Source organism: Cibotium barometz, chromosome 29, assembly GCF_041138505.1.
Source record: "Cibotium barometz isolate CiBa-2024 chromosome 29, ASM4113850v1, whole genome shotgun sequence".
Lineage (NCBI taxonomy): Eukaryota > Viridiplantae > Streptophyta > Polypodiopsida > Cyatheales > Cibotiaceae > Cibotium > Cibotium barometz.
In genome coordinates this window covers 36,983,293-37,055,381 of record NC_141074.1, presented here as the reverse complement: position 1 = coordinate 37,055,381, position 72,089 = coordinate 36,983,293, and the positions used below count along the sequence as shown (strand labels likewise).

Sequence of the window (72,089 nt, the reverse complement as noted above, 5' to 3'; positions counted from 1 at the left end):
GGTAGAAACAAGATCTATTAATATTCTAACAAGGGAAATGATTTACATGGGGAGAGATTGGACATCTTGAGGGACTATGGGAGGAATCTTACATCAAGAGCTGCTCTTTCGATTATTTTAGATTTGGTTATCCTCTTAGATATAGCCTATAATGTGTTGTTAACTACGTTAGCTGAATGTTTATGAACATTGAGGCATTTTGGGTGTGTTTCAAGGCCTGTTTACAACCCGAGGGAGCATCAGTCCAAAGTATCTTTGTTTGGTTTTACATTTTCAATAGTATAGAGCAACATAAATTCAGCGTGCAAACATTTGGTCATCATTGACATTGCATCTTCAAGCTCATCACTCATCAATGTCTTTGTTTTAGCATTAACATCATCATCAATAGCTTTGTTAGCATCAACATCATCATCATATTCATCAACTTTATCATCCCTTCGAGTAACACCTCTACACTCTACCATTTTTTATATACTTTTTGCAGGTTTCTTCATCATCATTGATGGCAACCATCTTGGTTACATTCAATGGACATTGATAGTACCTACAAGTTGTTAGGATATTTGTATTTTGTGTCAGACATTTGTTATTTGTAGCCTAAAATGGTAGGTAGTGATGTATTTAGGATGCTTTCCACTAAGGGGGTAATCTTGACATAACCAAGTATCCATTGTGGTCCTATATGATGCATCATGTTTTGGTTGTGAAAGGTCTTTTGGCATAGAGGCACACCCTCTCTCACCATAGCATAAGATAGTACAGGTAGTTTAGACACTAATAGTAGTTCATATGTAAAAGGTTGGATGGCAAGGATGCACATACACATGCATTGGTGGCACTTTTATGAAAATAAGCATTACACCTCGTATACGCTTATGTAAAACTACCAAGTAAACTTGGGATGCACTTGTTTTCACTTAATCAAGTGCATAAAGAGGCACAAGCAGTTTACTTACATAAGCAATTAGAGTTTGAGCATATGGATGAGGGAGACTTAATGTATGAGATTCTCACCAAGGATCAAAGATCTCAGAGAGCAGCTTGCATGTATTGATATCCACACCGCTCATTTATGTCTATTTTCTCAGAACTTTACCATATTCATATCGGGGTTTTGTAACCACACTTTGTCTTATGAGATGAAGGATAACCCTAATTAATTACTTGGTTGCTATGCTCTCGCAAAAAGAGCAACCCAAGAAAAACCAAACTAGTATACATATGGGAGATCAGGCATGCACTACCAGTTAAAAAGGTAATAGGAAAATACTTCTCTCCTAGGGAGCCTCCAAGCCAAAGGAAGGCAAAATTAGCCCAGTCTTCTTGCAAGGACGCCAAAAGTGGGGTGGTGAGAGGGGTGACAAGCCTAAGAACAACAAAAAACAAATCAATGAATGTAGAAAAAGGCTCAAGAAGGAGAAGAAGAAAGAGTCAAGCATGGCTAAGGTGGCTCATGCATCATCTCGCCAAGTGTTAAAAAGGAGGAGTTAGTGAACTATATGCAGGATAATTGGGCATTCATTGTGCACTATAGTTATGACCCTTTTGTCCATGATATATGCATGTCAATGAGAAACAAACCAATATGTTTGGTATTTTGATAGTGGTTCTAACAAGCACATTACTTCTCACCATGATTTATTTTCCTCCCTTAAGTCTGATTCTACACAATCACAAGTTATGCTCCTTGTTGTAAATGGTGGGACAATCACTCTCTGAGAATTCTTGTTTGTTCTAGGCATTAAAATGAAATTGCTATTAGTCTCTTTGCCATTGCTAGGGCAGGCCTAGTGGTCATATTTATTAATGATAGGTGTACAGTAAACCATATAATGATGGAGACATCATTGTCGTAATCGACACTCTACGCCATGGGCCTTATAGGTTGGACATGTATGAGAGATTGGCACATACAATGCTTGTTCAATTTACTACTACACGTGGTGCTATGAGTGATGCAGAGCTATAGCATGCATGATTTGGTCACTTGAATTTTAGAAGTTTCTTGCTTCTTAAAAGGAAAGAGACGGTGTCAAAGGTTCCAAAGCTTATGGCTCCTATCAAACATATATGTTAGGGGTGCAGAGCTATGGCATGCATGATTTGGTCACTTGAATTTTAGAAGTTTCTTGCTTCTTAAAAGGAAAGAGACGGTGTCAAAGGTTCCAAAGCTTATGGCTCCTATCAAACATATATGTTAGGGGTGCATTTAAACAAAGATGCAACGAGCATCATTTTGGAAAAAGATGCAAATGGAAATCATTGTCAAAATATGGATCAATAATGTATGTGATTCTATTACAACAACATCGATCGAGGGATATCGCTACTTTGTGACTTTTTTTATGACTAGTCCAAACACACCTGGTGTATCCATCATTGAAGGAAAATTCATAGGTTCTTACATGCTTTAGAAACTTTGTTTTTATGGAGTTGGAACCCTTCATACACATCAGATTGAGGAGGGGAGTATATGTCAAAGGAGTTTCATGCATATATAGCTGAAAGAGGATAAAACATCAATCCACAGTGCTCTACGCACCTCAGCAAAATGGTGTGACTAAGAGGAAGAACACATATCTCATGGAGAAGGCATGTTGCATGGCTAAAGGCAAGATTTTTTTGATTCGAAGTAGTTATGTGTGCCATTGATGTTGTGCTCAACAGATTCCCCACCAAGTCCTTGTAGACAATTACCCCTTATGAAGCTTGGAACGGCAGGAAGCCCTTTCTGGCTCATTTGCATGTTTTTGGTTGTCTTGCTTATTCTCTTGTGCTTGAGCTACAAAACACAATAAGCTGGATGCTAAGGTGGTAAAACGCATCTTTATGAGAGAAATCTTAGAAATGCAGAAATATACACTCTACCATCCGGCCCCACAAGTCAAATTTTGGTGAGTAAAGATGATTTTGTTGAGAACTTAGTTCAACCCATGCTTTTATGCAAAAAATAGCAATTAATTGTGAACAAGATATCTTTGATACAGTCCTACATTTGTATAATGTTGGACAACCATATGTGGAACAAATGAATGCTCAACAAGGTGTTACAAATCCACCCATACAGACTAAACAAATTTCAACCCATAGATCAACCTATTGATGAGAAAATTGTGAATGATATAGTGGATGAGGAAAGGCATACACATCCACCAAGAGTATGCCAAAACGATTAGTCCTTTACCTATAGCAGGACACATCGAGGAACTTATTTTGTGCAAGAGAATAATCATAGGATACAGGCCACACAATGACACTTGGTATTTCATAGATTTCCCTTATGGTAAAAAGTTCAATGGTACAAAGTGGGGTTATGAGCTTAAGCGTAAAGCTATTGATAGCGTTGACTGCTATAAGGCAAGGCAAAGGGTTATGCTCAAGAGAAAGGCATAGATTATGATGAGATGACTACAATCAAGTGTATTATTGCATTGGCAATGCATCATTGTTGAAATGTACATCACTTGGTTATCAAGCCTACCTTATTGAATGGTGATTTGAGGAGGTTCAGGCATCTCAGCCTCGTGGTTTTGTTCAAAAGAAGAGACAAGATTCCAAAGTATGTAGGTTAAGAAAAGCTTTATATGGCCTTAAGAAAGCTCCCAAAGCATGATATAAGAAGAAAAATTAACACTTAGTTGCAATTTGTTTTTACAACAATCCAATTGAGAGTACCCTAAATGTAAAGAGGAGTAAGAATTGTTTATTGGTCATTGTCTTATATGTTGATGACATGTTGCTCACATGCCCTAATGAGGAGAACATTTCAACCTTTAAGATTGAATTACATGTGTCATTTAAGATGACAAAGTTAGGCTGCTTGTATTATTATTTGGGTATATAGTTTACTTACTGTGATGATGGTATTGCGATGTTATAGAAATCCAAGTACATACAGAGTGCTTACACGAACGGTTTGATCTTGAAGATTGTAAGCTTATTGCTACACCACTAGAGATAGGTGCTAGGTTAGTCTCCAAGATTCAGGTGACCATTTGATGCATCACTTTATTAGCAGACCATTGGGTGCTTCATCTATATGTGCAATACAAGGCCAAATATTCAGTTTGGGATCTTCGAGTTGAGTATGTTTATGCACAGTCCCTTGGGCTATTCTATGCTAAAGGGGGTGATATTCAACTACATGTTTTTTGCCCCCGTGACTCCAATTAGGTTGGATGTTATGACACACGAGTGTCTATTAGTGGCTTTTTCTTTCATCTTGGTGATTTATGTATGTCATGGCTTGGCAAGAAGCACCTAACCATGGCCACTTTGACCTGCGCAGCTGAGTACATGCAAGCTTCTATAGTGATTGTGGAGTGTGTATGGCTTAAAATGTCTTTTGAGAGATCTTGGTGTTCCCCCCACTTTGACATGTGAAGCTAAGTACATGCAAGATTCTATAGTGATTGTGAAGTGTGTATGGCTTAATGCATTTTGAGAGATCTTGGTGTCCCCCCCACCTCCATCTTCATTGATAGACAACGTGCATTGGCTGTTGTGAGAAACCCAATGTTTCATACTCACACAAAACACATTGAGGTGTTTTTATGTCAATGAGTCACATTGCAAGAGATATTAGCCTAGCAAAATGTCTCTACACACGACAATGTGGCATATATATTCACAAAGGCTCTCTCATGAGAGAAGTTCCAACTGTATTGCAAATCTTTGCAAAGGCTTATTGTAGTTTGGACATTAATCAACCACATGATACTTGTACATGTTCAGGTCATCACTACAAGGAGGATATGTAGTCATTTATATGGTAGTGATGTGTGGACATAGACTAATAATAGACCGATGTACTTTTTTCCACCTTGGGATGTTTTTTCCCCTTATCTTGTTTACTCTTATGAGTGAGTGTGTAAGTGATCTTATCATGTCACTTCACTTGTACGTCATTCATTCTCATCGTATAAGTATGGACTAGCTCATGTTGTTTGCATATCAATAGAAAGAATTATTCTAGAATATCTAATTGAACACAAGCCACATCCAGACTAGACTAGGAGATCATATATGTTTCATAAGTAAGTACTCAAACATTATTCTCTATGTTATAAAAAAATGATGAAGAAAGCACCACAAGAATAAAGTATTCATAAATTAATTATTGATCTTGTAGGTGGTTGTTGAGTACCTTTAGAGAGCTTGGGATTATATTTATAAATTAATATTTATCTTGTAGGTTGTGTTCAGTAGATTTATTGGGGATTTCATCTCATCATTTATTTATTTATTGGGTTTGAAGGGATTTGAAGGCTAACCAAACACATTCTTTACCATTTTCTATCCATGGAGGAGGAACCTTATGGTATTAGAGGATGTGATTGGCATATAAGTAGGTTGATATATAAACATGGCCGATTTAAAATAATGATCTCCGTTTTTTCTCATGTTCATAATATTTTTTTCTTATATATATAATTTATTATTGTAAATTTTGAGGATTATGGTTGCATGACTGTCACTTTTTTGTGAAGCATATACAAGAATACAGATAACAAAAGAACAAGTTGATTATGAACTAATGGCTAACTTTCTCCAAGAGCACAACCTCATAGCACATCTACCCATTTTTCCACATAGTTTAACCTTAAGTAGTGAGTACCTCTTACATAGTGCTAATATCATTGATTTAATCTAGCATAGTATTGTAACTTTTCATACAAATCAAAGCATTCCAAAAAGTAAATGCAATTCATCCACTAAATGCTCTGTAACATGGCATTCCAAACGTATTTTCAACCGCAAATATATATCTTAACATAAAAAATGCTGAACTGAAGAGAAGCCCTCAACCCTCACTCTTCCTTATAAAAGCATATAAGATTGATTTACAGTGCTATACGGATCTAAAAATAGTTAACCCTAAAAGGCAATAGAGGCAAAAGGTTGACCTGTCTGGAAGCCGGGACAAAATGCAGACCACTGGAAGAAAACCTGTAAAAACCTTCAAAACAAGTACAGATGAAGGGCAGAAAGGGGGATTGAAGGGAGTACATAGAAGAGACCACCCAAATCTGTTGCAGTAAACACCCCTTCCTAAAACCTTGTGCAGAGACCACCTAAATCTGCAGGTCAGTAAACAGCCCACCCTAACACCTCTCGGCAGTTGGTCAGGCAGTGTCCATAGAAACTTTAACGATGAACCTGACACCAGTCCTGTGCCCTGCCAAATAGCAACTTCCACAAGCCCTAAATTGCAGGTGCAGAGGCACCCCACCTGGAGACTAGTAATGCAAGCCATTACTTCTGTCATAAGACTTCCCCTCATTCTCGCCATGAAGAGCCTGTGTTATTGCAGCTTTGACACTGCTTGATGTGAGCCCCATGAGCAACAAGTGATTCATCAGGATTCACAACCAGCTTTACCATCTTCTGGATGTTTCTAGATTTTTGGGCATATGCCCCTCGTTCTTCAAAGAGAAGATATTGTGAGCTCTATTATGTCTTCAAGGTTTTTTTTTTTTTTTTTGGTTTGTGTGCGCTAGCTCTCCCCCACTGGTATCGAAACAACGTACGTTGTGAAGTTTGTTGCTTAGTTGTTTCCTTTCCAATACATACCCTATAATTCTCACCCCGAAGCCTTAAATGACACACAATGTCACGCACAATTGAAGGGCATGGACTCTGCCATGCAATTGATAGCTCCTTGTGTTGATGTGAACTTCTGAGGCAATATATGTTTATAAACAATCAGGGCAAGCCATTTGCTACAGAGCATTTTCAAGATAAGCCTTGTCCGTTAAACATGCAGGCCGGGTATGGGGCAAAATTCACGAAAGCATTTCTGTGGGACGAGGTGTGAGATATCAGCAATTGTACTCGCACGACATCTCCGAGATGCTTTCTTACAAGCTACAAAAATAAGGTCCTCTGCCATTAATTTGAATTGTGTCAAGTGGTCTTACAAGAGCATAAAATCAGCCAAGAGTTTCAAGGCCAGGTTATAACAAAGTTAAATCTCCTCTAAATGAGTAGATAAGGTAAATCCCTGTTAGTAGGCCCTAGCCTTGCTGGATGTATATGCTTGGCTGTCCTCACCCATACTTTATCCATATTGTTGTCATGCCCAATCAAGAATCAACCAAGGTGCTAGATGTTTTGAGACCTGTGAGACTGCTTTACATCCTATTTTGAAGCACAACACAAGAACCTGCAAATGTATGTCCCGACAAAACTTCCAGTCAACCAGCACCTGCCACTGGTCTAGATGAGGTACTGGCCCCTGATAAGCATCCTCCTGTTGAGAACGCAACTACTAAAAGTCATAGAAGAAAAGTCTCCTACTACGAGTACATCCGCTCAATTGGACCACCAAAACCCTTCTTTGCCTCTGGTCAACTATCATGTCAATCCTGGGGTGCCACAACTGTTGAAGAGACTACCAAAAATGTTGAAAACTCTCCACCAAAAACCTCAAATGGCTTGACAGTTTCTTGAGTATAGAGACACCTTGCAAAGTGAGATGCCTCACCGTGGCTAGAGGATCACCGTATTGATTTGATGCCAAGTAGTTCGCCGCGTGAGTTCTTGCCAACAAGAAGAGACTATGAAGCAAGTTGGTGAACTATTAGAAGAGAGCTTACTGCAACCAAGCTCTTCACCATTTTGTTCACCCGTTCTTCTCGTGCTGCATTGATCTCAAGAGCCGCGAATGAGGCCTATGGATGTAAACAATAAAGCCCTTTGCACCTCTTTTGGTCTCTATGAATATTTGGTCATGATGTTCGTCTCTCTCACAAATGCCCTTGCTACCTTTAATAGAATGATGGACCGAATGATCAAAAATCATAAGGCTTTTATAGGTGTCTTTTTCAACGACATTTTCGTATTTTCGAAGCATATTTGTCAAGTATGATACCGTATGATTCATACAATAAATACCGTATGGAAAAATACGGTATGATATAAAAAAAATTCTTGTCGTACAATAAAATACGGTGTTTTAAAAAAATGGGTATTTCCAATTTCGAGATATGGAGTATTTTAAAAAGGAGGGAAGCATCCTAGTACAGAGGAAGCTCAAACAGCCATAGACAAGAAAAAACAAGACCATTGCTCCCAGAGAAAAATATTTTTTGGGAAAAAAATATTTTTTTAAAAACTTTTAAAAAATTTCCCGAAAATATATGTACAAGTCCGTACGATACAGTACGATATCGTGCCGTACAGTATTCCATACGATATGGCATCGTACGCCATACAAAAACAACTATGTTTCCAAGAGCAAGGAAGAGCACAAGATGCACTTCAAAGTAGTCTTTGATGAGCTCACGAAGCATAAGCTCATGGCTAATGGAAAAAAGAGTGAATTCTTCCTCTCAGAGATTCACCATCTTGGATGCATAGTGCCTAAAGATGACGTGCAAATGGATCCTATGAAGATCCGAGCCATTAAGGATTTGCTAGAACCCAAATTCATACATGAGATCTACAATTTTCTTACTTTATGTTTATACCATAAGAGGTTCATATATCATGTTCCAATGATTATCTCACCATTGCATGAATTGCTCAAGAAACAGGCTGCGTTTAGATGGACAAAAGCTCAGATTGATGCTTTCCATAAGCTCAAGGATGCCATTATGTGTGGACCAACTTTGGTACTCCCCAACTTGCAAAACCCTTCATTGTGGAATGTGATGTGCACACATGTACATGCTTCTCACAGAGGCTAACCCTAAGGAGGCAACAAGGTAAAGAAGAGAAGACAAAACCAGATTTTTGGAGAATTTTCTGTGGAGTATCTTGTGGAAGGACACATCATTATGTGAATTATTTGTCCAGGAGCTGGCCGACCCGTAGTCGGCCATCCATGGGATATTCTCCAACCTATAAAAGGCAAGTTTGCTCATTGTTTTAGTCATTCAGCCCCTTGTTGGCTGGGTCATAGAACTAGGAGTTTGTTTAGGTATTTTACTACCGTTTCAAGGCAGCCCACAGCTGCGATTTAGGTACTTTTTGTACCATATGAATATACTGAATTTCCAGATATCTCTCTCTCTACTCTTCCTTCTGTCTACGTTTTTGCATCAGCATGTTCTAAGTGATGTTTAGGGCTAAAAGGAGACTCTCAGAGCTTCTGCTTGTTACATTGGTATCAGAGCATCAGGGTCAGCAAGGCTAAACCCTGATTCAGTCCCATATGATGGTGTACAGGTCCAAGGTACAGGAAAGTGCACGGGTACGAAGCCCAAGGCAAGGAACACAAGATCAGGAGGTTTGTTGGTGGTGTTCCACAAAGCCCAGAGGGGATGGCAGTCCTGTGAGCCAGATAGGTTTTCAGACAACAGTCCCAAGGGAGGATGATCCTCCAAGGGGTGGAGTGAGAGTGCCAGGCTCATTTCTCAGGAATGAAGACCAAGACGGTGTTCAGAGAGAGGAAAGGAACGGATTGGGGATTGGATGGAACAGATGCATAGATCTTATTCAAAGTTAGAGTGGATTTGGGACCGGGCCGAGCATTCAATGAAAAGGTTGCCAAAGTAGGAAGGATGACAGAGGGACTCCGGGAAGAGAATGGGATGATGACAGTCATCCAATAAGCAAATTGGAATCCCGTCATCAAGCTTGGCAAAGGGGGATGTTATGTGCACACACATGTACATGCTTCTCACATAGGCTAACCCTAAGGAGGCAACAAGGTAAAGAAGAGAAGACAACCAGATTTTTGGAGCATTTTTTGTGGAGTATCTTGTGGAGTGACATCATTATGTGAATTATTTGTCCAGGAGCTGGCCGACCAGCAATCGGCCAATCCATGGGATATTCTCCAGCCTATAAAAGGCAAGTTTCCTCATTGTTTTAGTCATTCGGCCCCTTGTTGGTTGGGTCATAGAACTAGGAGTTTGTTTAGATATTTTACTACCTTTTCAAGGCAGCCCATGGCTGCAAGGATTTAGGTACCTTTCTATAAAATATGAATATACTGAATTTCCAGCTCTCTCTCTCTCTCTACTCTCCCTTCTATCTACGTTTTTGCATCAGCATGTTCTAAGTGGTGTTTAGGGCTGAAAGAAGACTCTCAGAGCTTCCATGTGTTACATGGAATGTGGTGCATGGGGCAATTGCATAAAAGATGCCCTAAATCAAGGAGAACATGCCATTGCATATGAAAGCAAGAGATTGCATGATAGCGAGCTAACTCTCAACATTTATGAGAAAGGATTGTTGGTCGTAATTTATGATCTTAAAGATGGAAGCATTACTTATTGGGAGCTAAATTTACAATCAAGATAGATCACCGAAGCTTGCGGTACTTTCTCACACATACCAAGCTTTTCGAGAAACACATGAGGATGGGAAAAATCCTCTCTATGGTTTCATTTTCAAATTCTTCACACTCTTGGCAAGAAGAATGTGGTTAAGAAAGCCATAGATAACTAAAATTTCAGTTGCCTCTTATCAAGTCTTATCTAGGATGCAAGACATGTATCATTTGGATGCTGAATTTGCGAATATATGGACTGATTTGATGGCTAGTCATGCACATCCCTCTTATATGGTGAAAGATGGCTACCTCATGAAAGGTAATTTAGTCTCAAACATGAGGCAAAAAAATTTGGACAAATGCCGTGTCCCACCCTATGCAAGACATAGAGGAATATTGCATAGCACTCAAATGACAAAGAGAAATTTATTTTGGCCAACAGGAACATAGAGGCTTATGTAGTGCATGTATCGCCTGTCAAAAGTTAAGGTTTGATAGGCAAAAGGCTCCCAATTTGCTTCAACCTTTGGCAATTCCACAAAGGCCGTGAGAAAGCATTGCCATGGATTTCATCATGGATTTGCCTCATACACAATATAGCAACGATATAATATGGACAATTGTAAGATAGGTTTAGCAAGCAACCTCATTTCTTGCATGTCAGGAAGACCATAAAGGTTGAACATATGGTCAAAGTCTTTATGTCACATGTGTTTACACCTCATGGGATATTGTTGCATGCACGGAAGCCTTGCTGTACTGATCCACAACCCTAAGCATGATTAAGAACATTGATACTAATTAACACATGATTAAGACTCAAAGGAGAGAGATTAGGTGTTAGGATTCTCTTGTATTACTATGGTACAAAAAGGTAACTTTATGCTTGTACATGCTGTAGGCCTGTGGTCAGCCCCATAGGGGTGACCTAGACCCCCTTCTACATGAGTCTTACTGAGTACTACGAATGAATGATGATGAACATACTGAATGACCGAATGTGCTTTGCCAAATGATGATTTATTCTTATATATGAGTGTGGGACGCCAGTCGGCCAGCACTAAGGCTGTCGGCCTGTTTGCATGGACAAAACCCTGGAAGAAATACTGAATTAAATGCTGAGTTGACCTTCTGGTTCTGCCCACACCTGCTGCCCTTCCTGTAGCCCCTGGCCGGCTGTTGCACAAGGTCTGTTGTCAGACGACAGGCTGTTTGCTGCCAGCCGACAGGCCCTTGTGACTTCCCATGAGGTGATGATGCTGATTATGATGTGCTGCTGCTGCTGCTGCTGCTGCTCCTGACGATGATGATGATGATGATGATGATGTGCTGATGAAGATGCTGATGATGATAACGATGATGATACTGATGCTGTAATGCTGAGGATGATGCTTCTTCTGACACTAACTCTGATGAACATACTGTCACTGACTCTAATGAAATACTTCTGATGCTACTTGCGTGCTAACTAAGCAGGGATTAAGTATGTTCATGCTGAAGATTAGCCATGGCACGGGCGTGCACATGATACATACCCAAGTCAATTGTGGGAATTTCTCACTCCCCAATCCCTAGAAATACTGCGGCTATGCTCCCCAAGCATCCATACACTATGGTCCACCGGCATCCATACGCAAGCTTACGTGTGTCACATCGAGACATAGAAGACCAAAATGACCAAGCACGCAGATGCAGAGCAGAAATAAAACCAGCATAGCTCTTATCCATAACCACGGTTGAATTTACAAGTTCCAGTCATCAGTAGCAAGAGTTGTCGGCATAAGAGTGCACAAAAGCACTCTCAGCAACAAGCACAGAAGGTCACTTGTAACAAGTAGGCAACGGATATCATAGTGCGGGTGTATGGGCAGCAGGCACATGTACGGCACAAGCTGTACAACAGCTTCTCAAGCTCGTACAGATGTACAGAAGGAAAGCGCAACATTACAAATAAGAGGCGCAACAATTTGCCGCCTATTTTGAACATGTACGTACTAGTTGGCAAAGCCGATATCCTTATATTTTACCTCCCAGTAATGGTACGCCTACATTTGTGGACAGAGAAAGTCATCAAGCCCATACTGAAGGGTCTTGACGATTGGACCAACTCACATGTGGCCACACCTCTCCCATAAGTGGGGAGGGTGTCCACACCCTTTTAATATATTGGGAGCATGTTTTGTTACTATCTGACCGACCATTTTATTAAATGGTCAAAACTCGCTTGTAACACGTCTGCCCACACTATAATGAAGTGTGAACCTACAAAACAAAAAAACAAGTAATAACTCTTGTACAATTAAACAAAGAATTTGAGGTCATACTTACAGCCCACAAGCAAGATTAGAATAGACTAATGAAGGTTTGTCAAGCATCACCTCCATCACTCCGAAGGGGGGTTTGTTGGGTATTTAGGAGTGAGTTGGTGTGAACACCCTCTTTGGTTGTGAACAGCCCTTATTAGGTTTTGGTCAAAAGATAACGCTTGATGCCTATAAAAGCATGTACTTGAGTGGTTCTATTAAGATGGAGTATCATTTGAGTTTCTCTCTTGAGCTTTGTCACGTCTCTCTCCCCCTCTTACCCTGTCTCTCTCCCTCTTACCCTGTCTCTCTCCATCTCTGTGCATCAACTCATCATGGGTTGAACCTCCATCTCTCTCTTTGCACATGCTCCATCCTGGTACCATGAATGCTAACATGCTTTAGCCTGGTGCATGCAAAACAAAAGTAGTATGGATGAATAAGAAGAATGGGGGGGAATACATAGGATAACCAGCCCAGCAAACAAAAGTAGTTTGGATGAATAAGAAGAATGGGGGGGAATACGTAGAATAACCAGGCCAGCCTGCCAGCTGGCCCAGTGAGAATCTTTAACTGAACACCCATGCCTTCTTAGGCCAACATCCTACAACCCCGTTACAAGTTTCACGCCTGCCATCTAATTACTGTGTGCTACCTGTAGCCGAATATGCAAATCTGCATAAAACTGGCTTTAGATCTATTCTTCCCAACTTTGACAATGGTTTTAATCTTAGGGCTGTCCAGCTCAGCCGGCTGGGCTGAGGAGAGGGAGGGGGCGGGGGGGGTAGCCATTGTTGGGCTGAGCCACCGGAAGCGCCGCCCACTCTTGGGGCTCAACTCGCGACGGCCAACTTTCAGCTGGTTGAGAGTTCTTTCCCGGTGAAATTTTTTTGGGGCCTCTTCAACGTGTTCTGCTTGCAACCTCCTCTTCGGCATCCTGTCTGGCAGTCCAAATCAAGTCTGGTTCTCTCACCTGTGCGCGCTGTCCTGCTGCACCCACACTTCTTCTAGCACGGCCCCAAGTGGCACCTCCTGTGGACACTCCTCTGTGTCCAAGACTGCCACCCGTCAAAGCCCCGGCTTCAAGGGTCCTGTGCGTCCAGAACCTCATGGGAGACGGCCATGCATCTCATTCCTCTATGTCCGTCTTCTGCTCCCTCCTCAGCTCTACTTGTGACAATGGTAGTGATGGCATGTCCTCCTCTAGATGCCGTCCTCTTCTGATGATGGATCTATCAGAATACGCAGCGGAGATGATGACCAAATCTGGGAACACACGAGCAAAAACGCAGGCAGAAAAACAGCACGAGAGAGAGAGATGTAGGCGTGTAACTCTGCTCTATATACACAAGAAGATCCCGAGGAATGATACAAATGAGGTATGGGGGCTGAGGACCTATATATACCTCCCTAGAGGGCAGTCGGCCAGCATAAGGAAAAGCCCACGACTGATAAAAAGGTCCACGACTGCATAAATGCAGTCGGCCAGCAATCTGGTGCTCAAAACTGATCAAAACCAGTCGGCCAGCAGCAAGAGTGCCCACGACGAATGATAAACATCCAGTCGGCCAGCATTGTACTGCTCTTGGCACCCTCTGGCAACCCTCCCAAGCCTCAGAAAAATGGAAAAAAATAGGGGGAAAATGCGGAGAGTGGGGAAAAATGGGAAAACACCTCATAAGGGCGGGCACACCCACAACAAAGGCCCTGGTGTATAAAACTAGACAGGAGATGACTTCTAACACCCCCTCTCAGCTCTCCTGACTGTGAAATCAACCACTGGGAGCTGGGGTGCCGCCTGAGCAAATCCTGAGAGCAACTTCGTAAAGAGGTCCACCGTACTGTCCTTCGTCGAACAGAACTCCAGCAAGATGTCATCAGCAACGATCTGTTCACGAACAAAGTGCCTCTGGATGACCATGGGTTCCTCCAGTGGAAGCCCAAACCTGCCATGCAACCTCCTCCTGCTCCGTAAAACTGCTCCTGGGCCATAAGTAGATCCCCTCGTGTCTGAATCTCCTCCCCAAACTGAGTCACTCCATCCGCGGAGTCGGACTCCATCCAACAATCCCCCTACTGTGTACAAGAGTCCATGATCCTTCTCATGCCGCAGAAACCACAGGAAACGCAATCCTGCCTCCCAAAGAGACATCTGCAACCAAGAGCTCAATTGCCTCATCAGGAAGCTCCCGTCCAATCCGGTGTCCATCAACCAGATCCATGAACCATACAGCTTCTGAATCACAAAGACATCACACTCCTCACAAGGATCAACACCTGTTACGGTGCACAAACAAGTCCTGGAAACCTTCTGAAGACCATGCAAGGCCTTCTGAAATCTGTCAACCACCCCCTCTGAATCCGGAACCACAAAGCCTGGAGAAACCACCTCCTTCTACAAGTAAACACCTGCCACCTGCCTGGCTTTCCGAAAGGTCCCCGTGGAAAGAACATCCTTAACTACTGGAAGTTCTATGTCCCGAACACGACGAGACATCAGAGCATAAGTGACCTGTTCAGCTTCCTCTAACTCACGAACACAAGAACTACCAACCTCAGTACTGGAAAGTTCCTGCCAACTGCTGCCATCTACTGGTAAGCTATCCACCACCTGGTCTCGGAAAGCTTGCACCTGCAGCGTATCCACACTTGAGTAGCCATTACCAGACTGCCACTCATCACAATCCTGAGGACCTGGGAGAGAGAGTGCTGAAAGCCTGTAAACTCCATTCTCCACTCCACCTTCCCAAACCACTTGGCCTGTTGCTTTGTCCCGGAGAGCAACAAAATGCTCATCAAACTCCACCCGTACGCCAGTCTTGCAAACCTGATGCACTGACAACAGATGAAAACCGAGTGCCGGAACATACAACACCTGGGAGGAATGCTTCCACCCTCTGCCATTGGGAACTATCTCCATCCTGCCCTCACTGTGAACTGGGATAGTGGACGTATCCCCAGTAAGAATATGACCAGAAAGCTTGCAGAGATCCTGTAAACCGGAACGGGAAGGAGTCATGTGCCTGGAAGCACCACTATCGAGAATCCACTCCCGAGTATCCGTTGCAGAGAGTCCTCCAATCTCCTCCCTGCCTGAAGAAAATGAAGCATCGGTGTCCATCACCTCCAGGTGCACAAAAGCCGAAGTCTTCATGATTGCTAAGGAGTCTTCACCCTTCTCGGTCTTCCGCTTGGGACACTGCCTCCAGTAGTGGCCTTTCTCGCCACAATCATTACAGGTCCTCTCTGCCTTTAGCTTCTCGCGGTCAACGTCGGACATCTTCTCAGAAGACTTCTCCGATGAAGCCTTCCCTTTGCCCGAGTTACGGCCTTTCGACCGTTGGCCAGTAAAGGCCTCCGAACCTCCACCCTCAGGAGGGTTCGTGAATCGTTCCTCCTGGTCCAGGACCATGGACACAAGCTCCTCCCACGTGATGGTGCTGAGCCTGCCACTGGTAATCAAAGAGGAGTAAAATGCTGAGTACGAAGAGGGCAAATGTGACAGCAACGTGATGGCCATGTCCTCTGACGATATCTCCTTCCCAGCCTGAAGAACTTCCTGCTGAAGAGCCTGTAGCTTGTTAATATGCTTCCGCATCGTCGACGACTTTGCAGGGCTCATAACCCGCATCTGTACTTCCAAGAAAATCCTCTTCCTAGGCGATACCCTATTGTAAAGTGAGGCCAAATGCTGCCATATACCTCTGGCCAGCATCATGTGCTTTACATGATTAATTACCTGTGGTGTGCAATTGAGGAAAATAAACGAACGGACCCTGGCGTTGACGCGATCCCACATCTGCGTCTGGGCCTCCCGGTCCTTTCGGGTTGACAGTAACTCCCCTTCCTCTACTTCCGGCCGTGGAACACCAACAACGACGAAATCGGCGAGGTCGTAAGACTCCAGAACGGATTCCATCATCACCTTCCATATGCCGTAGTTGCTCCCGTCTAACTGACGGTCCACCGGGAACGTGGGAAGTGTCGGGATCTTCACATGTCTCTCGGCCATCTCATACATATCTGCCATCACGGGGATGTACTCTGAAAAGGGTGGGTGGGTGGGAACAAAGAAGAACTGATACCTGCAAGTGGCTGTCCAGCAAATCAGCCCGCCTTCCTCTTGCTTCTCCTCTTCCCGAACAGTCCAGAACAGTCCACCAATCAGCCACAAAACAGCCCCCTCTCGCTCACACAAATCCCAAGACCTATCTAGAGCCTAGGGCTCTGATACCATGTCAGAATACGCAGTGGAGATGATGACCAAATCTGGGAACACAAGAGCAAAAACGCAGGCAGAAAAACAGCACAAGAGAGAGAGAGAGATGTAGGCGTGTAACTCTGCTCTATATACACAAGAAGATCCCGAGGAATGATACAAATGAGGTATGGGGGCTGAGGACCTATATATACCTCCCTAGAGAGCAGTCGGCCAGCATAAGGAAAAGCCCACGACTGATAAAAAGTTCCACGACTGCATAAATGCAGTCGGCCAGCAATCTGGTGCTCAAAACTGATCAAAACCAGTCGGCCAGCAGCAAGAGTGCCCACGACTGATAAACATCCAGTCGGCCAGCACTGTACTGCTCTTGGCACCCTCTGGCAGCCCTCCCAAGCCTAAGAAAAATGGGAAAAAATAGGGGAAAAATGCGGAGAGTGGGAAAAAATGGGAAAACACCTCATAAGGGCGGGCACACCCACAACAAAGGCCCTGGTGTATAAAACTAGACAGGAGATGACTTCTAACAGGATCCTCTGCAAATGTGTGTTGCGATGGGAGCACTGAAGACCTTTAAAATTTAAGCCCCAAGCTGGGAGTTCAAGCATCAACACACAACTTGCAGCCAAGTCAGCAGTCTTGTTCATGCTACTCAGATTAGTTGCAGTCTCGTTAACCTGCTGCAATTCTGCCTGCTTGCAGAGGCATTGGGAAGTAATCCGTCTCTTTGCTCCAGTTCTGTTAATGTTGCAACTTTGTGCCTCTTAACAGTTTAGCTGGCTCTTGTTTCTCGCCAGTCCTGTACACTAATCCCGTTCATCAGCTGGAAATCTTGTCGTGATGATCGTGTCCTTGTTCTACCGGTTTATGTTTAAGTTGTAGTTCATGCATAATCATTTGCAAGGGTCTAGTTTGTACAACACACATTATGTTCACACTCTCGGTTCTCCTAACCGTGATAAAGCAAGTCAACCACTTCTTCTTCATCCTCACCATTCTTCCATGAAGATTTCCAGTTCAGGGAGGATTCTGTTCTTGGTCTCACCTCACATATCACACACTCAAAGCTTGGTGCAAAGCTTGGTGCAAAGGAGGATCTTGCTGTAGACCATTCTTGTTCCTGTGGCTTGACATCTTGGACACTTTCATCACCCTGAGGATTCTGTTCTTTGGTCTCAGCTCATTTATATCACACTCAAAGCTTGGTGAAAAGGAGGATCTTGCTGGAGACCATTGTTGTTCCTGTGGCTTGACAACTTGGAGACTTTCATCACCCTACAGCATGAGTTCCACATTGGACCCGTATAGTCTAACTACAATTCATGACTCCTTTCCATCGAGGGAGGTTTTGTTGGGGAAATTCAATGTAAAAGGAGTATTGTGTGTGTATGTGCTTTGTGGGAGCAACCCCTTGTAAAGAATGTGTGCTTTAGTGTACGAACAACCTCTTAAATAGGTTCTTATAAAGGTGACACCAATCCTAGACACTCAGCACTCTATGTTGACATGTGTCATATGTGTTGGCAACACATGCTTGCAATTCAATGTAAAAGAAGTATTGTGTGTGTGTCTTGTGGGAACAACCCCTTGTAAAGAATGTAAGCTTTAGTGTAGGAACAACCTCTTAGATAGGTTCTTAGAAAGGTGACACCTCTCCTAGACACTTGGCACTCTATGTTGACATGTGTCATATGTGCTGGCAACACGTACTTGCATCTTGTAAAAAGTTCTAACCTATATAAAGATCTACAATCTAATGTTAATAATAAGCTTGACAAGATGTAGCCTCTCGTGCATTCAGTTTTTAGTTAGGCTTAATCTCTTTTATATACCTAGATGAATCCAGGAACATGCCCAAATTCACCTTATAAGAAGGTACGATTTATAACCTCATGGTAGTCATCCACAAGACAATAAACCATCGACTCCATCATGCATAGTATGGACTAGATACTGCGACATCCCCACTAACATCATCAGTGCCCAATAGCGGGTGTAGAACTTGGTATCAATATATGCTCCCACACACACCCCCCTCACACGCGCACACACACGGGCGTTTCACTTTGGCCCCATGGCAGCCATCGGGCAAGGGGGGACTTAGTCAAATATGCAATTAGAACCGCACATTGTGTCAAATTTCAAAAGGGGGCTTGAGGATACGAATTTATGCATTGGCTAGGTCAAGATTTTGAGGTGATTTAACGAAGATATCCCTCCATGTTTCTATTAACATTAATTTGGGGCCAATCAAGAGAAAGCGTAAAAGAGATTAAGCCTTTATCTCCGGAGCTCTGACAGAAACTTAGCACATAGACTTTTGTATGAACTTATGCTCTTATGTGTGTGTGTGTGTGTGTGTGCGTGAGGGGGGTGTGTGTGGGAGCATATATTGATACCATGCTAGCCTTCATTATGGCCGAGTCTGCTCTGTATCTCCGGAGCTCTGATAGAAACTTAGTACACAGACCTTTGTATGAATGTATGCTCTTATGTGTCTCTTGGGCCTTCACCTTTAAGACACAAACCATTTCCTTTGAAAATTTCTCCTCAAATCAGCCACCTCACACAGTGGTATAGCCCCCTAGACACCCATCCTTAGAGAAATCTTGTAAATGCAGGTGAAGTAGTAAAACCAGCCAGATAAAACAGTGGGGAAAATGGAATAATATTAAAAAAACCTTAAATAAGGCAAAAAGGAAAAGAAATATATCCACATTGAAATCAAGCACTTAAATTCCTAAGTAACAAATGTTTTCACTCTTCTTGGAAGCACTAATGAGAATCAAAAGTTTTACCAAGGTATCCTCGAACTAGCTCCAAAGGCAATTCTGGGAATGGATCCCATACCAATAAGAGAGAAATTCCTGCATATCCTGTTACTTAAAACAATAGTAAAGGCTTTCAAACATTTCTGCAATATTTAGAACATATCACTCAGAATCATCATCGTGAAGCACCATTCTCCATATTGAATTCATCTTTATTTTAAACATCAATCATCTGCAAGCATATGCCAGTACCCATATTACATTACAGTTTAACATGCAATTCAACTTACTGAACCTGTCTGATGTGATCTTATATCCTACAAAATAAAAAAAACTCAGTGAAGATTGATTTCCGGAACTGTAAAAATAACAAACACGACAACAATTCTCTCTCAGATGTGAACTTTGTTTGTTGAATGTACCTGCTGCATAGTTGCCTTGCAACACAACTTGGTCCAGTCTGCACTTACCACCAAATCGGGCTAGGAAGTGGCCTGCCACATTGTCCTCATGAGCACAGCGTGCTATGTTGTTACAAGGGGCTGCTACAGTAATGCAAACATGCATGCATACTACACATCAGTACAAGTGCAACAGAAGTGTGATATTTTATTCAACTCAGTAAGCTCTTTTTTATGCAGCACGAGCACTACATAAGCATAACCAACATGTGGAGACACACTTTGATGTAATTATATTTATCAGATTAATACAATAGAAGGCCGAGGTTGCCCAGTTCTTCAAGAACATCGAAATTACAATCCATAATGTTTACTTCAAAGCTATCTCTCCAACACTACATGGGTCCAGAAACCGACCGTGAATTTTATTGAGCAGCTCCTCAGACCAGCTTGTAGACAGCAACTCCTCTTCAACTCTGGTCTACTTTTCATCCAGTGCAGCTCACCAACCAAGAGTCAGCTCTACAAGCAAGTCTCCACTAAGGGAAACAGTAAGCAAAAGTTGGCCCAGCTACTGACCAGTCAATCACTGATCAGCAACAATAGTTCAGGGCAAATGAGTATTTTCTCTTGGTTACCAACGACAACTGGATCATGCTTTTAGCAATTAAAAAAGTGAAAACTACAGGATAAACTCTGGTATCTTTCTTCACATATAAGGATGAAGCCGGTGCCGGTCCTTTTCGCGTATTAGTTTGTGTGAGCTATGGTAATCTCTCTCTGCACAAAAACATTGTTTAGAATGATAAATACAGCATCTGCACAGAACTTTTACGTTAATGTATACAGATGCTAAACATTAGTTGGCTGCAGGACCATACCTCGAGTTGACTTGTGTTGTCTGATCTTATCTGAATAACCTGCATCCATGGACAAGAAAGATTGAGAGTCATCAACAAAGAACACCAGAGCTCTCTTCTCTCTCTCTCTCTCTCTCTCTCTCTCTCTCTCTCTCCAATTATTGGAGCCTGGAGGATGGTAATATTATTGGATCAGGAGATCCCGGACCTTGTGTATCTCTGGACATTTTTCTCTGGTCATGAAAGACCCATGTAGTATGCCGATCTTCTTTTCATTTCATTTTCATTACTTTTGGTTGCACAGTTCACAGTCTACAAAGATAGACATAGTATTCTACAAAATACTCGCCAAAGCCCCAAGAGAGAGCTACCCAAAGTGTACATATATGTATGGGAGATTGCTTATAGAGCCCACACTCGTATGTGGTTTGTTGTGGAAGCACTCACACCGCACAGTGGTCAAACGGGATGAGGTGCCTTTTATGTGAATGCGCCTAGGCACACCTACCTCACAATCTCTACATATTGTAGTATGTGTCACCATTTTCAGGATTTACAAGATTTATCTGTATTTTATCATGTTTACTAGATTTATGCACTTTTGGACAGGCTTTGGGAATAGGATGTTTTCCAGAATCCAGATATGGGTTCGAGGCACCCTAGACGTCTTGGGCGCCCCAAAGAGGACCATAGTTGTTTCTCGTACCGTACGATACCGAACGTATCGTACGGTGCGATAATGCCCGTTTATGACCGTTGGAGCTGCCATTTATGACCATTTTCTGGCCGTTTTATGACCATTTTTGTGGCCATTTTCTGGCCGTTTTTGCTTGCCTTGTGACGTGTGTTGGGCCAACTCTTTGGCACTTGGCACTTGCCTATGCCATGGGCCATGGCCCATACTTATAAAATGCCCACCCCCTAAGCTTCCCTCAAGGCTCTCATTGCTCAAGTCTCAACTATCAAGCCCCTCTCTCTCTCTCTCTCTCTCTCTCCCTCTCTCTCTCAACTCTCAAGCCACTCTCTCCAGCCTCTCTCTCTCATTTCATTTCATTTCATTTCTCAAGCCTTTAGACTCTCGCTCTCTCTCTCAAGATTCAAGCCTCTCACACTCTCATTTTCTCAAGCCTCTCTCCCTCTCTCTCTCTCTCTCTCTCTTTCAGCCTATCCATCTCTTCTAACTTCTAAGCTCTCCTTCTCTCTCTATTACAATGACGAGGGAGAAGAATGAAGCCTTCAATGTGCATGCTATCCATGTAGAGAAAGCCGATGGAAAGTCCAAGTCATATAGGTGAACTTGTAAGTATTGTGGCAAACAATACACAAGTGGAGTTACTAGACTACCCCAACATCTCGGAAAGGTGGGGGAGCAAGTTGCACCATGCAAGGAATTGGTATCAGAGCTCCCAGGTTGGAATTGAAGAAGCCTTCATCTACACACTTCGCCTACATGTGGCTCCTCTTGGAGCGCCTCCACGATGTGAAATCCTCCCTTTGCCAGATAGTGGTCTCCACAATGTGGAATGTGTAGGATGAGCGAGAATCGGCGGAGGCCAAAGCCATGCAATAGCTTTGCCTAAAGGAGGAGTTTTCACAGTCGGTCCGCACTATTGTCATTGAGGTCACGCCCTTCTATATGGTATTGCGGATGACCGACATGGAGGGAGCCACCATGGGCCTTCTCGTTCACTTCATGAGAGACGTCATAGCGGAGTTACGCGCTTCTCCTTCCATTGACGAGGAATAGCGCGATGGTATGTTAGCCATTGTGGAGAAGAGATGAAAGTGGATGCGAAGACCTATCCATGGTCTTGCTGCATTATTGCATCCGGCTTACAAATCACCCGCCCTCTTCACCAACGTGGAGCTACTTGAAGCCCGAGATGCTTTCTTGCACAAAGCATTGTCGGAGGATCGCTAGGGGAAGTTCCTTGAGGAGCTCATAAGCTACAGTGCAAAGGGGAGGAGCCGCGTTTGCATTTACTACCTGTTGGAAGAGGGAATCCCTTGTGAAGCCCCTCTTTTGGTATGCGCTCTCAAGCCTCCAAAAGGTGGCTTTGAGAATCCTAGCTCAAGATTGCTCTTCGGGTGCATGTGAGAGGAACTAGAGTTCCTACTCACTTGTACACACGAAGTTACGCAATCGCTTGAGCACGCAATAGTTAGAGCGGCTAGTGTATTGCCACGCTAACTTGCGTATGGTGCGCACAATGCAAAAGATGGAATCTGCGAGACAGGTATAAGTTACAACTTATAAGTTATAAGCATTCAAATTTCAAACTTCAATGTTTATTGAAATTTGAAACTGAATTCTAATACATTGCTTGTCACTTGATCATTGTACAATGTAGGTGAATGTGGATGCATTCAAGCTCACAGGGAACACTCTTGAGAGTGTTGACAAAGAGGAGGAGGAGAGGATCTATGCAGAGATCTATCGAGAGCTGGAGTCTAATCAACAACCTACTCGCACTTGTCGTGGGCGTGGACGTAGTGGCAGAGGAGTGCAAGTAGGAAGCCGTGGATGCACGATTCATGGTGCTTCTAGGGACATAGTGCATACCTATGTGCGGCATGGTTCGGGTAGCTCCACACTCGCTCTTGCAGATGAGGATGCTCCCTTTGGCTTCTCACATGAGCTTAGAGAGCCTGAGTTCGATGATGAGGGCAACCTTCTTAGCGATGGCGACTTTGGCGAGGCCAAAGATGTGTCCTCTTCTCTTTCAGCAAGAGCTCTAATAGTGATGCCTTTGCCTAGTCTCTCCTTGGGCCTTGGCCCTCTTTTTGTACTCACTTTTTTGTACTTGCGCCTAGCGCGCATGATCGCATCGCACCTCTATGCTTTATGTACTTTGTTTGTCACTTCAAACTTGTTTTTACTGAAATTTTGGTTTGAAACAACTTCTCTAGACTCTACCCTTCCAAATTGAAAATGTCTATGTTTGTAGGTTTGAAACAACTTCTCTAGACTCTACCCTTCCAAATTGAAAATGTCTATGTTTGTAGGTGTTCTTTAATTAAAAAACCATATTTTATCATACGGTATCCCAAATTTTCATATCGTACCGAAAACTCCCGTACAGTATCGTATTTTCGTACCGTGATACACAACGCTGCTTTTCGGAGACCAGATCTTCGGGTGGATGGTTGGCAGAGTGGAGAGACATCGCCATTCCGTCACTCCTCAATCTATTCTCGCTGCGCTTCCTTCTATTTTGCTTAGCCCATGGCCAACGGCACTAGTGCCCAATGAATCGCCGCCACCGCCCAGCCCGATCGGAAGCACCACCACTGCCGCTCAGTCAACCCCTCTTTTGAGGGGAGGTTCAGGTGGCACCACCACTCCCCGCCACCCTTCTTGGCCGAGCTTAGCCCCATTTGACCGTACCTTGCCACCCCCCATTTTCGCCCTGTCTTAATTAGGATTTTTTGGGATTCTTCTATCGTCTTCGCATCTCTTCTGCCTCTGTTCTTCTCCGACCTCGCCACTGACCTACAGCAAGAAAACTTCATCATAAAGTTCTTTATGCTCTCTGTCTCTATACTATTCTGCATTTTAGAACACTTGCAGGTTCTGCATTGCCACTAAGCTGCTTGCAATTACCACATTGTAGTCAACGCTCCGTTGTGTTTGGTCTTTCAATGAGCTATTGGGCAGCCATACATATGCATTTTGCTTGCAATGTGTGTGGGTGACATATATATGCACCAATGCTCCTAGTTGGCCAGGTCTATGCAATTGCCACATCATCGGCTTGCAAGGGCACTCGTAAATATTGGGTATGCCAGGCAACCTTCCATGACTGCAAGTGAGGCTCAACTAGCCGCACTACAGGTCACAGTGAGGGTGTGTGACATGTGGAAGCTTTGGGTAGTCTTCTTTCAGCCCTAAGCGCTGCATAGGAACACTTGATGCAAGAACAATCAACATAGACAGAGAATAGATAGAGAGAGATGGTTGTGTATTCAGTATATTCATATAGTACAAAAAGGTACATGTTTTGTGACCTTTGTCCTTTCCAAAAAAAAGCCTAATCTATGACTTGCCCCACCTTGGGGAAAGATGAATGGAATGAAACTTGGCCTTGCCTTGTTATAGGCCTTGGAACACATAATGACCTATTGGCCGAATGCTAGTTGGCCAGGTCCTTTGGACAAATAAATGCTAAAAAGCTACCGACCACCAATACACAACTCCTCACACCTGGCCAACTTGATATTTGTCGACTTCGATCTGTTACAGTGTCTGCCAAGACCCTAATCATCTCTGTTTATATAATGTCTATTAGGGGTTAGTCTTGGATTAGACATTTCCATGTGCATGCACATGACATCCCCTTGTACTAAACTCGATGACGGGATTCCAACCTTTAACCCTGGAGGACTGTCATCATCCCCTGTCTCCACATATGGTCTCCCATACTTGTCATCGTTCCCTTCCTGGCACCCTTTTCACTGAAAACCTTGCCTTAGGTCTCTGAATCCACCCCAAATCTCATGTAGAGATCTGCGCATCTATTCCACTTTGTCCCCTTGTCTTCTTGCCCTATCCCTCAACACAAACAGACTCAGACGAGTTTCAAATAACGAGGAGTATATGTCTTGACTACGATTCACATATGTGATTCGATACAGAGATGAGATTTCTCTATATACACATGAGATAGCTTTACAGTTATAAGCATGTGGAGGTGTAACATGCGGAAGCTTTGTGGTCGAATCGGTAACTTCAATGCTCAGAATTCAGCAATCTTTCATGACAAACATAACGCACAAAACTAAAGTAGATGTACAGAAAAGAGAGAGAGAGAGAGAGGGGGGGGGGGGTAGAGGGAGAAGAGGACACAGTATTGGGTCGGTATTAAATGCTGAATAATTCAAATAAAAAGCTACGCTTTTCTCCATGGCTGGCTGGGCATCATGCGCCTGATTCTCTAGGGGCTGGGCACTGAATTCCCTCTGTTTTGAGGGCTGGGCAGCCTGTGTGGGCTGCCCCACACTTGCCCTACAGCCATCAAACACTAGATGTGTTGTCGGCTGCCCCTGGCATGCCCCTAGAGCTGTCCTACAACCTATTCATGGCTGGTGGGTTCAGCCAAGGCCTTCCTGGCCCTCATGGGGGTGGTTTCACACTATCCCCATGCCCACACTAAGACTTGGGGTAGCCCTATGGGCTCGCCCCTTTTCCTAAAAGCAAACCCTAACTACCTACACAATGATCTGGCATCCAGTACCATACGAGATACACAGAATCACTGTCATCATTCCAAAGGGAAACTCACAGCGTGGACTGGCACTCTTTCATGTGCACACCTGATCTTGGACTCCTGTGCAGGACAATGCACACCTGACCTCGGACGATTGGGATGGATCCCTGGCTGACTCGTCCCGGACTGGTGAAACCGATCCCGTCAAGTGGGAAAGACTCAGTTGGACACCTACACGTTTAATAGCACAACTTTAAAACCACAAATATGAAATGGACAACTTAAAACAACTTGAAATTTAAATGAACAGAAATGGAAAGATGGACACCAGCACTGGGGCCGGAACGGGCCGACCCCCCCCTCAATATATAATATATTTATTGGGAGTATTTAAAGAATACAATGCTCCATGGGTTCTGAGAACCAGATCATGTCCATGCACATATGAAAACAGTACTAAACAAATAGCTCGAATTTCGATGTAGAAGCTCGAAGCAGATTGACCACTAGTGTGGTCCAATCGCTACGGTCCTGTGCTTTCACTGGACTCCGCGGAGAGCACCACACTGGTGTTCCGAGACCACGCACAGACAGGCGCTCTCGTACTAACGCCTGGCTCTCCCGATCTCAGCACCTTTGGACCGAGGTTCGCCCATATAGCTTGGACAACCCGGCACCGAACGGGTGTAGGCCGAGCGGGACGAATCTTTTACCAGATTTAAACATTAAATGATTTACTCAAATCTGAAAATCACTTACTTGTAGTTGATTGATAGAAGACCAAGACTTGTGGTGTTTAAAGCCACCCAGGAGATGCAAAGTCCTCTTGTAGAACGCAAATGGAGATGATGTACCACCACCGCAAGAGTCCACAGCCGCCTGCTGTGAAAGGAGGAGTACCCACTTGCAAGGAAGGAGAGGCCACAGCATGGAGGAACCGGTTGATTTGAAGAGGTAGCCGCCTGTTGAGAGTGGGCAGTCCACTTATAGATGGTGCGAAGCCTTACCACAGCATGGAGCACACAGGCGCCTACAAGGGCAGCACCATATGGAGGCAGCCTCCTGGGGATGTAACGCAGCCTGTGTGGAAGGGAAGCGATCAGCTGTACAGCCACCTGTGAGAAAAGGAACGCCTGTAGCAGCACATACGTAGCAGTGCCCTGTGAAGATGGCTGGCCCACGTCTGAAAGCAAAAGCAGCCGCCTGAAGGAATGGTAAGCGCAGCCTGTTCTGCAGGTTTCAACAGTCGCCTGGGGAAAAGGCGCAGCAGCAACAGGGTCAGCCGCCTGTAGATAGTCCACGCCTCAGAGCAGCCAGCAATGATATTCAGCCGGCTGTAGAGAGGCAGGCAGCGTAGCCTGAGAGGAGCCGGAGTGCTGGTCGCCGGTAGTCTACGTGAGAATGAGGCGAAGGGTGATGGACCAACCAAGAAGCGATGCCTCCCCCGCTTGAAGAGAGACCTTCTTTTTTAATAAAATCATGTGGAGATAACCTTAGCTTGCATGTGGGGAATTAGTGGGGGTTGGTGACGCCCACCCCCACACTCACTTAAAAGTGAGGCTCCCCACCTTGGCCCCAAAGTGGGTGCCCAAAGGGGGTGCCCACTTTTAAATAAATGTGGACCCCTAACCTTATAAATCAAAGGGTTAGAATTTAATAACATTAAACAACATGTACCATATACTTACCACCTGTTCACATGCACTGAAACTCGTCAGAATACAGGGCACACTTCACGACTCACTGGCAGGCGTCCCCGCTCAGTAAGTAACACGTCAGGCAGGCAAACACACGAATACATGTCATGCGAAAACAGTTTCAAGCATGCAAAATATGTGTGCATGTGCAAAAGTAACATGGACATATCTCCCGTTCATGGAACATGTACAAAATATCTATCGGCACAAAACTGGCACGACATTTATTACATAAAAACCTGGTCTTCCTATGGAGTGACAGTCCCATAGGTAAGACACAGTTCCAGGCACGAGTTTCCCTAGGTGTGACAGTCCCATAGGTAAAACACGGCACGAATACTGGCTCTTCCATGGCGTGACAGTCCCATGGATCGAACACAGTCCAGGTCATACACGGGTGGCACTGATCTGGCTCCCGTCCATACGACACCATCCTGCTAACACACGGGTGGCACCAGTCTGGCTCCCGCCCATGTCAGCAAAATACTGGCCTCTTCACATGAGACACCAGCCTGGCCTCAAGTGAACGAGACGCAAAAAGTAGGAATGGACCAAATGGTCGGCCAATTGGTGACATCCCCCCGGGCTTCTAAAGAGTTGACCTCAACTTAAAAGCCTCAAGATATGCCTGCAACAACTGTGGATAATCTGCAAAATAATCCTCATTTACCCATTTGGCATCAATAGGCAAATAATTTTTAAACTTCACAAGGTATCTCCTGGAAAGCTTTCCTGCAGGTAGCTTTCTCTCCTTGTGAAAAACAATCTGTTCTGGCTGGAGGATCTCCTCAAGCTCTTCAATCTCTGGCGGATCTTCTGTGACAGGCTCATCAGGATCTGGCCCCACATATTTCCGAAATAGACTCACATGAAAAGCATTGTGAATCTTCCAATGACTAGGTAGAGTAAGCCTGTAGGACACTTCATTGATTTTGTGAATCACCTTGAGGGTCCATAATAGCGAGGAGAAAGCTTAGGATATGATCCTTCTCGTCCTGGCCTCTTCCGAAGCCTAGCCTTCTCAAATTTCAGCAATACCCAATCACCTTCTTTGACTTCCATGTCCCTTCTATGCTTGTCAGCAGCCTTTTTATGCTTATCCTGAGATCTTGCAATGGCTGTCCGCACTTGACCAAAGGCAACATCCAAGTCACGAACATATTCATCAGCTGCAAAAATCTCATCCTTTGTACGAAGGATGGGTGGCAAGACCACTCTGCCATAAATAATCTCAAACGGAGCCTTTCCTGTGGAAGCATGGATTGTATTGTTGTAGGCAAACTCAACAAGTGGAAGATACTTCTCCCATGCACTCTTTTGATCTGCCACATAACATTTCAATAAATCCAACACAACTGAATTTGCAGCTTCACTTTGGCCATCCGTTTGGGGATGATAAGCTGATGAAAATTCAAGCTTAGTACCCATATTATCAAACAAAGCCCTCCAAAATAGGCTTGTAGTCCTGGGATCTCTATCCCCAACAATGGATTTGGGCATACCATGATGCTTGAAAACATTAGCAAGAAAAAGCTTTACCATATGATCAGCTTTGATGGTTTTCTTGACGGGCAAGAAGTGAGCTTGCTTGCTAAACCTGTCCACAATAGTCCAAATAGCATCATTCCCATGCTGGGATCTAGGCAAATCCATAATAAAATCCATCGTGATACTTTCCCAAGGTTGCGAGGGAATAGGCAATGGCTGAAGCAAACCTGGAGGCTTTTGCCTATCAAATTTCACCTTTTGGCAAGTGATACATGCACGCACGTAAGCCTCAATGTCTTTACGCATGCTTGGCCAAAAGAAATACCTCTCAATCATGCGAGTAGTAGGCATAATACCTCTATGACCAGCATAAGGTGGAGCGTGACATTCGTCCATAACCTTTGGACGCAAATCCTTCACCACACATAGGCAATTATCCTTCATGAGATAACCCTCGTTGATAACATAAGAGGTATGTGAATGACCAGCCATCAAATCAGTCCATACATGGCAAAAATCAGCATCCAAATGATACAAATCTCTCATAGCAGATAGATCTCCATGAGAGGCCACTGAGACTGCAGCAATATAAGGCCTCCTAGATAGTGCATCGGCCACCACATTTTTCTTTCCTGGAGTATGCACAATCTGAAAATGAAACATGGAAAGAAAATTTGCCATTCTCATTTGCTTCTCTGAAAGCTTGGTTTGAGATAGAAAATATCTCAAGCTTTGATGATCTGTCTTGACTACAAATTCAGCCCCAAGAAGGTAGTGTTTCCAAATCTTTAAGGCGTGAATTACAGCCAAGAGCTCTTTCTCATAGATATCCATATGAAGCTCAGCATCATGCAAACGACGGCTCTCGTATGCAACTGCATGCCCTTCTTGATTTAGGACAGCTCCTATGCAATCACCACAAGCATCACATTCGACCACGAATGACTTGTGCAAGTCAGGAACAATCAATACTGGACCACATATGATCGCATGCTTGAGCTGCAAGAAAGCATCCTGTTCCTTTGAAGTCCATTTGAAAACAGTTTTCTTCTTCGTGAGATCATGTAGAGGAGTGGCAATCATAGCAAAATGCCTTATGAAACGCCTGTAGTACGAACATAATCCCAGAAAACTACGTACTTGATGTACGTTTTGTAATTCGGGCCAATTCCGAATAGTCTCTATCTTTGCAGGATCCATTGTAACTCCATCTTTGGATACAATATGTCCCAGATAATGAATCTCTGAAAGGAAAAACTCACTTTTCTTGGCATTGACGAAAAGTTTATGCTTCCGCAACTCTTCGAACACTGTGACCAAATGAGTTCTGTGTTCCTGCTCATTCTTGGAGAAAACCAAGATATCATCAAAGAAGACTCCTGTAAACTTGCGATGGGATCGGAATATCCTATCCATCATACGATTAAAAGTAGCAGGAGCATTGGTGAGACCAAAAGGCATTACCAAGAATTCATATAATCCGAAGGCTGTCCTGAATGCAGTCTTATGGACATCTTGTGGCACCACGCGTATCTGGTGATAACCACTCTTCAAATCAAGTCTGCTAAAGCAAGCTGAGCCATCAAGCTTATCCAAGATATCATCAATACGTGGAATAGGAAATCTGTTCTTGATGGTAAGCTTGTTCAAAGCTCTATAGTCCACACACATACGGAATGATCCGTCCTTCTTTTGAACTAGAAGTACAGGAGAGCAGTAAGGTGAGGAACTGGGCTGAACCAAACCTTTCTCTAAAAGCTCGTTTACCTGCTTCATAATTTCCTCTTGTTGTGCAGCACTCACTCGGTATGCGGGTTTGTTAGGTGGAGAACTACCTGGCACAAGATCTATGCGGTGATCTTCGGGCCTTTGGGGAGGTAATTCACCTGGCAACGAGTCAGCAAAACAGTCTTTGAATGCATTAAGAAAATTCAGCCTATCATTAGACATAGCATCCACATTTTGATGATTTGGCACAAGACTATCACGCACAAAAACCAAGTACGCTGAAAGACTCTTTTTCATTGCTTTATTAATTTGGATGTGTGATACAACTGGGATGGAATCCCCTTCTTTGCCAGCATCAATAAAATGCATGCGGCCTTTATGCATAAAAGAAATCATATTGGACTTGTAGTCTTTGCGGGGCTCAAGCCTATGGTGCCACGGCTTGCCCAACAATACATCACATCCATTCAGAGGAGCAACTAAGAAATGCTCATTGTCAAGGTAGCCCTGTATATGAATACGCAACTTCCCAATCAAAGGGGTAACCTGCACCTCTTTGCCAATAAATGCAGCTTCAGCTTCAATCTGAGGTCCCATGTTTTCAACCTCAATTCCCAATGCAGCTGCCATTTGCATAGAGATGAAATTGTCAGTTGCACAGTCATCAAACATAAATAGTGCGGGCTGATCCTTGATTTGCCCCCAAGCCTTGCAAACCATTCTCTCTTTAGCATCATGACCTGTATTACCTTGCACATCAAGAACTGCATGAACATTTGCTTTGTTGTGCTTGTCCTCGTGCTTTGGTTTGCGATCTGGGCATTGCCGAAACATGTGGTCTTTGCTACCACAAGAAAAGCATTTTCCATCCTTAGCATATTGCTCTCTTTGCTCCGGGGTTAATCCAAATTTGTTCTTTCTTGGGCCCTGTTCTTTTGATGTGTTATTTTCAGCTTTACCACCTTTGTAGGGCTCTCGGAAGTTCTTTTTAGATGGCTGTCCGCCCTTTTGCTGATTTGGGGCAGCCTTGTCCTTCGCCTTGGAACCTCCTTGATCCTGCTTGATCTTAAGCACCAATTGCTCTGTAGCAAGGGCAGAAGCTGTGAGTTGCTGCAATGTATGTTTTGGGTGCAATTCAATACCCGATCTATATGCAGGTTGCAATCCAGAACGAAACTTCCTTTTTCTTTCCTCCTCTGAGATTAGCATGAAGGGAGTCACTTCCAGCAACACTTTCCAAAATTTGTTAACATACTGTTGCACACTCTCATTATCTTTTTATTCCAGCCTGTCCCACTTTTGAGTGAGAGTTTGCTCTGCATTGGGTGGCAGGAACTGAGCATAAAATCTATCTTTGAATTCCTTCCAAGTAGAGATGGGATCCTTGGTGATCTTTTCGGTGATCCACCAATGGGCAGCAGTGCCTTTCAGAAACATGCTAGCATGGCGCACCTTCGACTTTTCTGTAAAGTCTTCATCGCTAAAAGCAATGTCGAACTGTGCCACAAACGCTAACACCTTAGAAGCATCGTGTTCACCATGAAAGACATCAAATTTGACAGATTTATCACCTGCTTTGAACTCCTTGAGCTTCCTGGCATGAGGCTCATGGTCCTCTCTTTTTCTTTTCCCCTTATCCAACGGGGTAGCCCTGTCTGCAAGGGCTCCATGGGCCGTCAAAGAAGCTTCATGGGGCACGGTGGCATGTGCTCCACGAACTCGAAGCTCAGATGCATGTGACTTACCTGCATATGGCATAGTCTCTCCATGAGACAACTCAGAAGGCAAAATTTTTCTGGAAGCAGACCTGTCACCATGAGATACATATCTGGCATGCATGTGACTTTCGTGCCCTCCATGAGCACTGGCATACATAAATCTGTCAGGCTTAGTGCCTTGGGGAGAGGATGCATGTCGAGAGGTGACAGTCACCTCTTCCTTTTGCATATAAGATTTCAGCCTCTGGGATGCGGGATCTCCAAGCTTTAAACGAGGTGGATTTCTGAAAATCAGCTCCCCGTCATCCCCCTCTTTGATATCACCTTTGCAAAGGAGATAGGCAAGCGCCAACTCCCTTGGTTTCTTGCCCACTTCACGAGCCATTGATTCAAAGGTTACATCAACCATAGCATCAGCCTTCCTGGCTTCAATAGCACTTTGTAGATGAGGATCTTCATGCAAAAACTTCAATTCTTGCTCTTGAGCCTGCAAAAGTTTTCTCATATGTTCCATTTCAGCTTTCATAGCATCAGGGTCTTGTTCAAGCATAACCGTCTTTCCTGGAGACAGTTGACCCTTGGATTCACTATCAAGAACCCTTTCAAGGGGCTTGTGCCTACCACGCAGGGCATCAGACCCACGAGAAGCACTAGAAGGACCCCTCGAATTTGGCACTTCCAAAGGGTTGCCTTGGCTGTCCATTGTGTTCAAAGTTTGCTAAAAGCGGGATGTCCAGTACACAGGTTCGTTTCCCCACTAAGAAGAGGGAAACAACCGTGCTCTGATACCAATGAAACCGATCCCGTCAAGTGGGAAAGACTCAGTTGGACACCTACACGTTTAATAGCACAACTTTAAAACCACAAATATGAAATGGACAACTTAAAACAACTTGAAATTTAAATGAACAGAAATGGAAAGATGGACACCAGCACTGGGGCCGGAACGGGCCGACCCCCCCCTCAATATATAATATATTTATTGGGAGTATTTAAAGAATACAATGCTCCATGGGTTCTGAGAACCAGATCATGTCCATGCACATATGAAAACAGTACTAAACAAATAGCTCGAATTTCGATGTAGAAGCTCGAAGCAGATTGACCACTAGTGTGGTCCAATCGCTACGGTCCTGTGCTTTCACTGGACTCCGCGGAGAGCACCACACTGGTGTTCCGAGACCACGCACAGACAGGCGCTCTCGTACTAACGCCTGGCTCTCCCGATCTCAGCACCTTTGGACCGAGGTTCGCCCATATAGCTTGGACAACCCGGCACCGAACGGGTGTAGGCCGAGCGGGACGAATCTTTTACCAGATTTAAACATTAAATGATTTACTCAAATCTGAAAATCACTTACTTGTAGTTGATTGATAGAAGACCAAGACTTGTGGTGTTTAAAGCCACCCAGGAGATGCAAAGTCCTCTTGTAGAACGCAAATGGAGATGATGTACCACCACCGCAAGAGTCCACAGCCGCCTGCTGTGAAAGGAGGAGTACCCACTTGCAAGGAAGGAGAGGCCACAGCATGGAGGAACCGGTTGATTTGAAGAGGTAGCCGCCTGTTGAGAGTGGGCAGTCCACTTATAGATGGTGCGAAGCCTTACCACAGCATGGAGCACACAGGCGCCTACAAGGGCAGCACCATATGGAGGCAGCCTCCTGGGGATGTAACGCAGCCTGTGTGGAAGGGAAGCGATCAGCTGTACAGCCACCTGTGAGAAAAGGAACGCCTGTAGCAGCACATACGTAGCAGTGCCCTGTGAAGATGGCTGGCCCACGTCTGAAAGCAAAAGCAGCCGCCTGAAGGAATGGTAAGCGCAGCCTGTTCTGCAGGTTTCAACAGTCGCCTGGGGAAAAGGCGCAGCAGCAACAGGGTCAGCCGCCTGTAGATAGTCCACGCCTCAGAGCAGCCAGCAATGATATTCAGCCGGCTGTAGAGAGGCAGGCAGCGTAGCCTGAGAGGAGCCGGAGTGCTGGTCGCCGGTAGTCTACGTGAGAATGAGGCGAAGGGTGATGGACCAACCAAGAAGCGATGCCTCCCCCGCTTGAAGAGAGACCTTCTTTTTTAATAAAATCATGTGGAGATAACCTTAGCTTGCATGTGGGGAATTAGTGGGGGTTGGTGACGCCCACCCCCACACTCACTTAAAAGTGAGGCTCCCCACCTTGGCCCCAAAGTGGGTGCCCAAAGGGGGTGCCCACTTTTAAATAAATGTGGACCCCTAACCTTATAAATCAAAGGGTTAGAATTTAATAACATTAAACAACATGTACCATATACTTACCACCTGTTCACATGCACTGAAACTCGTCAGAATACAGGGCACACTTCACGACTCACTGGCAGGCGTCCCCGCTCAGTAAGTAACACGTCAGGCAAGCAAACACACGAATACATGTCATGCGAAAACAGTTTCAAGCATGCAAAATATGTGTGCATGTGCAAAAGTAACATGGACATATCTCCCGTTCATGGAACATGTACAAAATATCTGTCGGCACAAAACTGGCACGACATTTATTACATAAAAACCTGGTCTTCCTATGGAGTGACAGTCCCATAGGTAAGACACAGTTCCAGGCACGAGTTTCCCTAGGTGTGACAGTCCCATAGGTAAAACACGGCACGAATACTGGCTCTTCCATGGCGTGACAGTCCCATGGATCGAACACAGTCCAGGTCATACACGGGTGGCACTGATCTGGCTCTCGTCCATACGACACCATCCTGCTAACACACGGGTGGCACCAGTCTGGCTCCCGCCCATGTCAGCAAAATACTGGCCTCTTCACATGAGACACCGGCCTGGCCCCAAGTGAACGAGACGCAAAAAGTAGGAATGGACCAAATGGTCGGCCAATTGGTGACAACTGGGCTCACATTGGACCAGTTTACCATCCCAGGTCCTGCACCTTCTGTACAGATATGTCTACGTGGCATCCAAGTGCGGGATGCACGTGACATCCCCTTCTGCTTAACTTGACGGAAGCTGCATAGCCTCCAAATAATCCGTCAATAACGCCGGTAGTCTTCGAAAAACTCCTTGTCAAGCCATACCGCTTCATGGGTCCCTCGGTCCTGAAACTTCGTGAGGAACTGTCTCTGTCTTCGGTCTGAGCCATGCTTGAAACGGTGTAGAAGGATCTGTTCTGAAACCATAACTTCTCCTTCATCAATAATATCTGGTTCCGCCTCGTCTTTAACTTCTGAAGGGATATGACCTGCATATGGCTTTAACCAATTGACGTGAAACACATCGTGCATAGTCCAACTCGGAGGTAGCTTTAACTGCATAGACACCTCATTAATCTTCTTTTGGTTGGGAAAGGTCCGAAGCTCCTGAGAGACAACTTTGGGCATCGCTTGCCCACCTGTTTCAACCTTTGCTTCATAATCTGAAGATAAACCCAATCTTCTTCCGAAAACTTCATATCCCTTCGGTCTTTATTGGCCTGTCGAGTGTAGACCTCTTGCGCTTTAGCCAACCTGTCTTTTACGGACTCTAAAATCTCCTTGTAAGACTCCGTCACTCTGTTCGCTTCAGGTACTAAAGACGAGGTCCTGGTTAACAATGATTGGAAAGGTCTTCCAAATACTGTCTCATATGGAGTCCAGCCATAGCTAAAGAAAAAGAATCATTTAAAACAGCTTGAACTAAAGGCAAATAAGATTCCCACTTACCTTGCTGATTGTGGACATAACACTTCAGCACATCAAAGGCCAAGTGATTGTATATCTCTGTCTGGCCGTCTGTCTGTGGATGGAATGCATTGGAAAAAATCGATTTAGTACCAAAGTTATCAAACAATGCCCTCCAAAAATGACTGGTAATCTTGGCATCTCGGTTTGACACTATGGTCCTAGGAATCCCGCCAATCGGGTACCGATGCCGAATAAACAACTGGGTAACATCCTCAGCAGTCACATTGGTCCTGCAAGGAATAAGCATAACAAATTTGCTAAATCTATCAACAATAGTTAAGCACTGCGTATTACGCTTACTCGGATTGGGAGGCAGATTCATGACAAAGTCCATTGAAATATCTTAAAAATGACCCTCAGGAATTAGCAAGGATTGTAACACCCCTATCTTCTTTCCACGAGGAGCTTTCACCTTTTGACAAATATCATAGCGTTGGTACATATGTAAACACATCTCGCCTCATCTTTGGCCAATAATATTGCCGTTCCAATTTCTCCAGAGTTGAATTCATGCCCCTATGACCACCAGTAATGGCGTCATGGGCATCATGGAGAAGAGCTGCCTTAGACGACTTCATGACACACAGTCGACCTTTGTAGAAAAGCCAACCATCGCGTATCAAAAAGTCGCATGGTCCCGTGGCATCCAATGCCTGTTCCCACTGTGTGCCGAATTCCTTGGAATCCGCGTACATGTGCTTCATGTCATCTAGTCCTGTACCAACAAGGTGGAATCTAGTGGTCTGAATCGAAGTCACTTGTCCCTTCCTGCTCAAAAGCATCGGCCACTAGATTAGCCTTTCTTGGAAGGTACTCAATCATACCACCGAATTGCTGGGATATCTGACTCTAGCGATGGTGTCGATCACTCCGCTGTGCACTTGGCATTGTTTGAATCCAGCGTAATGCCTGATGATCAGTGCGAACCTCAAAGTCACGGCCATAAAGAAAATGTTTCCAATGTTTCAAGGCCTGTATAACTGCTAGGAGTTCACGATCGTAGACTGAGTAATTTTTCTCTGCGGCAGTAACTTATGAGACATGTAAGCTACTGGATGACCATTCTGTTGTAACACACCGCTAATTGCGATGTTACTCCCATCGGTGATCACCTGAAATGGTTCGTCCCACGAGACAAGTGCTAAACAAAGCGCTTTTGATGAAGCCACCTTGAGGTTCTTGAGAATGCCTCCAATGCTCATGGAGTCATTCGAATCCGTTGCCTTCTCGTCTTCACTCCCTTTAGCAGATCGGTGAAATCTATCAAGAGGTCAGAAAACTGGTGGAGTATGCTTGGCATATACCCACAAAGGATCTGATGTCATAGGCTGTCTGAGGTACTTCCCAATTGACAATCTCAACCACTTTAGCCGGATCAAGTCGAATGCCTTCGGCACTAACTATGTATCCCAAGTAATGCATCTGGAACAGATAAAATTCCGACTTCTTTTCATTGACATAGAGCTCGTTCCTTTCCAGCAACTTAAGAACTTTCTCCACATCAATGTCATGCTGCTCAACCGTAGCTGAAAATACCTGTATGTCATGAACACACACTTTGCAATCAAATCCCAGAAAACACGCATCATCATGCGGTTAAATGTAGCTGGGGCGTTCGTCAATCCAAATGGCATGACCACAAATTCATAGTGGACCCATTTCGTATGTAAGGCTGTCTTAGGAATGTCCCCCTCCACAATCCTCACCTGGTGGTACCCACTCTTTAAACCAAGTTTCGAGAACACCTTTGCTCCATTTAGCCTCTCGAGAATATAATCTATTCGAGGCATCAAGAATCTCCTCTTGATAGTCAGCTTATTGAGTGCACAATAATCGATACACAAACGGGAAGACCCATCTTTCTTCTTGACAAATAAGATCGGGGCTACAAATGGCAACACGCTGGGACGGATGAAGCTAGATTGCAACAATTCTTGGAGTTGGCGGTCCAACGCCGATTCCATTGCCTTGGAAAGGCGATAAGGAAACTTGCTCAGGGGTTCCGAGCCTTGGAGGAGGTCAATCTTGTGGTCCTCCGATCTGGACAGGGGAAGCTGGGGAGGGAGACTGTCTCGAAGAAAAATCTTCTAGAACTTTTCATGGAGCGCCGAGTACTTCTCGGAAGCACTGGCCCCTGTCTGGGCTGTCTAGATGTATATCATCGCACAATGTGTGCCTTTCCTGACTGCTCGCTTAGCCTGCAAGTGGCTTATGAGTGGAAAGTTTGGAATTCCTAGTTCACGCTTAATGGTCACTGGGGCGTTTGACACATTCCGATCGATCTGGAACATGTGCTTGTCCCACTTAACATCAGGAAGAAACTTGTGAAACCCAAAATTATGTTTGCTCCTACAAGAGGAGCAACCATAAAATCACGCACAAATTCTATGCCCTGAATAACTAGTTTAGCACCTAGAGCTTCATACTTGACGCTCGTTGTCATGCTTGTGCTAAAACCCTCAACCTGTTTGTCCACCGAAGTCAGGACGAAACGCGCACGTCTAGCGGCCTGTTCCGTGACCACATCCTCCGTGTTGCCGCTGTCAAACAAGACGACTCTCTGGCCACCTATGTAGCCAAAGAACTCGAGCAATTCATTGAGCTCATACTCCTGGCCATGGACGCCCTTCTACTTATCTTCGAGCTCCCGGCTAATAATTGTTCCAACTGAAGCACCGAGATTTGAAAAACTAGGGGCAGCCACTAGGGTCTCGGTGGGAGAGCTGAGCTCACCACGGAAGCTCTGGAGGCAACGGCGGCAGGCTTTGGAGGCTTCTTAGGACACTCCCGAAAAGTATGTCCTTTTGTATGACATCTACCCTCCTTCTTGTACTGAGAAAGCTCCTCAGCACTCAACTTGCCACCTGTCTTGCCTCCCTCTGCTTTCTGGTCTGGAGTAAGCTTAGACGCATTGTTCGAGTTTTTGGAGCCAGAGGCTCCCGAGCTCTGTCCTGGGCAAGACCCCGTCTGGTCCTGGCCTTTTCCCCCACGAGGTGGTAGCCTTGGGAGTAGCTGGCTGGGAAGTCTTGGGCTTGCCACCATTATGCTTCATTTCTGCACTCTGCGCAAGCGAGAGTGCGTCTTCAAAGGTGGCTGGCCTAAACATACGCACCTTCGGGCCATACAAAAACTGCCCTTTCTTGTCCGAATCAGATAAGCCTAATTGCAAACATAAAGTCGAAATTCTATTGGCAAACTAAAGGACTGGTTGCATGTTTTGACGCGCTCCCCTGAACTCGTCTTGGAGTCGCTCAAGGTGGTGGGGCGGTATAAACTCGTCCCCCACATAAGCTGCCATACCTAATCTGGTGTGGGCATGAGCCCACTGAGTCCACCAGGGAATGGCCTCACCTTCCAAGTACCAACTGGCTAAGATCACTCTGTCAGTATCTGTCTTTTAACAGCAGCAAAGTAAGCTTCAAACTGATGCAACCATGAATAAAGAGTTGTGGGGTCGAGTTTACCATTATACTTACTGAAGTTCATTTTCTCGGGAAAATGATTCGAGGGCGCCGCCGATGTCAATCTGGCATCCAAAGCTGCTAGGTAACGCTCGTGTTCCACACGTTGCATGGCTTCGTCTTCACATTGTCGGATCTCCAATGCACGCATCCGTAACTCAAGCAAAGAGCTCGGTTGCGGTAGCGACCCCGCGAGAGGTTCCCTGTGTCGAGGATCTGGAATCTAGGGGAGAGGGAGAAGGAGATGGAAAACGCGACGCTGGAGAACGGGTACGCTCTTCCAGAGCCAAGATCTGCACCTTCTGCTCTTCCAACTTGATTGTCTGGTCTGCGATTGCTCGCATCATCTACTGGAACATATCTGTAACACCCAAGCCTGGTGCACTCTAGTCCCAAGGTTCTTGGTCTCTCTCGTTGTCGAAGCTTGCCATAGTAGGAAAACGCACTTCCTTTCCGGAGCGCAATCTAACCATCCACTATGTGTGTGGAAGATGTCCGGAGGCTTCCGGAGGCTGAAAACCAACCGTCCTTCGAGGAACAGGAGTCACTCTGAAAGGGGTAGTCCACCGGCGTCTGAAAACCAACCACACGAGCGAGAAAAAATTCTAGTTTCTTTGTTGAATCTTTGCACTTGAAGTAGGCTCTGATACCACTGTAACATGCGGAAGCTTCGGAGAAGATTGGTAACTTCAATGCTCAGAAATCAGCACACTTTTCGCGACGGAATTAACGCACAAACTGAATGAAGATGTGCAGAAAATAGAGAGAGAGGGGGAGAGAGGGAGGACGCAATATTGGGTCCCAAATACCCTCTGTAAGGCCCCCACCACGGATGGTGTATTTGCTTTATTAGAATGATGTAAATCTGAAAGAAAATACAGGAAAACTTGACCTTTCTTGGCTAAGAAATCTCTACCCTTGACCTGCAGTCCTTCACCCCTTTGCTTTAGCAACTCCTTGGCTTTTCTGGACCTTGTTTGCCTTGGCTCTTGGTGAATTATGAGATAACACAAAGGGATTGTGGGCTCACTATTTATACTACTCCATAAAAGCAATCGGCCAATATAGTTTTTGTCCCACGACTGTAAATCAGCATTAAATGCTGAATAATTCAGATAAAAAGCTACGCTTTTCTCCATGGCTGGCTGGGCATCATGTGCGTTATTCTCTAGGGGCTGGGCACTGAATTCCCTCTGTCTTGAGGGCTAGGCAGCCTGTGTGGGCTGCCCCACACTTGCCCTACAGCCATCAAAGACTAGATGTGGTCGGCTGCCCCTGGCATGCCCCTAGAGCTGTCCTACAGCCTATCCATGGCTGGTGGGTTCAGCCAGGGCCTTCCTGGCCCTCATGGGGGTGGTTTCACACTATCCCCATGCCCACACTAAGACTTGGGGTAGCCCTATGGGCTGGCCCCTTTTCCTAAAAGCAAACCCTAACTACCTACACAATGATCTGGCATCCAGTACCATACCAGATACACAGAATCACAGTCATCGTTCCAAAGGGAGACTCACAGCGCAAACTAGCACTGTTTCATGTGCAGGACAGTGCACACCTCATCTTGGACTCCTGTGCAGGACAATGCACACCTGACCTCGGACGATTGGGATGGATCCCTGGCTGACTCGTCCCGGACTAGGCTCACATTGGACCAGTTTACCATCCCAGGTCCTGCACCTTCTGTACAGATATGTCTACGTGGCATCCAAGTGCGGGATGCACGTGACACAAAGGTCTGGCATCCTGTAGCAAACCAGATATACTAAACATCTGGCATCATTCCACAAGGAGACTCACAACGCGGACTGGCACTGCTTCATGTGCAGCACAATGCACACCTGACCTCAGACGCATAGAGTGGAACCATAGTTGTCTTCGAAACTAGTCCTGCACATGAGGTACGTAAAAAACGGTACGGTATGAAACTATGCAAGCGAAACTATTACGAAACTAATTTTTTTAATGGCCTTTTTTATGTGACTTTTTTTTATGTCCGTTTTGTTTTCTTCTTGTTTTGTTTTGCTGTTTTTTATGGCCGTTGGCAATGGGGGCTTTCTACCTTACCACCTTCTCTCGACTTTGCATCCCTAAATGTGTACAAATATCTATTTTTCAAGTGTTTTTTAAAGTCTACCGTACCTCTATCGAACTTATTTTTTCAAAATAAAAAGTCCTGTACTGGTATCGTTTTTTCGAACCTTCGTCTCGTTTTGGACCTTCGTATCTAACAACTATGAGTGGAACCCTCGCTAACTCGTCCCGGAATGGGCTCACATGGGACTAGTTTTCCACTCCATGTCTTGCACCTTATTGTTCATATATGTCCACGTGGCATCCCAGTGCAGGATACACACAAGGTGGAAAAGTATGGTAAGGTACGATACAGTAAGGTACGAGTTGAGATTTTGAGGTACATTAAATATGTAAGGTCCGTAAAAACATAAAAAAATATACTATATAGTTTACATATATATACAAAAAAACGAATAACAAAACAATTCATTTCTAAACATTCAACTATGGACGGTGAAAAATTGGTAACTACGAGAGAATCTTGGGCCAAAGGTCAATCGGGGGGGGGGGACTTGCCACGTACAGATCCATACAGTACAATATTGTACTGTACACTAAAACGTACCTTATAATAAGGTACGTCGTACTTATGCAACATTGGATGCACATGACATCCCCTTCTACTTAACGGAAGCTGCATGGCCTCCAAATAGTCTATCAATAAAGCCAGATAGTCATTGAAGAACTCTTTGCAAGCCATCACTTCGTGAGTCTCTCGGTCTTTTTGTAAGGAACTATCTTTGTCTTCGGCCTGAGCCATGCTTGAAGCGGTGCAAAAGGATCTGTTTTGAAGCCATCACTTCAGCTTCATCAATGATATCTAGTTCCGCTCCATCTTTCACTTCTGAAGGAATTGGACCTGCATATGGTTTTAGCTAACTAACATGGAACACATCATGCATAGTCCAACTTGCAGGTAGCTTCAACTTCGTTGAAACGTTCAAAGCTCCTGAATGATAGCTTTGGGCATCGCTTGCCCACCTGTTTCAATCTTTGCTTCATGATCCGAAGATAAACCCAATCTCCTTCTGAGAACTTCATATCCCTTCGGTCTTTGTTTGCATGTCGAGTGTAGACCTCCTGTGCTTTAGCCAACCTGTCTTTCATTGACTCCAAAATCTCTTGTGTTCGCTTCAGGTACTGAAGACGAGGTTCTGGTCAATAGCAACTCGAATGGTCTTCCAAACACTACTTCATATGGAGACCTGCTAATAGCTGAAGAAAAGGAATCGTGGTCTGGCTCCAGCGGTATTGTCAATCACTCCACCGTGGACTTGGCATTGTCTGAATCCATCGTAATACCTGATGGTCAGTGCGAACCTCAAATTCACAGCCATAAAAAAATGTTTCTAATGTTTCAAGGCCTCAATGACTGCTAGGAGTTCCCGATCATAGACCGAGTAATTCTTTTCTACGGGCAGTAACTTACGAGACATGTAAGCTACTAGATGACCATTCTGTTGTAAAACACCTCCAATTGCGATGTTACTTGCATCGGTGGTCACTTGAAACAGCTCATCCCACGATGCAAGCGCTAGACAAGGTGCTTCTGACAAAGTCACCTTGAGGTTCTTGCATGCCTACAACGCTCGTGGAATCATTCGAATCCGTTGCCTTGCACCCTTTAGCATATCAGTGAGATCCGCGGAGTGGTCAAAAAACTTATCTATGTGGGTAGAGTATATCTGGCATATACCCACAAAGGATCTGATATCAAATGCAGTCTGTGGTACTTCTCAATTGACAATCTCGACCACCTTGACTGGATCAAGTCAAATGCTGTAACATACCTCCGAGATTAACCAATTATGATTAAAGATAATCTTAAGTTTTGGATGATACAGATTTCAATAATAAATTCCAACAAGTTTTCAAAAGTTTTCAATAGCAAAAATTCTAAGTGTTAAAATTAAGTGAAAATTCAAGTTTGAGTTTTCTATTAGTTAATATGCTCAAAAGCAACCTTCGAGTGTACATATAGACATGCAAATCGAAATTTCATGAAAAAGTAAACATGACCTATTTTTAGAGTCAACTTTCACATACTACTGATTTTGGTGATTCCGCCCACGTTGGGTTGTAGACCGCATACGTTTTGGTAATTTTAAGTACCCACACAACTAGTTTTTTACTTTTCTCTAATTCCAAATAGATTGGAAGATATTACTCTCCTAAGAGACCAGTTGTCAAGCTTTGCCTTAGAAATTGCTATCAAGATTGACTATCTTATCTATACAGACAACACATAAGCATAGTTAAGACTTAGCTATAGTGACTAGAGATGATGTCGCTGGTTACAACATGATAATTGATTATGTTAAAAACAAAGATTCCCATGTAACTTAAAAGACTAAGAGAAGTTAAGGATTGTTTGAATTAAAAGCTTATTTTATACTTGAAGTTGATTTTGATTGATTTGAATATGCATGCCTTGAAAGATTATAGACTAAAGATGAGTGTAAGATGATATATATGACTTGTGATTGCTTTGTTTTGGAATGAATGATTAATATGCATGTGTGTGATGAGACTCGACATGATTTTAAGATTCGGACCGGCCGTCATTAGACAAGGAACGCTAGACAGAGAACGAGATTTATGCCCTCTGGGAGCCATGTGGTAGAACCCAAAGAGGACGAGATTCAGAAAGAGACATACCCGGGATCGTCACGATGTCAGTGTGGAGATTGGGTGGACGGGCATCAAAGAAAGCCCTAGATTGGCTAGATTTTGGTCATTATAACTAACCATGTTGTTGAGCATGGTGATGATGACAGAATCTTTGAGATAGACATATACATATTGATTGATTAAGATGATATGCTTTAATTGATAGAGATTTATATTATGTGAATGTTTGTTTGAGATTACATGACTCTTTGCTTATGTGATAAGAATCTTGAATATGACATGCATACTTATTTTGAGAGAGTTGATTCGATTATATTGCTATGTAAAAATAGCACGATTAAGTGAGTTAATATTTTCTTAGATTAAGTTATATAATTAAGATATGGTTAGATTTGGAACCGTCACAGATGTCCTTGGCACTGATAATGTATCCAAGGTAGAGAACCTCGAACAAATAAAATTCCAACTTCTTCTCATTGACATAGAGCTCGTCGCTTTCCAGCAACTTTAGGACTTTCTCCACATCAATGTTATGCTGCTCAACGGTAGCTGAAAATACTAGTATATCGTCCAAAAAAATGAACACACTTTTCTATTAAGTCCGTGAACACACGCATCATCAAGCGGTTGAATGTGGTTGGGACATTCATCAAGCCAAAAGGCATAACAACAAACTCATAGAGGGCCCATTTTGTACGGAAAGTTATCTTGGGGATGTCCCCCTCAACAATCCTCACCTGTTGGTGCCCACTCTTCAAGTCGAGTTTTGAGAACACCTTGGCCCCATTACTGTTAGACATCATCCCCTACTTGCTGGCTTCCTATTTGGTGTCCTATTTTAGCCTCTAGGGCTGACCATGTTAATCAGAGGGGCTGGTCACCCCTCACTCATATTTTACCCATATTTATTCCCCATTTTATAGTCTTGGGATTTTCCACAGTCGTGGAGGTATTTATCCCTAGTCGGCTGCCTTCATGTAGAGGTATATATAGCCGGCATGCCTCCCTCATATTTTACTGCTTGCATTGCTTGCCTAGCATGTCTAGCTGCAGTCCCTCACTTACTAGGTTCTCCCCTCTTGCTCGGGACATGTATTCCTTTTGATGATGATATTGAGAGCAGGTTCTCACCTGTGTTTCCTCTCCATCTTTCTCTCTCTCTCTCCCTCCTGTGTTTCCACTTCCCTTCTTCCGCTGCACATTCTATCATGGTATCAGAGCACCGGTGATTTTCAGCGTTGGATGCTCCCTCCTATACCTCTTCATATCTGCGTTTTTTCTGCCCCTGGACAGACCTGCGTTTTTGCGTTTTCAGCAAGGGCAGCAGCACATAAGGTTGCTGCGTTTTTCTTCAGGTGGCTGTCTACAGCAGTTTGCAGCAATTCTCAGCGTTCATACCCCCCCTGTAGTGCTGGTCGCCTGTTTTGTACAGGCCAGTAGCAGCATATTTGCTGTGTTTTCTTCTTCTACAGGTTTCTGATGCTTGCGATGCCAACCTTCTAAGAGGATGCTTTTATAGAGCATTTGGCTACTCTTGGTACAGAGTTGGAGCAGATTGACTCTATTTCTTTTGAGGGTTCCAATGAGGAGCAGTTTGCTTCTCCCAGGATTGATTATATACAGGATCTCATCTTGGTTGGTTATGAGGTTTTTCATACTTTCTCCAGGCTGGATACACAACATTCGACTTCGGGGAGTGTTCTTACACTTGGGTTTGGAACCATTATTTGGAGCACCACGTCGCAACCTATATGGTTGTTTTCTTCCAGCGGAACTGTTAAAGTTATGCATCTCATGTGGGAACCACCTTTATAGATAATTAACTAATTATCATGTATAGGTCGGTCACCCTTGTGAGAGCATATAAATAAGCTCTATACCCACCATTGTAATCTCAACTTCATTGCTAATTAATATCAAGCTTGTTCGGCTATCTCTCTCTCTCTCTCTACGTGTGCGTGTGTGTAACACTTCCACAGCTAGATTCTTGACATGGTATCAGAGCCCTAGGCTCGTGATTCTCGGCAGCACCACGCAAGGAGCAGCAGGAGAAGAAGAAGAAGGCGAGGCACCTGGCAGTAGGTAGCAGAACGTGGAGAAGGCGTTGTGAGCAAGGCAGGTTGTACACCAGTTGCATGGGCAGCAGTAGCAGAGGCGGTGGTTGACATCTTTCTTTGTGGTCCCGCATCTGGCGCAAGGCAGGCCAAGCAAGGCACAAGGCAAGCAGCGTTTGGCGCAAGGCAGGCCAAGCAAGGCACAAGGCAAGCAGCGTTTTCTGTCTAGCAGGAGTGTATGCAAAGTGAGAGCAGCGTTTTTTTGTCTGGTGGCCAGCTTGGAGACACCAAGAGCAGCAAGGCTGAGCGGGCTAAGCTGAGCACAGAGGAGCGAGAGGAGCGCGTACAGTGGAGGCGGCAGCGACAGCACATACAGGTGCTGCGTTTCATTTTCCAACGGATCAGCGCTTCAATTTTTTTTTTAAAAAGTTTTGTGAAATCAAAGATCTTGTTCCCGCGCCTAAGTGAAAAGCTTGTCCAGGACAATTGAAACATCGTTCCCATGCACGGTAAGCTCTACAAGCCACTTTCCAAGAGCCTTGATGAATTTTGGCGGGTGTTTCCTGAATCCTAGCTACAACTGTGATGGACTCTCCATGCATGAGCAAAGTATTAGATTTGGCTATGAAGCGACAAGGATATCTGTACCAGTGGACATGTGTACAACAAAGTTTCCGTGTTGTGGAGTTGGTTCCGAGACTCAGATCCGAGGACCCTAACCATCACTCTTTGGCAGTTTCCAGTTCACAAAGGATAGTTTTCCTGATAATCAATTGGTTGACATCGAGGTTGCGGATGATTTCCATGCTAACATCTTGTGGCAAGCCATTTGGACCAGGGTTCCCATTATCCAGGAGCAGTGAGACTCTGTATCTTCTTCGGGCTATTGCAGCAGAGGGGGATTGGGAGGTGTCAACTTCAACGTAACTATGGAGATACTCCCCTCACATGTTTCAGCCAGAGAGAGGCACGTGAGGGGGAGAGGGGGCTAATCAAAGCTTCCATCAGGTGTATTGGAACCGTGTGACGGAGTTCAAAGCACATGCATCTGGCGAGAAGAACGGCTTGACAACACTATGGACGTGCTTTTGTTTGCAATTCATTGTGGTAAGACTATGGACGGGAGGAGTTCTTGGTTCATTGTCAGAGGATTTTGGGCGTCATGTGTCAACAGTTCAATGTTCAGAGGATTTCTTGAACGTGTGTGTTCTCAGTTCAACGAATGGGGGATCATGAATGTGGAGTTGTCTACAATTCATTATTCTATGTGGCAACTGAAGCTCAAGATGGCATTTTCTTGTGAAGACAGGTTGATTGGTGCATTTTCCGAGGTGTACTCAGTAGTTGCAAATGCTGAGGTGTCCATGGTTACATCGTCATCGACTTGGCTTTCCCATCTATGCCCACTATGAGCTGCAGAGGGCGTGTTAAAGTTATGCATCTCATGTGGGAACCACCTTTATAGATAATTAACTAATTATCATGTATAGGTCGGTCACCCTTGTGAGAGCATATAAATAAGCTCTATACCCACCATTGTAATCTCAACTTCATTGCTAATTAATATCAAGCTTGTTCGGCTATCTCTCTCTCTCTCTACGTGTGCGCGTGTGTAACGCTTCCGCAGCTAGATTCTTGACAACCGTGTACCTGGCAGCTTGTTCTGTTGCTTTTGTAGCAGAGTTGCTGAGGAGATTGCTTGTGGAGCTTTCTTGGTACTTGTTTCTGCAGTCTTTCATCTTTGATCGAGGACAGCGTCTCTTCTTGGAGTTAGCTCAGCATCCGGTGCTGAGAGGGGGTGTTAGACATCATCCCCTACTTGCTGGCTTCCTATTTGGTGTCCTATTTTAGCCTCTAGGGCTGACCATGTTAGTCAGAGGGACTGGTCACTCCTCACTCATATTTTACCCATATTTATTCCCCATTTTATGGTCTTGGGATTTTCCCCAGTCGTGGAGGTATTTATCCCTAGTCGGCTACCTTCATTTAGAGGTATATATAGCCGGCATGCCTCCCTTTTACTGCTTGCATTGCTTGCCTAGCATGTCTAGCTGCAGTCCCTCACTTACTAGGTTCTCCCCTCTTGCTCGGGACATGTATTCCTTTTGATGATGATATTGAGAGCAGGTTCTCACCTGTGTTTCCTCTCCATCCTTCTCTCTCTCTCTCTCCCTCCTGTGTTTCCACTTCCCTTCTTCCGCTGCACATTCTATCAATTAAGCCTCTCAAGAATGTAATCTATTCGAGACATCGAGAACTTACTCCTGATAGTCAGCTTATTGAGTGCATGATAATCGACACACAATCGAGAAGACCCATCCTTCTTCTTGACAAACAGGATTAGACCTGCAAATCGCGACACACTGGGTTGTAAATGGCTTATGAGAGAAAAGTTTGGGATTCCTGGCTCACACTTAATGATCACTGGGACTTTAGACACATTCCAATCAATCACGAAAGTGTCCTTGTCCCACTTTATATCTGGCTGGAACTTGTGAAACCACTGAAGGCCCTTCTACTAATCTTCAAGCTCTCGACTAGTGATTGCTCCAACCAAAGCACTAGGATCCGAAGAACTAGGGACAGCCGCTAGGGTCTGTGTGGGAGCTGGGCTCACCACTGAAGCTATGGAGGCTCAGATGTATGTCTGTGGAGTGGTAATCTTCTTAGGGTATTCCCTAGAAGTGTGTCCTTTTGTATGACAAAAGAACGCCTATCTTCCTTCTTGTACTGAGCTCCTCAGCACTCAATTTACCACCTGTCTTGCCTGCTTGAGCTTTTTGGTCTGGAGTAAGCTTGGACACATTGGTCGAGTTCTTGGAGCCAGAGGCTCCCACGCTCTGTCCTAGGGAAAACACCATCTGGTTCTAGCCTTTTTCCCTCCCAAGCGTTAGCCTTGAGAGTAGTAGGCTGAAAAGTCTTGGGCTTTCCGCCATTGTGCTTAACACTCTACGCAAGCGAAAGTGCGTCTGCAAAGGTGTCTAGCCTAAATATACACACCTCCTATTGGATTTGTGTGTCCAAGTCATAAAGGAAATGCCCTTTCTTGTCCTTATCAGATAAGCCCAACTGCAAACATAAGTTTGAAATCTTATTGGCAAACTAAAGCACTCCTTGCGAGTTTTGATGTGCTCCCCTAAACTCATCTTCGAGTCGCTCAAGGTAATGGGGCAGTAAAAACCGCTACTTAAGGTCGAGGACAAACTCATCCCAAACATAAGCTGCCATATCTAAAATCTGGTGTGAGCATGAGCCCACTAGGTCCACCAAGGAATGGCCTCACCTTCCAAATACCAACTAGCCAAGATCACTCTGTCAGTATCACTTTTTCTAATTGCGGCAAAATAAGCTTCAAATTGATGCAACCAGGAATACAAAGTTGTGGGGTCGAGTTTACCATTATCCTTACTGAAGTTCATTTTCTCGGGAAAATGACTCGAGCAAGCCGTTGGTGTCATTCTTGCATCCAAAGCTACAAGGTATCTTTCATGTTCCACGCCTTGCCAGGCATCATCTTGTGCAACAGCATGAGCTACTACTGCACAGTCTTCCATTTGTCGAATCTCGAATCTCCAATGCACGCGATTAGCTACGATAATTGTCTCAGCGATTGGGAGTTGGAAGTTGAGAGGTTGTTTGGTTTTTTGCGACCTTGATTTGGTTTTGATTGCCTTTTGTTCCACGGAGATAGTCCTATAGGAGCAGTGATTTATGACTAATCTGGTTCTTATATACCTAATTATGTGAAAAGATTAGATATGTGAAAACTTAATTTTGGAGTCAGTTGCTTGAGGTGTTGGACTCTCTCATATTCATTTTCAAGAGTGGAAGTGTCTTAGGTGGTGAAGTATGTTAACGCTAACCACATGGTTGGTGGGGCCTATCCCATAAGTTATAGCTATATATGAGTCAACAGCTATTTATAGGTTGATTGAGGCTATATCAATGCTGTATTGTTTTGTATCCTACTGGTGTGGTCTGATGAGGGAAGCATGTGCCTAGGCCTGGGACATGGTCAATGTATGCCTTGGTCCAAGGGGCTCAAGGGTGTTCTACGGACACAGACCTACGGTTGTGAGCTAGCCTGCACCCCTTCTATTTGGTACTAATCTTGTTGCTTGTGATTAGGCTGATCTTGGGGAGATCTTACATAAATATACAGAATAAACATCATTCCCACACCTTCACAATCTATTCCACCACATTTCATGTGAACTGCTGCAGATTTCCCACTTCACATGAACTGTGGTGCCTCTAACTACACTGCATCATCTCTACAGGCTTTGTGGGCTTCCAAAGATTGTTCTATCATCTTAACCTTTATCTGTGGTGCACAGCAAGTGTGTCCCAAATGACACAAACACTGGAAATCATCAGCACGGGACCTCTTGCTCTGTGAAAGCTCAATCAAACCAGTATAACCAACCAACCTCGTTAAACGCACAAGCCTAGACCTCCAGCTGGGTATTGGGGCCTGTGCGCGCTGACTCTTGGGGATAGCAACTTTCAAGCTAGGAATAGATTTCCTTGGCTCATGCTTGATTCGGTCCGGTTAACTTGACAGGCACAAAGTTCAGCTGCTTGAGCGGTTATGGGACTGCATTTTATTTTGACCTTGTCCACATGCGTAGTCTGTTCTATCCAACCTTGGAAGATGAGCTAGAAATGCAAAGCTCATTTCCATTATTGGTGCAGACAGCTCACCAATCCAGACCACGTGTGAGGTCCTGCAGAGCAAGGATGCGCGAGAAAAGTTCATCCTTTTGTGCAAAAGAGAGCTGACTTCCACAGCATCTAGTCAATGTGATTATACAATTCGTTATGAGATCCTGTGCACCCATATATACACAACATACACAGTATGCACTCATTCTCTATTGCATCAAAGTGAATTACTGAGTTCAAGCCTATTAGAGATGCCTGTGACAATGAACCCTGTGATGAATAAGAGAAACAGCAAAATAGCACAATCAGATCCAAAACAAACCAACCTGAATCAATAATTGTTTCCTTGTGATAATCTCTTTTCTTTGCTCGCTCTCGATCTCTTTCATAATCAATTTCTCGACCCTTTTCACGGTCTCTGTCCCGGAACTTCTCGCGATCCCAATGCCTTCCCTTCTCTCGGGACGTTGCCCTGTTTTTGTCCTTTTTCATCCTGATATCGGTATTTGTGCCTTCCTTGTTTCTATCAGGTGTCATTTCCTCCTGTTCCTGAGCTGCCTTGGCTGTCTCATCTGAAATCTCTCCATTGGCGGTAGGGACCCTGGCCTCATCGCAAGGTTTCCTTAAATCCTGTGAGGAAGACTTCTTCAGTTTGTCAAGTGCTGCCTTGACAATGGACTCTCGTGCATCTACATCAGGAGTGGGCATCTGATTCTGTTCAGTTCCATTGGCAATTACAGAACCTGCCAAACAATCCTGCAAAGGAGTATAGTGACAATTTTTAATGAAAAAACGTCTTAGAAAACAAACAAAAAAAAAGGCAGAAGTTGCAATCCTGTGAGCCATGGAACTTGCCTTCACGCATGCAGGAGGATCCCATGCCCTACTTGTTAACACAAACGACTTGGAATCTTTGCCAACCTCAATGTAGCTTGCCTTTGGCAGCCTGTAGAGGTTTGCCAGAACTTTGCATACTTCTTCAATATCATCCTTCTCTGCATCAAATACCTTCCACCAAGGAGGACTTTCTGGCAAACTGACATTAAACCTCCGTGCAGCAGCATAGACAACACCACAGGCAACCACTTCACTTTTGAAGCGAACTGAAAGCGTAGTCCGTAAGCTGGCAGAAAAAATGAGAGTAATGTAAGAAAACACCTGGATGGGATGGTTATTCAATAATTTCAATCCATCAAATGTCCAACCACTATCCCTAACATCTATCAAATTACTGCATCATTTGATATGACAATCTACATCCAACCAAGCTCTTATGTTTTGTGTACCTGTCATTAGCTAAGTTCCACGCTTCTTGCATCAGCTCTGGTGCAGCTTGAAGCTGCAGCAAGTAATTAATAATAAACTTATGTGGATGCTCTACATGACAGATGAACCCCATCTCTTTCAGAAGATGGCGTTCTGTTCTAACTAAATCAATCTTCAACTCTTCATACCTCTGCAAACGAAAGAGCAAATTCAACTGTAAGAGATATGGCATAGGTGAGACACATTTAAAAGAGGCAGAAGTTTTTGAAGGAAAACCTCACATTCCCCACCTGCGAGGAATGTAAACTAACCTTGGAGAAAGGGTCTAGCAGCTCAAGAGGCTTGTTTTCTCGACGACACTCGATCTTACTGAATACATGTAAAACATGCTGAGTTTTCTTTGGACTTTCCTCCAGCTTTGCAGCCAGCCAAAGGCAACTTGCAGCTACTCTCTACAAAAGACAAGTACGACAATATAAGCTGTGGTTCTATGAAACGTCACTCAAAATCACAAAGAAGAGGGATTTGAATGCAAACCTTCACATTGAATCTGGCAAATGACTTCTTGCAGAAGAAACGGTGGAGCAGCACCTGGCCTGTAGCCATGACTGCTTGAGGTCTGTGGTTATGATTGGTTAAGGTATAACCCTAGACGGGAAATTGACCCTTCAACAACATTGCAAACCCTAAAGGCATAACTTACACCTGATAACAATGTTGCGACTCTACAAAACATACAAAACCCTAACAGATGTTGCAAACCCCCCCAAAAAAACATATCCAAACAACCCTAAAAACTCCCAAACACTCTAGCTAAGGATGGTGGGAGTTCGAATCTCCCCTCCCCTCACTCCACAAGATGGAGTGGTTTGAGAATTAATTGCAAACACTAAACAACATCACCAAACCCTGACAATGCTGTTGCAAACCCTAAAATTCATATCCAAACCCCTGCCAGTACGATTGCTAGCCCTGTAATTCACATGTTGCGAATTCTAAACAGTATATCCAAATCCTGACCAGAAAGTTGCAAGTCAAATGCTAATTGAAAGAAACTACAAATCAAACGCTACCCCCGATGCTAGAAACCTAATTACCCTACCAACGGATCCCCCTTGATTTCTACCTGATCTCGCAATACTGCAGATACACATGAAATTAAATTGAAAGAACAGACGGAAAGGGTAAGAGACTGCTCATGAGGAGGATACAGCTTGAGTAGTATTCCGCTCTCCTGTATGAGCTCGCATCCGTAGAGCCGAAGAACAGTTTCTGTCTCCTCGTCGACGCCATCCTTGCGGGAAGGTGAATTCTGTAGCTGCTCCTGCGACAAGTAAAAGGTGTCGATGGCGGTGTAAATCATTAGCTATGGCTGTGAGAAGAGGACGCCCGAAGGTGCAGAGGCAGAGAGAGGAAAACGCACTCGGAAAAAAAAAAAGCTCAAGCAGAGGCGGAAGATCAAGAAGGTTGAAAACTGGCTATGGTGAAAGCTGTGCGTGTGAAATGGCAAAACTGGCCTAAGGGGCCACAGTAGCTAGGCACTGGCGCGAGTTCGAATCCATCTCCCCTTCACTCCACGGAAGATCATCAAACCACATTATACTTTGGATAATTTAGGATCTTGATCATTGACAATATCAACTACCAAGCCATAAATGCTAAACAAATGAGAAAGTTGCACAACTGAGATTTTCTCTTTCCTAGGAATCTTCCCTTCTGAAGAGAGCAAACCATTCCAAATAGAATACTCTCTGAAACTAACACAAATAGAGTATCTATGCTATCAAGGCACATAACTAGATAATGAAAGCTCTTCTTGAATCTTCGAAGTGAACCTTCCTTTATCATGATTGACCACATAGCAAAGGTCTCATCGACGGCAGTAGGATACATAATCTCTAAGAGAAGCATCAATAAAATTGTGAGTACTCCCATCATCAAACAATACATGCACAGGGGTTCCCATGAGACTTCAGCCGGAATGTGGGGACCAAACACCCCCATGAGACCCTATCCATGGGCTCACCCAAATCATCAAGTAGCTTTTGAAACCCAGCTACTTCACGAGCTACCAGCAACACCTCTATACTCTGCCTCTGTACTCGACAAGGCAATTGCCCGTTGTTTCTTGTGCTGCTCTAACTCACAACAACACTCCCAAAAGAAAACATAAGGCCACTTGTAGATTCCCTATCTGTGACACTACCAAACCAATCAACATCTGTGTACCCATGTAGTTGTATGTTTGTGCCAGCCGCATAGAAAAGTCCATAATCAACTGTGGACTTTAAGTACCCTAAAATCCTTCTAGCCATATCCAAGTGTGGCTTCCTAGGGCCTCCATAAACTAACTCACAAGTCCAATAGCATAACTTAAGTCGAGCCTAATAATGGTCATGTAAATCAAGCTACCCACTATGCGCCTATACATAATGGAATCCTCTAAAAGCTCACCTGTATATGTGGAAAGCTTTGAGGCTTACAGCTTCTCATACCATACTTGGACAACATGTCCAAGCAATACTGACTCTATAACAATAAAATGCCGTGAGGTGAACTCACCACTTATATACAGAAGAAATATCGCACCTCACCTAGATCCTTCATCTCAAACTTCTGCTTCAAAAGCATTCTGACATCATATATGTCAGCATCACTATCACGAGTGATAATCAAGTCATTCACATAAATAACTAAGAGCATGATCCTTCTATCTATCTTTTTCAAATAAAGTGAAAAAACTTCATTGGATATATGCTTACTATTGACATCTATGCTCTGAGGTATCTCCTACCCCTTTTTTCTTCCTTGTCTCCCTCCCACATAGCCCTTCACATAATGCCATGTCCAGTGACAACACCTCCTCTCTTCTTTAGTCCCCTATCCTCTCAGATAAACAACATGCAAGCTAAGGGATAACTAAGAAATTGAATGATTTGTAGATAGCCAACTTGTAAGTACACCACACACACACACACACACATGGGCATAGATAGGTAGCTGATGTGATTAATACTTGGTGAAATGATGCATACTCATGTTCATGAGAGAGAGAGAGAGAGAGAGAGAGAGAGAGAGAGAGATTCTAGCAAGCGTGACACGAAAATTGGAGAGAGAACTAAACATTGGTTTCAATGACTTCTTCTTAAAATTAGAGATAGATCTAAACATTGGTTTCAATGGCTTCTTCTTAAATTTTAAATTTTTACTTAAGCTTTAAAACCTTAGTAAAAGTACTAATTAAATAACAAAGGTCTCGACTTCCAAAAAAAACTATGGAGATGTTTATGCTATTAATGATTATACCTCTTGTTTGTGTTCTTGGAGAGAAGAAATCAATTAAGTCTTTGATCAATAATCTCTGTGTACACCTTATACTTGCACCCATGGTGTGTTCTTAGCATTAACTAGTTTGCTTTTTCTTCGTAGAAACAAGAAATTATTTGTTTATGTTCTTCTACCGAATGAAGTCCTCCTTGGAGGTGGGTAGAGGTGGGTACTCCAAAAACCCACGGCGGAGCGGGTATTACTAATCCACGTATAGGATATAATGATGGCAACATTATGTTGTAAAAGGAGATAACGGGGAATAGCCACTCTTGGCATATCTCCAACTACACCCTTAAAGTATCATCAATTTGGTAGTGAACAACTTATTGGATCAATACTTAAACTATATTTATATAGCGACAAGAAACAAAAATAGAAAGGGATGTTACTATCATATGTGTCCGTGTGTGTGTGTGTGTGTGTGTGTGTGTGCATGCACTATAAATGATTTGTTTATGTCCTTAAATAAGTCATTATCCTACTCCTTTACAGAGCTCAATCACTCCTCCTACAAAGAAATGTTTCAACAGTATCGTGTGTTGACATTAGGATGGAAAGTTTTTATTGTTTAAGATTTGTATTGACCTCTTTGATATTTTACAAAAATGACGAGCATTTTGCTATTTTGAGCATGTCCTTACAAAAGGAATGAAAAAATGATTTTAATCTAAAGGTCTCTATATAGCCCTTGATCTCGCTCTACTAAGGATTTTATATAGCTCTTTGTGTGGCCTCACCTAAATTATTCATAGTGTGTGTATAAGTTAATGCCTATAATATGTCAATTATTGGGGCCTCACCTAAATTATTCATAGTGTGTGTGTACAAGTTAATGCTTATAATATGTCAATTATTGGGGCCTCAATTACTCTGTGTGTGTGTGTGTGTGAGAGAGAGAGAGAGAGAGAGGGGGGGGGTCACAAACAATAGAGGGTTCTTGGTTAAGATGCATAAAGAAAACCAAGAGAGAAATCTAATTTATGGTGAAATAAAGCTTCATAGAGAGAGAGAGAGAGAGAGAGAGAGAGAGAGAGAGAGAGAGAGAGAGTTTATATGTGTGTGTGTGTGTTCTAGAAGTGATTTATTAGTGTTATTAAGTTAGTTTAATTCAAACTTTTATATCTTTTCTCTTCTTCTTCTTAGAAAAATAATGACCATATTTATATTCTAAATGTATTGGCAATCATATAAATCTTTAACCCAATGGTATAAATGTACCCCTTGAGATCACTCCATGGATTTTAAATATTCTAAATGTATTGGCAATCATATAAATCTTTAACCCAATGGTATAAATGTACCCCTTGAGATCACTCCATGGATTTTAAATGTTCTAATCAAAATAGTCCACTCTTTCTACAATTATTTTTTCTATGTATGAGGGATTTATTTTCTAGTCCTTCTAAAATATACTATTCTTTTTGTTCTTGCTTGTGTTAATGTAAATATCCACTCTTTTCTTTTGAAATTCATGAAGAAATAGTGTGTAAGTTAATATTTATATGATGGCTACTATTGTGGGTATTTTTAATGCCCTAAGATAACTTAGGGTAAGTTGTCTTGATAGTTGTTAGGGTAATTAGTAATATCCACCTTACGAGGAGCGTAAAAGCCAAAGATGTAAAGCCTAAAACCTTAGTGTAGCTCAAGAAATGTAAAATCTAGGAGCCTTGGAATCTATCCCTAGTAAAGGAGCCTCTACACATGCAAGTGAGAAGAGAAGATGCTTAACACTTAATGTAGCCCACCTTTCTTGACTCTAATCTTATAACAAGCCAAGCTAGCCTTCAATAAAGGGAGAGAATGTAGGAGATGATTTAGGAGGAATCATTTGGCCCCTTGTGCTTTGTACTTTTCCTATATAAGATATGTGAGGAGCTTTATGACACTTGGAGAAGAATCATATTTCTCAATACAAAAATTAGAGCAAACCATAGACTAGAAACAAAATAAAAGCATTAACCTTACAAAATAAAACAAGGAAGAGAGCTTGAAAAATAAAATAAACAAGAGAGCATGAAAATCAAAAAGAGATAACCGTTGACATAAGATTGGGTTAAATCTCTCTTGAATGAGTGTGCCCATCGTACCACTCATCCATATTTACATGTATTAAAAGATTGCTTTTAAAAAAGACAACTCTAAAAACAAAGCATAATAGTTTTTGAGCAAGATTGGGTTTAATCTCCCCTGGATGAGTGTGGCCTGTTAGTGCATGCATCCAAAAACAATCTATGTGTGTGTGCATATGTCTCTGTGTGTCTATGTATATGCATGCATGTGTGTGCCTCTATGTGTGTGTGTGTGTGTGTGTGTGTGTGTGTGTGTGTGTGAGAGAGAGAGAGAGAGAGAGAGAGAGAGAGAGGTCTCTCACAAATAATAGAGGGTGCTTAAGACAATGTACTTTGGGGAGAGCAATAAAGAGAGCTAACATATGGTGAAATAATGCTTCCTTAAACTCACAGGAGTTAGAGAAAGGCTAAGAGGAGAAAATGAGCCTATGTTATAGAAACTCATTTCCTATGATTTTGTAAAAAAGAGACCTATATTGAATCTTTCAAATATTCCCTAAATAGCCTTTGCTTTTCTATACCACAATGAGAAATCAAGTATGCCCATGATAAATATTTTTCACAAAGCCTAGTTCTTTTGTCATTCTTGTAGTATTTAAAAAACATGCGAAATATCATGGACCCAATATTAATATTAAAGTTCTTAAAGATTAGGTAGCATAGAACTAGAACAAAAGTATGGCTTTGACAAACAAACTAATTTAAAGCTCAAGCTTGCAAGTAAGTATTATTTAAAATACCATTACTACAACCATAATAACATATTGAATCACAAGATTCAAGCATCCACACTCTATAAACCATCACTTTTATCTCATCCTTTATTTAGTAATATACCATTTCTATAACCATAATAGCATATTAAATCATAAGACTCAACCATCCACACTCTATAAACCATTACTTTCTATCTCATCCTTTACTTAGTAATTTCAAGTTGAAGTCGATGGACTATCAACAACTTTATTGTCACAATCTAAATGATGCCCCAAAGTTAGTAAGGATTGAGCTTTTGATCTTGTGAGTACCATTAGGAGAAATATAGATTCTCCATTTTGCCCCTTAAGGGTTTTCTCTCACTTCCGTGAATCAAGGAAAAATGGCAAAATTTGTTATAATTTACCATTCTATCTCTTCTTTTAGAATCAAGGAGAGCTCTTTATATTGCTTTTATAAGAGATTCACCTATTATTTTATTGTAATATTTTCCCATGTCCAAAGCTAGGACCACCTATCCTCAAAATTCTCAAATATGAAATAATAATATTCTTTTTAATCTAAAAACGTGAAGTTTATAAGATGTGACATTTTTAAATACCCACATGACTTTTCAACTTCTAAATCTATTAAAATAGGCTGCATTTACATTTTTTAAAATGGGAGAAGTTAAAAAACGGGATAACTTGACGTAGACATTACATTTTCGAATGTCTTTTTATCGGTTTGCCTACCTTTATGCTCTTAGATGTGTTTGTTAATTTTTATCATTTTCCATTGAGTATACAAGGGTTAATAATTCTTTTCTTTATGTGGAGACTTCTTTAGATTTTAAGAATAAGAAAAAGAGGGTTTTTAGTTTAGGGCAATTTCACTATGCTTTGATGAGATATTGCTTTAGCTTTTTCACTTTTTGTACAAAGAAAAATCAAATCTCTATTTGTTTCCTTTGATAGATATGCTCAAAATCTTCCTTTCCTCCCTAAATTGCATTAATGACTTTAGATCTTAAGGTTTTTACTATTCTATAACAGAGAAATTGAAGGGTATGTTAATTATTTGGTGCGAGCTAGTTGGAACTATAAAAGGTGGTCTAAATCCTGCCTTCGACAACATTTAAATTGTATGCCTCTAGTTATTCTTTAGTCTTAACCCTTTATCACAGTAATGTAAAGTTATCTCTAACTATCAATAACTTCGAAACAAATCACTAAGTTTTTTAAAAAAGAAATTTAAACTTACATTTTTATTTGGAAGTATGTAGCAATAAGGCACCACCCCATAGAGATCAAAGCAATGGTTCGCAGACCTCTCCCAAGAGTTTCTAAGAACTGTTAAATATCTCATTTTTACGATGATGTTTTTTTCTTTTCTTTTATCATAATTTTTCTTTTCTTTTTTCTTTAAAAAAACACAAGGGCCCATCCCATGAAAGTCAAGGCTATGGCCCCAAGGTCTGTAATGAACCTAATAACCTACCAAGATCTACATGGCAATGGTTATCTTCTTGGTCTCTGTGTTTTTTTTCTCTCCCTCTCTCTTTTTTTTTGAGTTTTCTTTATTAATATATATATTCTATTTTCACCTATGAAATTTATCTATAAGTATTTACTCTAGCTAGAGAAGACACACTAAAGACGAGGGAAGTACTTGGCATAGTTTATGTAAGTATTGGACTAGGAACTTTTTTCTAGGAAGAAATATACTTTTATGTTCATCAAGCTAGTAACTAAGAGGAATATTACCAGTCATAGGATGACATAATAAAGGTACTCAAAAAATGACCAAAACATGAAATTTCTCATCTTTAGAGTTTTAGTTTCGAATGCACCTGGTAGATCCTAAAGTGTGGAATTTTGATGTAGTCCACTGTTCGTGGTCTTTGCTGATCCTGTAAAAATAAACATTCTCACTATGACAATTCATCATCCAAAATACAGTGATTAGCACTGATTAATCATTGATTAGCAAATTAATCCTCTGTTTTGTGTGCAAAAAACAGAGTATGCGGGGAGTCCAGATTTGAGGCCTTAGACTTCAAATGAGCTCAAATGCTTTCAAGGCACTCAATAGCAATGAGTCTAGTAGAGGATTAAGCCAATAAACACAAGATTTGACCAATTATTGAATGCTTAATCTATGTTTTACCAAAGTCACCTGCAGATTTGATGAAGAGCTTGGATCTCACTGTAGACTTGATCAAATTCAATTCTGGCTTCACCAGCTTGTAGATCATGCTTGAAAACCCCTGGAGCTATGAGGAATCAGAGCAATTTGATAGGATGAAGATAAGATCTGCAAATTTCTCAGAAAAAACTACGTTGAAGAAAAACGCGATTTCTCCCAGATCCGCCGGCAGATTGTGCTTTTGTTTCGACTGGCTGGAGCTCCTATGGGTTGGCTATGTATGGCTAGAAGCAATGGGCCTAATTTTAAGTGTGCAAGGAGAGGGAGCTCCTCCACTGGCTGGGGGTGCAGAGACTAGTTGAAAAAAGAGGAAAAAATTATAATTTTCTACTAATCCTAATTAGTAGAGACTAGTTGAAAAAAAGGAAAAAATTATAATTTTTTACTAATCCTTGCTAATTAGTAAAGTAATTAGCAAGATAATGGGCTCACAAATTCATGGATTCTAGGCTTGGCTCTGATACCATGTTGAAATTACAGCAATGTGATGAGCTATGGTGGATTAAATACTAGAATCAACATCATTAACAAAGTGATTAGCAAATAATTAAGATGTAATTAGTGAGTAAATAATTAAGACGTAATTAGTGAGCAAATAATTAAGACATAATTAGTGAGTAAATAATTAAGACGTAATTAGTGAGTAAATAATTAAGACGTAATTAGCGAGCAATTAACAAATAGCTTAATGTAGACATGGATAATCAAAAACCAGCAAATTTTCATTAGACCAATGCCTCAATTTATAGAGTTTACATCCAAGCATCTAATCCCACTGATTTCTCCTTGATTCACTCCACCTCTTTTGCTTGATTCTCTCCACCTCTTCACTTTTCCTAGAATATCTCCCAGAATATCTCCACACTTCCTAAATCTTCTCATGCTACCCTTTATTCTCTCCCAGTAGATTCTTCTCACCTTTTCACATGTACTCTCACATTTACACATTCTCTTTTACAGCCTCTAACCAAGGGCTTATTCCCGCACACACCCTATTCACTTGTATATTTCAACACTATGTACATCCTCTTCCTCACCATTGGTCTCTAATGCATAGGCTTCTTCGGGTGTACGAGTCAATGGTGTGAGTGCATCCTCTTCCTCACCATTGGTCTCTAATGCATAGGCTTCTTCGGGTGTACGAGTCAATGGTGTGAGTGCATCTTGCCTATAGAATGGCATGGGGACTACCGATAAGTAAGCTAAGTAGCTACTGTCAGTTAATTGTTCAAGGAATTCTTGCACTATGCTCCTGAAAGGACATATAGGTGGTAACATTATTTCATAGAACGTTGGAGTTATTGCATATCTTCTATTTATCCTCCATTATTCCACGAGTTCTTCTTGTTCAATTCTTACCTAATAGGGTCCTCCCACACTGAGTAAAGTACACTCATGTCATCATGTCTTTGTGGGGGTACTCCATTATTCCACGAGTTCTTCTTGTTCAATTCTTACCTAATAGGGTCCTCGCACACTGAGTAGAGCACACTCATGTCATCATGTCTTTGTGGGGTTACTCCTACCACAATGACTATCGGAGTCTTGTTCCACAGAACCTAAAGTAAGTTCTACATTGCCAGCACAAAAAGGATGCTATGGGAAGCATGCATCTTTCACATAGTAACCATGGGGTGGAAGGATAAAACTATGAAGAAAAAAGATCCGCAAATGCAGTTCCACAACACCTTTCTCCTAATGATGCATAAAAGTAACGAGAATGGATTTGGAATGGAGGAATACTTATCTCCCCTTGGTAGAACCATTATGTACAATGTGAGTCAATGATTGGGACACTTGTATCTACTGAGAAGTCCATGTTCACAACCTATAGTAATAAAAGACATAGAAGACTGGTTTTTTTAAAGACATTATTTCAATCCCTAGTATTAATTTTTTAGACAATTATTTTTGAGTATTACGTTGTGAGACTGGAAAAATAAACCGAAAAAACATGTACATATGTATAGAACTCTAGTGTTTGTATGTCAAGCAATGATGGTTGGTTTGTACTTGGGTTAGGTATTATAGCATGTTTGTTCATCAGAGTAAAGGGGGTTGTGCCTGAAAATGCATCTTGGCATTTCGTATATTTATAACATTATGCATTGTATGGGTGGACGTCACATACCAAGTGATGATGATGTATCTTGTCAGGGGCTTCTTCTATGAGATAAGGTTTGGTGATGGTTGAGGTATGGGAGGTATTAAGGCATGACCTTTGGTTGATTAATGATGGTAATAAGGTAGTTTCTGACTATATTTAAGGTATTATAAAAAGGCATTTGAAGGATTTTTACTAAGGTATTTAACACCTTAGTGGCCAGCAACTTAATAGCCACAAATGTATTTAACACCTTAGTGGCCATCACTTAATAGCCATTACCACATCAAAGGTTATGGAAGCTTGCAGGTTTGGGTGGAGGATCTGGTTGCTAGGAGCTTCCGGATTGCCAAGAAGAAGTGTCTAAGTCAAAAATAGCAAGTGCATGTGTACAACGTGAAGAGGGTGATGTTGCCCGAGGAGTGTGAAGAATAGGAAGCATGTGAAGGCATCGGCACCATCGACAGCAGAGATAGCAAAAGTGGGAAATCCGGTCGCCTCATAAGATACTCTAAGTTGAATTATTATAAATAGACATGGAGGGTGAATGCCATAGAGTTTTTTTTATGAGAAGTGAAGCAGATGCTGTTGTTTTTTTCCTGAGTAAACTCCGTTGTTTGGGAAGATCTCGAGTAGCTTAAATCTTCTTTGGTGGTTTGTGAGGCTTGGGGCTGTTCATATGCCTTGATTGGGAGGCTATACACACAAGCTTAAAGAAGGCTTGAGATCAACGCAAGCTCAAAGAACTAAAGTTCTTGGGTGTTGGTGGCCCATTCTTGCTACCTATTTCTAGAATTGATGCAAGATTGTGCGTGGGGTGTTTCCATATCCCATCTCATAGCTCTTGATGCTTCCTTGCAAGAAATTCAAATGCATGCTTCTAAATGCTTAAGGGCGAGCTATAATCCCTTGCTTGTGTTGTGAATATGTTGGATGTGGATTTTTTATATGTTGATTGTGTTTTGGCATTTTACTTGTAATATCTATCCTCATCTAACATAGGTGCTGCCCTTTTAGTCGAGTTAAGTGTATGTGCCTTGGTGGGTTGGTGTCTGCTGTGGAAAGTTTGTCTTAAAAGGCTAGAGATACTTGGATGTGGGATGTGTGGGTATTGTGTTAGTGCACTCTCTTAAAATATCCACTTGTGGGCGTCATAAGAATTAGGTTTTGAGTTAATAGTGTAAGGTCAATCTTAAGGAGAGAAGGGTTTAACATAAACTAGAGTCACATCTCATTGAACACTCACAACTTGTAACAACCAAAGTGTCATATGTTGTATTAGGTGTGTGAGGGTGGTCAAAAGATTAACACCGTGATTCTCCCCCCATCACTGGTTTGCTTTGTAAGGGACCCGATTAGCAGGTATGACCTAGTTCTATCTCGCAAGGGGAGCATGGTCTGTTTAAAGGATTTCTAAAATCAAACCACTCATAAAGTGATCGACTTTGACTCGGGCAACCTCTATTCTTGACTTCTATAAACAATATTTTTTTCCTCATCTATGCAAGGGACAACCGTTGACCTAGTCCTCTAGAGTAGGATTGCCTAGGGATTTATTTATCTAACATAGTGCTTTAATTAATTTATTTGAAAGTTACCCGACTAATCGGGTCCACTCGTCTGTAGGATGTCGTCGTCAGGGCATTCCATCCTCCCACTTTCCACCCAAGTCACACATCAATTTGTTTTCTAATTAATCCTACCACACTGTTTGACATAAATAAACAAGTTCCTTAATTAAAAGCCTTACACATGGTTTGTTTAAACAGTCTTTATTAATGATACACAATGTTTACAAACAAAGGATTTTTTTTTTAAAATAGATACAATGTTCAAAATTATTCATAGCCAAATCCAGGCTCTTTACTTTATTCTGTCGATGATCTAGAATTCAGCCTTCCAGCCTTTATAGATTGGGCAATCCCTACAGGACCATACACCTCATCGTCAAAAGCTGGTGTCAGGCTCCATCGCTTGATCCTCCTGCCCCTCAGAGGGATGTCTACGTGCTAGGGAGGGCTTATTCACCATACTAGCTTGGGCCCACAAAACTAGGCAGCATCACAATATTCACCTCCATGGTGAAATCTTATTCTCCCAATGGTATGAGGGATACCTTGGGTCGACTCCGACCCTTGCTAACGTCATGGCTCGGTTACACAAGCATGTAAATGGGGTTAGCATCGAGGCGGGGAGAAGATATACCTGTACTTCTTAACTCAATCAAGATAACAATTTACAAACTAAACTCTAGAATATGACAGATTTCATTATTTTTCTTGAGAAAACAACAATGTCACAAAAAATTTGGTATAAAGAAAAGTGATATCTTCTTTCTTAACTTCTTTAAAGTTAACATTAAAGGGGGAAAAAAATCTCTTTTAAACTATGACCAAGCTAACCTAGTCATTATTTCTTTGTGGGGCTTCCAAGGGAAGAGATGGGGCGGCATCTGGAGCAACCTCTCTAGACTCATTGATGTGTGTGCCTCTCGAGACGATATTTTGGCACTTTCGTGAAGGAGTCATTCGTCTTGCCTTCTTATATCCCGTGATGCCATGAATCCAACGCTTCAATCGGATCACAATTTGGACCTCGTTTGCTCAAGTTATGAGCAAAAACCCCCTAGGTGTGAATCAACTCTAAGAGGCTAAAAGCCCTTACTAAAGTCACCGCTGATGGGGGGAGCAACTAAGGACACTCTACCCTCAAGTGTGAGAGGAGGCAAGAAATATTATGCAAAGGGCTTACTTGGAGATGGGAAAAAATAGCTTGCTGGAAGAGGGGTGCAAAGGGTTGTCGAGCATAGTACAGGTGCAGTACCGCACAGAGTGCCGGGTACGGGCAGAGCAGTGTGTTGGGGTGTCTCAACCACGAGGTACTGTGGGGGGTTTATATAGGTGTAGGTACGGGTACGGGTGCAAGAAAAGAGAGAGAAAAGCGTGGGTGCAAAGGACGGTGTACGGTGAAAGTACACCGACATGTGGCTTACATGGGCTTGGGGAAAGGAATGGTACCTGTGCATGGGCAAAAGCTATGGTACTCATGTACCTTCCAGGTTAGAGGCAGCATGGGTGTCCACGTGACGGTCTCTGTGGACCGTACACTAGGGCGATTGGTCTTTGGTCCTTGTGCGGACGTTGTGCAAGCACCCGAGTGTGTGTACGATATCTTTTTGGAGTGGGGATCCCTAATTTGGGGCGTCGGCCTTGATATGCGTGCGAGAGCGCTTGGCGGTGCGAAAAAATAGTTTCAGCAAAAATGTTTGGAGTGTCTCCCTGGTCATAGGGGTGCTAACTGTTTGTCAATCGAACACCTAGTTAGTTTCAAATTTGGCGGGAGTTTTGAGTGTATTTTTCTAAACTGGTCACACTTCTTTCCTCAAAACTGACGACGAAAGAGTTTGGTCTTGGTCATTTGGTCTTGGTCATAGTCTGATTCAAGGTTCGAGTTGGATAAGATTTTTTCTGAACTATCTTTCTCGAAAAGGTTTGATAATTTAGTTACTATTTTATTGAATTTTTTTCTTTGAATATTCACTTAATTGATTTCTAAATTAGTTACAAATTCCAATGAGAAATAGATTAATCATTTATCTGAAGATTTCGATCTCGATAGATTTTCTCAATTCTCTTTTTACAATCCGTGTAAATATAAAATGATAGAAATTTCTCTCTTAGAGTATTTAATTATTCATTTATCAAATACTCATAGAATTTAAGAGAATTCTAATTTTGATATAAAAATTCTTTATGCATCTTAAATTCAAATGTAATAGGAATAACACTTTTAAAATAAAAAGAAATTCCTTTATGCATCTTTATATGCATAAAAATCAAATTTAATGAGAATAACACTTTTGTAATAAAAAAAACTTCCTGTATGCATCTTTCTATGCATAAAAATCAAATTTAATGAGAATAACACTTTTGTAATAAAAAAAATTCCTTTATACATCTTTCTATGCATAAAAATCAAATTTAATGAGAATAACATTTTTCTAATTAAAAAAATTCCTTTATGTATCTTTCTATGCATAAAAATAAATTTTTTATGAGAATAACACTTTTGTAATTAAAAAAAATCCTTTATGCATCTTTCTATGCATAAAAATAAAACTTAATGAGAATAACACTTTTGTAATAAAAAAAATTCATCATTCTATACATAAAAATTAAATTTAATGAGAATAACTTTTTTGTAATTAAAAAAATTCCTTTATGCATCTTTCTATGCATAAAATCCAAATTTAATAATTAATGTCAGTGATATCCATGCATATTCATAGGTGAATATGTACATGGAGTTATTAGAATATTTCTTTTAGATGCAAAAATGGTGGGAATTACTCTTTTGGAATAACATAAAAACAAACTTTCTTTCCCACAAAATTCTGAAAAATTTTGCCATAACCTCCTTTGTATGGTTGACCATTTCTCATTTTTATCATTTTTTAATTAACTTAAATTAACCCAAATTAGATTTATAGAACTCTAATCTACATAATTTTCTAAATTCAAGAGAGTAAACAATAAGAAGAGTTTAAATAATCCTTTAGTTAATCTTTCTAGGATTGAGAAAGGTTGGAATGTAAAGAGGAGAAGGGGGTGGCCTTTTTATCAAAGGCATAGCATTTGAATTTAATTCAACATATGGAGCTTGTAAGCTCTCCTTTGGCTTGAGGGATTGAGGGTTCTACTCTTGTTTGAAGCAAGAGTGGCCACCAATTCACTTTGGAGAGGATTAGGCAAAAAACAATTGAATTATTAAAAAATTAAATGTAGATGGCTCAGGAGGACGACAGGAGCAGAGTAACAGTGCATAAATACCATTAAGCTTTTGCAAAGGGGGAGGCTTCTATTTATAGGAAAAAAAGAGCCTCTAACCAAGCAAACTGATTCTAGAATTTTTCAGATCAGTTTGGTCAATTTTTTCTTATTTTTGGATCAGTTCAGCTTACTTTTTGGATCTAGATTTGAAATAGGAGAGAGGAGAGATGAAAATATCTCATTTTATTAATTAATGGGAGTAATAATGAGAAAAAAGGTACCTACATTAAGGTGTCAAAATTTAAATTTTTAATTCTTTTCTTTAGTCCTTAGTCCACTCTTCATCTTATGTGAGCATTTACTCATTTTTTGGGGGGGTTTTCTTTTATTCTTCAATTTATCTCCTCCTACATTTGGATTAATCTTATTGGTCCATAAGAACCTTAATTGGACCATAATCGAAAATTTCTAAAAATCTGGACCCTTAGGCTAAGGTCCTTTATACCTATTTTTAATTAATTCTAATTACACATTGGAAAGTTCTTTTTGAATTTCTGTTTGAGGGGAAACCATTTTAGACACTAGGAGGATTTTTATATCCAAAAATATCTCAATTTTGAATTACCTCCCTCTAGACATTTTCTCTCTCCAAGCCAAAACAGGGTAAAACATGATCTTTCTTTTATTTCAGAGAGGGGAATAATTATAAGACCAGAACTTCAAAAGCTGGAGAGAGGAATCTTACATCTTACCCCACTTAAAAAATGCGAGATGTCCTCATCTCGTAAACTAGAGGACAACTCTTTTCCTTAAGATCCAATTGATTCTGGGGTTCCTTATAGTCTGGTGAACCCAACAGAATCCTGGGATAAAGATCCCTTATATAGATAGAGCTTATCATCAGATAACAATTCTTTCAGATCATATCATTCATGTCCTTAACACAATAATGGTCCATTAGACATCTGAACATTCCTCCATGGGAATTTCAATTATATAGGTTTTTAATTTGTCATCCCTTAACTTGATCCACTGGGTCAAGTGTTAGCAGTAGCAATCTGTCAGCACAATCCACTAATCTCATAGTGATTTGTTGAAGTCATTATCATCATTCCAGTTACGAACATCATCACAGGGACTCGTCCCATTCATCCTCATTGTGGTTTTGCTCAGCTTATCGCTTATCAAGCAAAATTCATCCTCATTGTGGTTTTGCTCAGCTTATCGCTTTTCAAGCAAAATTCAGGAATCATCAATTTTCAATCAGAATCCAATTCAACTCAACCAGAATTTTAAAATCATACCAACCACATTCGAATTCATCATCTGGATAGCATTTTTGCTTATAATTTCAAGGTCTTAGATTTACTCGTATATACTGCCAGTAAAGAGCTGCAGTTATACCCTCGGTATATATGGTTAGTCACGGTCCTTGGAATTTTAAGGTAAATACCATCATGTCTAGGCCTCAAGCAAGTCAGGGATTCCATACAATTACAGTACTCCCTTTTGAAGACCCAATTACCTATTTATGAATCTTCATTTTCTGAATATCAATTTGTATGAATTTCATCACACAATTACAACCTTTTGGGACCTTTTTGCGAGTCGATTCGTAGGAGACGAGATGGTCTTGTTGCCAACCACCCGCAAACTTGTTGCCAAAGGCAACAAGACCATCTCGGCTACTACGAATCGACTCGCAAAAAGGTCCCAGAACAATTACAAACTTTTACTGCTACTTCATAAATTTTTGACATTTCTGGTTTCTCAGTTGATCCACTTTAGCCAAATTGCTCTGATACTAGCTGAAAGATCCATGTCCCCACCGCGCAATGAATCCTGGAATGCTAGCAGAGTAGCACTTCTTACGTGGGGCAGGGTCCTTCACTCGGGGCCTCGCCCACAAATATCCGGACAAGAGACTAATCCCTCGGTTCTTCCAAAATCGAACCCGAAAAAACTTCCCTTGCCCGGAAAGCACGAGTGATTCCTCCAAGATAATTTTACTCTAACGTAGTCAAGAGCCTTAACTAACTAAATTGATCTGACCGAACCCGTTAGTTTCATAGTCAGATCAAGGAAAAGACTTGCACTTGGATCATAGAGACCAACGCTTTTTTCCTCATTGAGAGGCACAGTCGTTGATTCTCATCCATCGGTCCAGCCTAACCCCATCCAGTCCATGGGTTAGCCAACCGCCCAACCGCCGCCGCTGTAGTGATGGGATCCATTTAAGAATTTGGTTAGGTTTTGTCCCGGGTACCAGGGAGAAGAGTTCCCAGGCCCCCTAGCCGGATATTGATGCAAACTTAAAACTAGTCACACCACTTACACACCCAATATGAAATTGCCTTTTTTCACATATTCATCAGCTGTCTTTAAAACAATCATTTAATGAAACTATAGTATCACTGATCATAATCCTCCAAAATTAAACTGGTTGAATCCTAATTTCTAATTTTTCCTTCATCGGTGTACTTATGGCATCATTGGCAACCAGAACACTCACCACCTGTCCACTCAGGGGCCTTTTCAATAGTTCCTAGCTCATAGTACCCGACAATATATTCACTTATAAAAATCAAAATGGAATCTCCATCGAAGATCAGCAAGATCAACCAACAGATCCATATAAAAGAGCCATGGACTCATCCGTTTGAGGACCAGCAAGGTCAATCAACCAGATCCATGCCCGAATTCAGAAAACAACTCTTACTCCTTGTTCCAATATCTTCCATGACATACGTGTGGGTATCTTTGGTGACTTAGAGCCCGAGCACCGTATGGTCAGCACCCTCTAAGATCCTTTGTAGGTCACCTAGCGCTTCACTCATAGGCCGCTTCCTTAGTCCCTCATCCACCGTACCGGAAGCTCACCATTTAAATCGAACCGAGGCTGGTCAAGACCTCGACCGACCTTGTTATGCGAGATGTCCCTTGTTGACTCTCCGTCAGCTGTTGCAACTTTATCAAATAGGTCTCCACAACCTCATTCACAAGATGGTCAAAATGCTTTTCCAGCATTTTTGACAAAAAATAGTCATTTAAAAACAGGTCATAAGTACAGTTTCTATAATGAACTCTCGTCTTTCCACATTGTTCCACATCAATCCTCATTTATTTCATACGTATTCCCATTCTTATCACATCATTTTCCATCTCATCACATCTTTTCTCATTTATCCGCATCAGATCTCATCCACTCGCCTCTACCCCCATATCCACATCTCATCACATCATATTCATTCACATCACATATCACATCTATCCCAATTTACATCACATCCCGATTCACATGACATCACATCTCATTCATTCACTTCCCGATTCACATCTATTCACGTCCATCACATTCATTTACATCACATCCATTTACATCCATCACATCACATTCATTCATTCATATCCACCACATTCATTCTCATAACCATCCCATCACATGCATTCTATCCACATTATATCACATCACTTCTATCCACATCATATCTCATTCATACACATCTCATCTCATTCATCCACATCCATCCAATCGTTTACATGTACGACTACTCACATCTATCCATACATTCATATCTATCACTTCACATCCACATATATTCATGTCACATCACATCTCTTTACATCACATCACATTCTTCACATACACATCCACATCCATTCTTTCACATACATCCACATCCACATCCATTCTTTCACATACATCCACATCCATTCTTTCACATACTCATCCACATCCATTCTTCACATACTCATCTACATCCATTCTTCACATACACATCCATATCCATTTTCACCACATACACATCCATATCCATTCTTCACATACACATTCACATCCATTTTCACACACATTCACATCCACTCTTCACATACACATCCACATCCATTCTTCACATACACATCCAAATCCATTCTTCACATACACATTCACATTCATTTTCACATACACATCCACATCCATTCTTCACATACACATCCACATCCATTCTTCACATACACATTCAAATCCATTCTTCACATACATATCCATATCCATTCTTTCACATCACATTCTTACACATCTTATCGCTTCCTATTTACATCTTATCACATACATTAACATCCTATCACATCCACTCACATGCTATTCCCATTTAGCAGCTTTATCTAATTTGATTTTCTTTTGAATACAATAGTATTTCTTGAATCAGTATCCCCAAAACTTCTTGATCGAAATTCTGAGTTTCATACCAGAATTCCTCGAATTCTAAGGGTCTCAAACTTAGTTTCAGATTTAGCGGGAGTTTTGAGTGTATTTTTCTAAACTGGTCACACCTTCTTTCCTCAAAACTGACAAAAGAGTTTGGTCTTGGTCATAGTCTGATTCAAGGTTTGAGTCGGATAAGACTTTTCCTAAACTATCTTTCTCGAAAAGGTTTGATAATTCAATTAC

At 42.4% G+C, this 72,089-nt stretch overlaps 1 protein-coding gene across 8 annotated transcripts; it reads right to left on the bottom strand.

Moving 5' to 3' along the window:
• Positions 1-19,445: 19,445 nt before the first annotated feature.
• On the bottom strand, positions 19,446-54,021 carry LOC147622117 (cyclin-L1-1-like). 8 transcript variants are annotated; one of them, XR_015269650.1, is made up of 10 exons: positions 53,687-54,021; positions 53,013-53,094; positions 52,787-52,927; positions 52,496-52,665; positions 52,065-52,332; positions 51,536-51,965; positions 20,801-20,839; positions 20,337-20,699; positions 19,941-20,063; positions 19,446-19,835 (listed from the first exon to the last, which is right to left on the bottom strand). XR_015269650.1 is itself a non-coding variant. In XM_086823215.1 (8 exons), the coding sequence occupies exons 1-8, from the start codon at positions 53,836-53,838 to the stop codon at positions 20,629-20,631; spliced, it is 1,353 nt and encodes a 450-aa protein (XP_086679341.1). In that variant the 5' UTR covers positions 53,839-54,021; the 3' UTR covers positions 20,105-20,628. The 8 variants fall into 8 exon arrangements, 1 of the variants encoding a protein (XP_086679341.1); XR_015269648.1 differs by having other exon boundaries at positions 19,941-20,060; XR_015269651.1 differs by having other exon boundaries at positions 19,446-19,750; positions 19,941-20,060.
• Between the last annotated feature and the right edge of the window lie 18,068 nt (positions 54,022-72,089).

Coding starts and splice junctions, on each gene's coding strand:
- LOC147622117 (XM_086823215.1), bottom strand. CDS start 53,838: ATGATTTACACCGCCATCGACACCTTTTACTTGTCGCAGGAGCAGCTA. Junction 20,840..51,535: donor GGAAACAATTATTGATTCAG/GTTGGTTTGTTT, acceptor CCATGGATGCAG/GTTATTCAGATAAGATCAGA. Junction 20,700..20,800: donor ACAACACAAGTCAACTCGAG/GTATGGTCCTGC, acceptor GTTTTTGTGCAG/AGAGAGATTACCATAGCTCA.